The 72,089-nt window shown below is 44.7% G+C and overlaps 1 protein-coding gene across 1 annotated transcript; it reads left to right on the top strand.

Moving 5' to 3' along the window:
- Nucleotides 1-27,096: 27,096 nt before the first annotated feature.
- Nucleotides 27,097-65,939, top strand: LOC311240569 (RNA pseudouridylate synthase domain-containing protein 1-like; the record flags this gene model as incomplete). Its single annotated transcript, XM_084329145.1, is given in 7 exon segments — nucleotides 27,097-27,174; nucleotides 32,961-33,151; nucleotides 33,473-33,491; nucleotides 39,113-39,137; nucleotides 39,140-39,214; nucleotides 46,059-46,160; nucleotides 65,932-65,939. Coding segments are annotated over 6 exon segments (420 nt in total). The 5' UTR covers nucleotides 27,097-27,174.
- Nucleotides 65,940-72,089: the final 6,150 nt, after the last annotated feature.

Genomic DNA, 72,089 nt, shown 5'->3' with positions numbered 1-72,089 from the left:
TGGTTCGGAGAGACGGGGCTCCCGAGGTGCGTGATCGGGAAGCGCGGGGCCTGCCAGGGCTGCGGGTGATGCTCCGGCCAATGTTCCTGAAGGAAGTGGGGGTACAAGCAAGGCGTTAACAGTGTCACTCAGCGTGTGTAGATGGAGGAGAATACTTGATTGCTGGCTTGCCAGAGCGCCCAGGGACCCCTGAATAGGCTGGACCTGCTCCCTGAGTTCCTGTACAGCAGCCGCAGCCCTGTCTAGTTGGTGACTGTGATCCTTGGTTAACTCGATCTGGCCAGCTAGTGCTGTTCTGACTCTCTCTGTGTCGGCTGGGGTCGTCATATTGGTTGGATCGTAATGTTATGGTTTGACACCGACCCCAAACGCAAACGGCACAGAGAGAGTTGTTTCAGAGTTAGCCAAAATCAAGGGCGTGTTTATTTACTGAGTAAACAGAAAGGATTTGGTGGAGAACAGAACAAACTGGGAAACAGGCATGTGAGGAATGTTTGCTGCTCTGCAGCTTCTCCCGGGGGGTTACGTTTGTGGAATCTGTCCGTGACGTCTGAGCCGCTCTGCAGAATCCTCCCAGCATATACTCCGGGGAGGAGGCGGATAGGGAGAGAGAGAGTCCGAGTTAGCTCAGTGCACAATTGAAAACTGACAGGTGACAGGTGAAGTGACTTGTCCAAACAAATAAATCCAAGTGACAGAATCTTCGGTGTGAAACACACAGTGAGCAATGTCCAAACAATAAATCCAAGTGACAGAATCTTCGGTGTGAAACACACAGTGAGCAATGTCCAAACAATAATAAATCCAAGTGAATATCCAATAGGCAAAAAGGGTGAGAACAGTCTGAACGAAAAACAGGATCTCTTCAGTGCTTTAACACACACAAAAACGATTGAATCCAAAAGACTGTCTTACAAAAAACTCACCAGAGCGCTGTGCGTGAAGCGGGCGGATCAAACAGGGCGAGCGCTTCGTAACGGGGAAGCAGGTTCTCCAAACGGAATATTTCTCGAGTGTCCTGGGAGGCAAAGAACAGGGAAAGCAGCGACGGAAGGAAACGGCAAATGCAGAGAATATTTCAGAACGATCCAACATCAATAATAGGGGAATCAGGGTATATAAAGCCAAGGGGTGCTTAATGACAAGCTGTGACAGCTGCGGGATGAAATTGATCATTGCTCCAGAAGCGTGTGGTAGGGGGAGCACCAATCAAACGGCATCTACAGGAAGAAGCGTGTGGAGAGGAGAATGCAATTAATTAACCGAAACATCTTAAAGGAACAGAGCGAGTGGGTGAGCAGCGGACAAAACCTCACAGTGTTGTTTGAATGACAGTGTTCTGAACAGCTTCACACCGAGGTATGTGGGGGTATGTTGGTACTGTAGCCGGACGTTGTCCACCATGACGCTCATCTCACGGGTCGCTTCCCTGTTGTTGAGGTGGAACATTGTAGACATTGTCTTTCCCATGCTGAGCTTGAGACGCCAGTTCCTCAGGTATGAAGACAGGATGTTCATATCTTCAGTGAGGCCCTCTTCGGCTGCTTCCCAAGTTCCCATGCTTGCTCAGGGCTGTACGCTAAGCTTTTTCACTAGGAGCACACTTGCCCCTAAATGAGAAATTTAGGGGCAAATAATATTTTTTAGGGGCACATTTTTAAATAACTATTTTACCATTATAGTAGGGCTGGGCGATATGGCCTCTACATGATATTGCAATATTTTGACATTTCCTCTAAAGCACTTAAAAATGCTTGATTTAACCCTTTGATGCATACAGTCACGCCAATATGATGATTATAATAGGTCCCTGCAACATATGTTTGCATTATTAAACCATGAAGATGCTTTAAAAAATTATTTAATGAAAATGTACTAAGAGTAGTCTACTGACACACTAATAAAAATTTGTATTTACTGTATTATTTAATGTATCCAGTTAGTATTTATACTGTCTGTAACGTTTGGCTACTTTAAATCATTGAATAGAGAGAGAGAGAGAGAGACTCTGGTTGTTCTAGGTTCGCGTTTTGATCGTCTAAGCTGCCGTAGGTGATGACGTCACACTCGAATGTAAACAGGAAGAGATGGAGATGGAGACACACGGAGATGGAAATTGGATGATATACAGAAACGAATAACCAATAAATATGAAGTTATGTTTAAACTTCTGTTGTCAAGCGTTTTCAATATAACCCACCCCCTTTCCTCACAAATGGAACTAGTGTTGTGGAGTCCGCTTTGACCGTTTTCCAGGGTTAGCAGCTATCGCTAGTTAGCTTAGCCCTAATGGATACCTTGGTTAGCAGCTATCGCTAGTTAGCTTAGCCCTAATGGATACCTTGGTTAGCAGCTATCGTTAGTTAGCTTAGCCCTAATGGATACCTTGGTTAGCAGCTATCGCTAGTTAGCTTAGCCCTAATGGATACCTTGGTTAGCAGCTATCGTTAGTTAGCTTAGCCCTAATGGATACCTTGGTTAGCAGCTAACGCTAGTTAGCTTAGCCCTAATGGATACCTTGGTTAGCAGCTATCGTTAGCTGCTGCTAACGATAGCTCATTGCTCGTGTCAATTAAATTGCATGTTATTAAAGTTCCGCGCTGGTCTGTCTAATGAAATTACAACTGCAACATTATATCGCACTGTACAGCCCTGGTTGTAGGCTAATGTTTTACTATTTTTTGTATCCAATTTGTATGGATTAATTTAGGAGTGAAATCACTACTCGCAAGCTTGCCCCCAGATATTATTTTAAATTCGCACGGACCAAATTAGGGGGCAATTTGCAATCATCTCGTTGCAGTGTACAGCCCTGTGCCAGGTCGTCTGCATAGCCATACTGCTTTGATTGAGTTGCAGGCAGGTCGTATATGTAGATGTTAAACAGCATCGGTGCCAGCACTGAGCCCTGTGGGACGCCATTCCTAAGTTTCCTCACTCTGCTGCATTGGCTGTTGCTGGTGTGTAGCCGGAAACTGCGGTTGCTCAGCATCTCCATGATGAAGCTCACCATGTGCTTGTCTGGGATGGTTTCCAGAAGCTTCATGTGGAGACCACGCAGCCATACAGTGTCATATGCATAATAATTTTTTTACACTGTATATGCACTTTATTTTTTTTACATTATCATTGTTAATGAAAGATATTAAAGCGTAATCCTGATTAGCCTATCTCCTATGCCAAACTATCCGTTACTATTGGACGACAAATCAGCTGCAGTTAATAGAGAATGCTACTGCAAGAGTCTGAACCTAGACCGGATGTTGAGCCTATATCACCCTAGTGTTAAATGTCCCTACAAGGGCTTCCTATCAGCTTTCGAATGTTTGTTTTTAAGGCCTTGCATGACCTGGTCCCAGAATAACTAACTGATATGATTTCATGTTATATCGCAAAAAGAGCCCTTAGATCCTCTAGCTCAAGATTTGCAGGTCCAACAAGAAGTACAAAAAGATATGGCAAGGCTGCTCTGGAATAGTGTATCTGAGCAGCTGATTCATATATCAGTCTGTCGATATGGGCTCATCACAGATGTATCTGTATCTGCTTGTATGTTACTGTTATTGACTGATATTGTTACCGGTTGATCGAGCCATCTTTTACCGGGTCTAGTGGGCTCATTTTACTGGCTCTAGTGGGCTCATTCTACTGACTCTAGTGGGCTCATTTTACTGGCTCTAGTGGGCTCATTCTACTGGCTCTAGTTGGTTCATTCTACTGACTCTAGTGGGCTCATTTTACTGACTCTAGTGGGCTCATTCTACTGGCTCTCTCTAGTGGGCTCATTTTACTGGCTCTAGTGGGCTAATTTTATTGGCTCTAGTGGGCTCATTTTACTGACTCTAGTGGGCTTATTTTACTGGCTCTAGTGGGCTCATTCTACTGGCTCTAGTGGGTTCATTCTACTGACTCTAGTGGGCTCATTTTACTGGCTCTAGTGGGCTCATTCTACTGACTAGTGGGCTCATTTTACTGGCTCTAGTGGGTTCATTCTACTGGCTCTAGTGGGTTCATTCTACTGACTCTAGAGGGCTCATTCTACTGGCTCTCTCTAGTGGGTTCATTTAACTGGCTCTAGTGGGTTCATTTTACTGGCTCTAGTGGGCTCATTTTACTGGCTCTAGTGGGTTCATTTTAGTGGGTTCATTTTACTGGCTCTAGTGGGCTCATTTTACTGGCTCTAGTGGGCTCATTTTACTGGCTCTAGTTGGCTCATTTTACTGGCTCTAGTGGGTTCATTTTACTGACTCTAGTGGGTTCATTTTACTGGCTCTAGTGGGTTCATTTTACTGGCTCTAGTGGGCTCATTCTACTGGGTCTAGTGGGCTCATTTTACTGGCTCTAGTGGGCTCATTTTACTGGCTCTAGTGCGCTCATTTTACTGGCTCTAGTGGGTTCATTTTACTGGCTCTGGTGGGTTCATTTTACTGGCTCTAGTGGACTCATTCTACTGACTCTAGTGGGCTCATTTTACTGGCTCTAGTGGGCTCACTTTACTGGCTCTAGTGGGCTCATTTTACTGGCTCTAGTGGGTTCATTCTACTGACTCTAGTGGGCTCATTTTACTGGCTCTAGTGGGCTCATTCTACTGACTAGTGGGCTCATTTTACTGGCTCTAGTGGGTTCATTCTACTGGCTCTAGTGGGTTCATTCTACTGACTCTAGAGGGCTCATTCTACTGGCTCTCTCTAGTGGGTTCATTTAACTGGCTCTAGTGGGTTCATTTTACTGGCTCTAGTGGGCTCATTTTACTGGCTCTAGTGGGTTCATTTTAGTGGGTTCATTTTACTGGCTCTAGTGGGCTCATTTTACTGGCTCTAGTGGGCTCATTTTACTGGCTCTAGTTGGCTCATTTTACTGGCTCTAGTGGGTTCATTTTACTGACTCTAGTGGGTTCATTTTACTGGCTCTAGTGGGTTCATTTTACTGGCTCTAGTGGGCTCATTCTACTGGGTCTAGTGGGCTCATTTTACTGGCTCTAGTGGGCTCATTTTACTGGCTCTAGTGCGCTCATTTTACTGGCTCTAGTGGGTTCATTTTACTGGCTCTGGTGGGTTCATTTTACTGGCTCTAGTGGACTCATTCTACTGACTCTAGTGGGCTCATTTTACTGGCTCTAGTGGGCTCACTTTACTGGCTCTAGTGGGCTCATTTTACTGGCTCTAGTGGGCTCATTCTACTGGCTCTAGTGGGTTCATTTTACTGGCTCTAGTGGGCTCATTTTACTGGCTCTAGTGGGTTCATTCTACTGGCTCTAGTGGGCTCATTTTACTGGCTCTAGTGGGTTCATTTTACTGGCTCTAGTGGGCTCATTTTACTGGCTTTAGTGGGCTCATTCTACTGGCTTTAGTGGGCTCATTTTCCAAGATGATAGTGGTGGTGTCATGAAACTAGAGACCTGGAGGAGTCATAGGTGCCAGCCATGGCACGCTAGCTCATTGGTAAGGAAAAGTCTAGCTAGATTTTGCTGGGGGAATTGGCTATGGAAGTCCCTTGACTACTCACATCAAGATATCTGAATGAAAATGGGCTCATTGGAACCACACAAGACAAGACAGGCTAAGACAGCCAGGCTAATTCACGTTAGTTCCATACAGAGTTAGGTTCAAACATGCTGCTTTGTTGCATGCAGTATAGTAACATTTTGATAATAAATTTAGGGATACTTGCAAAAAAAATTATTTGAACTATTTATATTGGTCCCAATAAATCCAGTATCTGTTGGCCTTTAATATTTGTAAACGCTGACTGAAGACATAGGCCGTGCCTCTATATTTTATTTTGATGTAGCCTAGGCCTATTAGCACTGATCTTGTTGCCTTTTTAAAGTGCATTGCATTGCATTTCAAGTGAAATGTACTATATAAATAAAGTTCTATTATAGAAAGATTGATTGATATTTCTAGTCTTTCTTTAGGAATGCACTCAACACAGCAAACACAGTAGCTAACTTGTATTTCTCCCCTCTCCATAGTTTCTGATCAACCTCAAGGAAACTAGATGTGCTCTCCCTGGACATGCCTGGGGACATGCCCAGACCCCAATCCAAGTGGTGGACTTGATTGATGACACCGCCACCACCAGCAACAACAACAACAACAACAACAACAACAACAACAACAACAACAACAACAACTTCAACCTGCCAGAGAACAATGAAAGCAAGGGACTAGCAGATAAAAGCCTAACCACGCTAAAAGGAGGTTCTACTTCACTTGACAACACTTCAAAAGGACGGCAACAAGGAGACTCAACCATTGCTTTTCCAGTGCAGGGCACACGCACAGACATTCCAAAATCAAAGCAAGGATTTAGTGGGGCTTCGATGACAGAAGTATCAGATCAGAAGGACACAAAGACAGGCAATTACATTAATATTCTATATGTAAGCCTACCAATTTTTAGACTAAGAAGGTTGCCTTTATCAGAAATTAATTTCCGGAAGTGGAAAGCATCTGGGTCTAAACAATACTCGGATTGCCCTAATCAACTGGACAGTGTCAGCAGCAATGCAGCAGAATGTATCGACTCAAGTACCAATACAATTCCAAAGAAACCTCAGTTAAACCCCCCTGTGGGTGAGCCTTTAGAGAGATGTGTCACTTCTCAAGAACAGGTAGAGAACCAGGAAGAACCGCTGAGCACACAGTCACCTTCAGATGATCTACTCTCTGTCTCCCGACAAAGAAGCCCCCATTGCTTTTCAGATAAAGGAATACCTACTATATCGTCAGAAAATTGCAGCACATACGAGGCAGAGATAAGTGACTTCTATTCAGCCACACTCTGCCCAAATGAGGCAACCCCTGCTACATCTTCACCTCAAGAGCAAACCCAGGGTGGTTCATACCCCAGAGATCCCAGCTGCTCCAGCCCTTCCAGCCTCCTTTTCAAGGCCTCTTCTCTACGTTCCCTTACCCCAACACGGCTCCCTCAGACTACCCAGCAGCAGCACCCTGCCTCCAGCCCCCAGCCCGACACAAGCGCCGCCTCTCCTTGTCATAGTATTAAAAGCCAAGCCGCCAGGACACACTCTCCCACCTCTACGCGTATACCATCTGGAGAGTCTCCTGAACTGGAGGAGGCTGAAGCTGATCTGACTATGAACAGCCCAGCCCGTCTATGTGACAGCATCCCCACTGATCCTTTGTCAGTGCCTAGAACTGAGGACGTAGACGTGGGATTCGAGACTCGAGGCAACAGGATCGATACGGGAAGTGACAGGATGGGGGTGATGGAGAACAGGAGATGGATTTTGCAGATGTCAGTCCAGAGGACGGACACTATACATGTCCTATCGGACTCGGGAAGTGATGGCTGGATCTACCTGTAGGGGAAATCTGCGTCAGAATCGCAGCCACCTTGTTGTCACCACCACCCAAGAGCCTATACCCACACCAGTAAACCAACCAGACATAACCCATCCAGACGGCACAGTTGGTCACCATCCAGCAGAGCAGAGTCATTCTCAGCCACAGACTCCTACGGTAGAGAGACACTACCCAGTGAGAGAGAGAAGGCTTCCTAAGGTAGAGAGACACTACCCAGTGAGAGAGAGAAAGCTTCCTAAGGTAGAGATACACTACCCAGTGAGAGAGAGAAAGCTTCCTAAGGTAGAGAGACACTACCCAGTGAGAGAGAGAAAGCTTCCTAAGATAGAGAGACACTACCCAGTGAGAGAGAGAAAGCTTCCAAGGTACCTGAAGGACTTTGATCTTACTGGACATAGTTCATAAAAACTTTGAGTTAAAATACTATTTGGCTGAAATGGAATGAAAAAAATCAAAAGGATGCTTTTTTTGGGATGGAAAACGATATATTCTTTGTTTAAGTTGAAACGAGTCAGGCTCCAACTACTATTGATTTTATAAATAGTGGCAATTATTTTTATAATGAATTCGTTGGGTTTATGTTATTGCTGTGTAATTATTCTCACCGTATGGGTTTTTAACTGTGATTTACATAATTGTGTAAAATGGATTTGCATAATTGTCACGAACATTTTGGCACCCCAGATGGGACTCGAACCCACAATCCCTGGCTTAGGAATTGTCGTGACAATTATGCAAATCCATTTTACACAATTATGTAAATCACAGTTAAAAACCCATACGGTGAGAATAATTACACAGCAATAATATAAAAACAGAGTCTTACCTTAAAGTGAATTTGAAGACGTTTATTATTAAAGATACCGACAATTTCACACGGTAACTGAGTCTCTGGGTCTCTGCTAATCAGAGATATCGCATCATTACCTCTGCCCAATGCAGCTACGTCCAACTATCTGTTTCTAACTAACTACCTCCAGTGTTTCATAAAGTTCTGGAGGAGAGACTAAAAAACATCACAATAACATCAGCTTTTATAACAAACAAAAGAGGAGGGTTATTCTTATCATACAAATCTGATCTTAACCAATCAATGACCCTTGTGTCATTTATCCTGTGGCCTATTGGACATCTGATTCATGATGTAAATGACCATTAATCCAATCAGCTTGGAGGCTCTGCTCCTTATCCCAAAAGCAAATCTCTTATCAGTTTGACACAGAATTCAGTCATCATGTCAATACATGATGACACCCCTTCACAAATTACATGATACTTGACACCTGTCATTGACAGGCTTCAGAATTCAATTTGGTCAACAACATGACATTGCATTTCATTACTTGTTGACACTCAAAAACAGGCATGTCTGCAAGTGACCTTTAATATGACCTTTCATGTCTTGGTGGAGGGATATGGTATTACAATCAATTAATATTAATATAATAGTGTTTATAATAGTGTTAATTATGCATATTTCCACCACATATGTTTTGTAGTGAGTAAGTTGTCACAGCATTTTGCTGATCCCACAGAGGAGCACTGGATTACGGTAAAACATGTTTTTCGTTATCTCAAAGGTACAGTAGATAAACAGCTGTGTTTCAGAAAGAGCAGCGAGGGCTTAGGGCTTAAAGCCTACAGTGATGCAGACTGGGCAGCTGACATCACCGATAGAAGGAGTACCACAGGATATTGTGTTAGTTTGAACACAAACAGCTCACTGGTTTCATGGAAAACAAAGAAGCAGCCCACAGTGGCACTATCAACTTGTGAAGCCGAATACATGGCTCTGGCCATGACAATACAGGAGTGTATTTATCTAGAACAACTGCTTGAAGGAATGGATACCTATGTATATAAGAAGACTGTTGTTTATGAGGACAACCAGGGAACCATTGCCATTGCAAGAAACCCTGTGTGCCGACAGAGGTGTAAACATGTGGATATAAAGTACCATTTCATCAGATCTGTCATCAGAGAAGAAAGGATGACACTGGTTTATTGTCCAACAGAGGCCATGGTAGCAGATGCTATGACGAAGCCTGCTTCCAAACTGAAACTGAAAAGATTTGCAGAGGTCATGTTTGGTGTATAAATATTGACTGCCATATTCTTTTTGATGTTCTAAACTGTATTATTTTCTTTGTAAATTGTTTTGAAGAAGTTATACAGTGTGCTAAAACAACCCTAAGTGGGAGTGTTAAAGTTAGAGGTTATATGTAGGGTTGCAAGTAACTGTCTAACTGTATTTAAATGCTTACACTGACTGTATCTATATCTGTGTCCACTGGAGGGCGCTATAGGCGGAGCTTTTACCGTTACCACCAGGTAGAGAGTATAAAAGCCTATGCCGACTCCCTCTTCTCTCTCTTCTCACATCTGCCTCTCACGGAGAGGAGACCTCATGTACTGCTGTGCTATGATCCACTGTAAATAATAAACCATGCCGATTAAGGGCTCAAGGTAGAAACCATGCCTCATGTCTATATTATTGTCGCCCCATAGCCAATTCTGTCAACACTCTCAGTGTGACAAATGGTCCCGACTGGAAGGATGAGACATTTCTTAACTAAGTTGTGCTTCAGAAGGAAACTGTCCTTCTGTAAACTGTAAATGACATTGTTAATTGAGTTTGTATTTACTTTTCTAGTTTAAGTTAATTCAATTAAAGAAATTGTAACTACAATATTGTATCTTCAATTACATTTAAAACATTGTTTGTTTTTCAACCATATCTGTTGACAATATAATTTCTTTATATATTGAAGGCTACATCCTGCTACCTTTTTCAGCTTCTCTATTTCAAGGCAATATTTACAAAAACTAAACTAAAACTAGTAATTTCCTATACAAACATGTTTCTTACTATTTGTGCATAATAATCATCTGTTCTGTGCGCACGCGAGGGAACATGTATGCGGATGCGCGCGTGTGCACGCGCATGCACACGCACGGGAGTGCGCGTGCACATGGTGTAATTTAAACAGAGTACAGGCACTTCTGATATTACGACTGCACCCCTGATCAGGTCCACAGACGGGCCGCCAATCTTCGTCTCCACAAAGTACTGGGGGGTAATTTCACAAACAAGGGACTAAACACGTTTAGCAATTATGCCACATCAATGTTGAACGCCCTACCCACAGCCGTAAAAAAAAATCCGAACCCTCCTAATGTACAGTTCCCCCCCCCTCGTATGTATATATTTTCTGTTGGGATCTCTGTTTAACAGTACTGTATATTTGCATATCTTGTATGTCACAAATGTAACAGTACTGTATATCTTATGTCATGTATGTCATAAATGCCATGATATATATCTGTCTATCTGTATGTCGTGTATGTCATAAATGTCATTATGATTTGAAAATGGGGGACCCTGATGTAAACAAGACGAAAGTCTTTCTCTGGTCTGCATCCCCTTAACAATTGTGTTTATTGAGCTGTACTGTATTGTACCCATTCTGCAATCTGTTAATAATGTTTTCAATCAATCAATCAATCAATCAATCAATCAAGTGACTCAAACAGGTTGTGACCAGGGTGGTAGGGGTGGGCCACAATCTTACCTGCACGCTTCCGAGTGCTGGAGGCGTACAGGTCCTGGGCCCTATTCCCCGTACCTGGTTCAACTAAGTCGATCAAGAGGGCCATTATCCAGCTTCAGTTAACCCGATGTTTGAAGCCGGGATTTTCATGTTCCTCGAAGGTGGATTCAGTCTCGTTAACTAGAACCAGACTTGAGACCCAGGATAAGTGCGCGCGGCCGCTTCAGTTGAAAAGCCAGCACGTATCGATAGCAGAGATCCTGATTCTCTAGCGGCATTGATTGATTAATTGATTTAAAACTTTATTAACATATTGCAGTACGGCTCAATCGCCTCGCCGACAAGTTAAATGCGTTATCTATAGGCTAATTTTAAGTCCCTCATTACCTCAATCAATCAGATTATATTTCTTTAAACTTGCCTGCTGGATTGAATAATCAAATGAGATCTTGCTAGCGAAAATAATTAGTTAAACTGTTATACAGAATAACGATACGGCTCTCTTACCCATTGATTGATGTATGGTCGATCTTTTACTTATCTCCACTGTGGTGTAACGGGTTCTTCTTTTGACTTTCACGCAGACGACCGGGGTTCGAAACCTAGTCTTTTCCTTCTTCTTGCAATGTAGGAATAATTCAATTTGGTGCACGTTGAGAGCTATATAAGGAATGACATCCTCAATGCATGTAGATTTATAATATTTTAACTTAAAACTAGGCTACCTTTGCGTATAATCATTAATATTATATTCCAAAAAATTATATTGGAAACACGGGGTTTCGAACACCAGTCGCCGGGTTGCCAGGATTGAGCACTACCGCTGCGCCACTGTGCCAGATGGGATAAATTCATTGTTTATACATTAATGAACGAGAGACCCGTGTTTAGAATATTCTTTATTTTGAATGAAGTTTTATCTCTTTATTCTCATTCATTAATGTGACGTCAACGGCTCATTCAATTTCTCAAATCCGTCAAACAGCGCATCTCATCAGACATTTTAATCCCAGTTACAATATCACACAAGATCCACAATCCACGCATAGACACTTCAATTTTATGCTTGAATGAAACAAAATCCAGGCGCTCCTCTCCTTCCTCGCTCCTCATCCACAGCGGAGAATATGAAAGGAATCAGAGCCAAACGAGCGATAGGTTTCAATCATTAAGGATATCCCCGCGGGATTCACATTTGCAATGCTGCGCGTTGTTAAAATAACCACATAATGTGTACATCGCACCGAGCGAGCGCCACGGTATATAACGTGCATTATTTAGGACAAAGTGAATTTAGTATCAGCATTTTGGGTCTATTTTACATTTCAAAAGCCCCCTCTGGAAGAATGGAGCACAAACACGTAATTCAGAATGGTATAATGCAGATCCTAGACTGTGGGAATAATTTCAGGAAACGCGCTGTCACTTCTTTGCGGGGGCGTGGCGATGGTTCATCCGGCTAACTTGAACTTAAACCCTGCTCTCGACCAGGCTCAAACTTTTTGATCTGTTGTCATGGTGATTTAGACAATCCAGCTTCGGGGAACGGGAAAGTCCGGCTTAAGTCAGACTTGACCGAAAGTTATCCGGCTAACTCAGTTATCCAGGTACGGGGAACGGGGCCCAGGGATGGCAGATTGCAGTCGATCACCTTCTCAGCAGAGTGGATGACACGCTGGAGCCTGCCTTTGTCCTTGGCTGTGGCTGCAGTGTACTGTGATGGAGGAGGTGAGGATGGACTCAATGTACCTATAAATACTAACTAGATAGTTGATGATGAACATTTAATTTCATTATCTGAAATATTCTAAAATCTAATTGTTTTACCCCGTGCACCCCAGACATAAACTTTGGTTACAATTTTAATCATTTTCTAGAGGTTTAAATTGCTGGGGTGAAATTGACCTCAAGGAAACCAAATGCAAATTGTAAATTTGAGGATAGCAGGGCGTTAAATGCACACAAGATTACTTTAGCCTTTCCTGAGCTAGACATTATCAAACAGATCTGTGACATCCTCGGTGTTGTGAAGGGCCAGATTAAACCGAATATATATATTTATTTATATATATATATTTAATTGTATTTGTATATTCTCTAATATTCCCTGATATCCCTTGTATATTCCTTGTACAATATGCATTGAATATCCATTCTAGCCTACTGAACATCCCATAATAGTCTCCATTCTACTATTGGTCGAGACCTTGGTGCCAGGCTGCCATACCCCTCAGACCCAGTTCAAACGTACCGCTCGACATGTACGAACAAGTCCTAGTTCCGCGTAGGAATTTGGCTACCGCACCACTAATGGGACTATTTGTTCATAGTGCGTATATATACTGCGCTACTAAAGTAGGACTTTCTTTTCAGTCCAGTTTCTTACCCTCCAATAGAGTCACAGACATAAAGCCTCCCCGCGATGCCACGTGTGGGAGTAAGGCCAAGTTCGCCTACCATCGGTATTGAGACATCGTGTATATTAATATTTGAATAGTCATATTTGGCACTATATCGTCGAGTTGGACGTAGTCTATTAAGCTAATAATAGTCTGTTAATATATAGTGCTTCGTGCGGTGAGAATACTACCGTAGTCAGTACCCCATCGTTTCGGGCAGAGAACTGGCTGCTTACCCAGGGTGGTTGACCCTATGTGAAGCTGCACCCGAGGAGCCCCAGAGCCGACGAGCGAGTGGACCTGTATACCGGATTATTCTACCGACGACAGCCTGCCTTCCCAGGCACGGATTATGCTTTGGATACTTTGATTATTCTATGGATAAAGACCCCCGACACTACCGTGTGTTGGAACCCCCCCCCTGGAGAGGACACAAGGTGAGGAGACGCTCTGCAAGACGAGGTCTCTCCACATCTCTCCCCCGTGGACCGGAGAGAGCCGGCCCACAAAGAGTCCACCTGCTTTCATCTGTGGTCCAAGGATCGCCGGCGCATTGAATGGCACTACAGTGGGTTCTCCTGGGATACCCTTGGCCGGACGAGGCAGCTGGATTCTACCCCCCCCCCCCTCCTACTCCTGTCGGCTTACAAGCGACCGGATTAACCCCCTCTAGTGTATCCAGCCTATAATCATTAAAGTATCATTGCTGTTATTCCTTAACTATTCCAGGTCGTATATTTACCACCTGCGCCTTCAGAGATTGGACATTATCTATTGATATACCGACGAATACTCCTTGCCATAAAAGTGCATACTATTTCAATTCATAAATGTAATTAAGTGATTAAGTGTTTAGTCTACACACCATCGCTGTGTAGGCAATAAAGACCTGTTTCTAATTCGTACATTTGTGTTGGATCCGTTTCATCTACGTGAGAGTGTTCATGATAATATATTTATGCCGTGTACTGGGTGGCCGAATATTAAGTACAAAGGTAGTGGTAGTAAGTATCATATCTAGTAATACAGTCAGGGAATTGTACCCCTCAGTTACACTCGGGCACGACGCAAAACACAAGTTGATTTCTTGAACTGATTTGAATGAAGAAGCATCCAAAACTTCATCCAAACCGTAAAATCTGTATGAGTACAAATGCATACAAAAGATACCATTACTATCACAAGTCCATTACCAATGATTGAAACGTCACTATACATATACCACAATTGTTATCTCCATCAATCAATACCTTATTGGCTGCATGCCAGTACATGAGAACATCAATGCTTTACTGTAGTGTGTCTTCTGTCAGTTTCTTGGAAGATTGTCTTGATACGTTGGCTTGATGGATTGTTCTTTAGTTATTAGAACGGCAGGTAATTTCATTACCACTCAAGTTCATGGTTCCAACGCAAGAGAGAAGGCGGAAACACGTCACCGGATACCAGGGGTGTCAACTCTCGTGAGATGTGGTAATTGCACAAATAAAATAGAAAAAACAGTGCGCCACTAATATATATCTTATATAAAACAAATAAGAAATACATTGAAAAGCAATTGAGTGTATTATTACTATTATACAAAATAAGCATATAAATTGTAAACATAAATAACTATATTAACCAACCATAGCTGCAGTTACACTCCCACCAATTACACATACCAATAAATGTGGAATGTCTTATTGCACATACTTATAGAATGTGGAATTTCTTATTGTGGATACTTCAAAGAATATGTCTCTAGGACCAATTGGATTCAACCAGGTAAGTATCTCCCTTTAGTGCAAAACAAAAACAAAAAACAAAACTCCTATTTTTAGAGTAAAGGCAAGCAGAAAATGGGTAAGTGCCAAAACAACTTAATGTTAAATGACTCACTAGTGCTCTAGTCTGATTCTATTAATGTAATGATCTTGTGTATTGGTCTCTCTAAATACACCGTACTGGTTGTAGCTTTCCCTTTGCTATTGTATGTGGTGTGGCTTACTAGCAGCTTCAACTTTCTGACTCTACCATCTTGTCCTGGGTAGACTTCAGTGACTCTTGCTAGTTGCCATTCGTTGCATGGTGTCAATTCATCTTGGAGAAGGACGATGTCATTGACTTTGGAGTTCCTTCTGGTTTTACACCACTTCTGTCTCTGTTGTAAGTTGAGAAGATATTCTTTCCTCCATCTTGTCCAAAACTCGTTGGCCAAATACTGAACTCGGCACCACCTCTTTTGTAGGTACAAATCTTCTTTGATGAATTGTCCAGGTGGGGGCAGAATGATTGTAGATTTCATTGTTAGAATGTGATTCGGGGTCAAAGGGTCAGGTCCGGATGGGTCATTCAGAAACTCAGCGGAGAGCGGCCTGCTATTTATTATGGACATGACCTCGTACAGGTACGTCCGGAGAGAGGTGCTGTCAAGCCTTTGTGAGGACTGGTCCAGTATGGTAGTCAATATGCTTCTTATCGTTCTTATTTGCGTCTCCCATACACCGCCCATGTGGCTTGCCGCTGGAGGATTCATGAGAAACTCACATCCCAGAGCCTTCAGTCTTTCTTCACTCATTCCCTTCATTAGTTCTGTAAATTCTCTTCTTGCGCCAACAAAATTGGTTCCTTGATCGCATCTGAGTTGGCGAACGTTTCCTCTGATCGCAATGAATGATCTGAGTGCATTGATGAATGAATCTGTAGTCATATCGTCAATCACTTCTATGTGAACGGATCTTGAGCATAGACAGGTGAGTATGAGTCCATATCTTTTTAGATATTTTCTTCCTTCTTTTACGCAGATTGGGCCAAAGCAATCTATCCCGGTGTAGGTGAAAGGTGGAGTTGCTTCCATCCGATCTTGAGGTAGGTCGCCCATTCTCTGTTCTTCGTGGGGTCGTCTATACATTCGGCACTTGACACATCTGTAGAGGTGTGACGAGACAGCGCTGCTGCATCCCATAATCCACCATCCATTAGCTCTGAGTGCGTTTGTGGTCATTCCACGCCCTTGGTGTTGGATCTTTTCGTGGTAGTGTTTGATGATTAGGGATGAGATGTGGCTTTTCTGTGGAAGTATCGCCGGATGTTTTATGTGTGGGTGTAGCTCCGCTTGGCCTAAACGCCCTCCCACCCTGAGGATCCCGTTTTCGTCCAGGAAGGGGCTTAGCCTTTGTAGCTTACTTCCCTTTGTCTTGACTTGATTTTATTTTATTGATGTGTAGCAGGGTGGATTATCCCTGCTTCGTGGGAACTGTGGTGCGCGGTCACTAGGTAGCGAGACACAGTAGCACTCTGGCCAGCTGCACCTCCGTCTTTGGGGTCCGGAGCGTCAACTGGAGACTGGCAGTGGGAATGTATGAGGCCCAGGATTTACAAACCTGGTCCGGTACTCTGGTCTTCCTCCCTCTCTCTGGGGCAGTCAGCAGTACTCCCCAACACACCCTCACCCTCCACAATTGTCTCCTTAGCCCTCCCACACCTAATGACTGGATGGTAAAGAAATAACTTGGTTCCCCCCGCAAGCAGTACCCTCCCTCAGTAACACCAGAAACCTTACAGTGGAAATGGAAGGTAGGATAGGAAGGGGTTAATGATAAATATATTACCCACATCAAAGGGTTAGGATTAGGGTTAGGTTCAATAAAAGACACGCACACAGTGCTCCCGTTCTGGATGGATGTTATTGTAACTCAGCCTAGTTACAACAATGCTACGTCTGGTGATTACTGCACCATGGGTATCCACACAATAATTACACTGGCATAAATCAATGATAGTATTACACCCAGGCACCAAGTGCTCTCAAGGTACCCAGACTAAGTGCTGCCCACGTCTGGGCGGAACACAGTATTTACCTTCTCTAAGGAATTACACTTATACTGTTCCCGGTTGGTAATATGGGGAAGGAAGGGGGAGCATAGGGAAGGAGAATAAAAGGGATTCACTGAACGGGAAATATTATGAAATACACACTTTATCACGCTCAAAGAAAATGAATGAAATAAAAGAGTGAGCCCACAAAATACCGGTAAAGTCCTATCTTAATGCCGGCATATATTGTTCGGGGTACCCCTATGAACTGGTAGTAGCAACGTTACTTTCGCCCACGGGCCGCACCACACTGTGTATTGTATAAGGAATCGGGAGCATCAATGCTCATTTGTACTCATCCGAAATGGCCGCCTCGCCACTTCACTGTTGTCCGGGAGGCAAGATGGCGTCGAACGCTCTCGGCGAGGATGTTAGCAGGCGGAGCTAGGCAGAGAGGCAGCGCCGGCTGAGAGCATGTACAGAGTGATGACGACCCCTGCTGGATGGGCGGAACTCCTGTCGGCCGCAGGCAGCCTGGTGCAGGTCTGAGTGAAGTCCTCCGGAGCAGGCTGAATGCAGGCAGCCGGTTGCAGGTCTGGTCGAAGTCAGCCGGAGCAGAATGGTTGTTGGCCCACGCTCGTCCTGGTGCGCGCACTCTATACCGCACACTGTAACTACTATAACTCGGTAGTTAAAGACTTGGATAATTGTTTAACCGCACGTTACCTATACCGCACACTGTAACTACTATAACTCGATTGCTAGTGCCTGGCTCTGGACTTATTGTTCATATACTACCGCTGGTACTGCTAGGATATCGTGTCCACTAGCCAGTACTCGTTATCACCCGTTGTCCTCTCACGGGGCCCTCTGGCATAACGTCAGCAACAGGGCTATCCAGAGCCCCCGTTAGCTGCGACTACTCGTTGTCAAGTTCACTGCCGAAGAGAACGACTTCCGCTGGTCTCTTCCATATATCACTTCCCAACTCTCTCCGCCACTCTCTGCCTGCTACTGCCCCCTGCTGGTCCCGCCTGCCAGTCACAAGGGGAGACGCATTGTAGAATATGATTCAGTACTGTCATTTATAATCCATGTTCCAGTGCTCTTCGGATTGGGACGCTTGTGTCATTGTTCGTGTGAATATCAAGGACACTAGTTAGAATGTCTTTGTGTACAAGAGGGATATAAAACACAGTCAGCAGTTCTGAATAATATACCATATTTTCCAGACTGCTACAGATGGATTAAAAACACACAACAAGGATCCAAAGGATAACATGAGAGAGTAAAACCCTTATTTCCGTCATGGTCCCAGGGCTGTTAGGCCACAACAAAAACACGACAATACACAACACTCATACATTTAAAACATTATAAGACTAACCTATCGCTAAAATTGTATACCCCACAATAACTAAAAACTGATTGGAAACCCATTCAAACTATAGGGGGCTATTCTTCTATTCTGTCCATGAGCCACTTCCTGACGCTTCTCTTGAAGCTGTGGAGGCTCAAGCTCTGCTTGATGGGGATAGGCAGCTTGGGCTCCAGACAAAGTAAGGGAGCACTGGCCCAGTTTGGATCGGAAAGAAACAGGCTTCAGGTTTGCTATGCTTGCTCTAGTTCTGTGGTTGTGGGATTCGTTGACCGGGGTGAAGTAGTTCTGGAGGTATCTAGGGGACCTTTGGTTTATAATATTGTGCACTATGTACAGTCTGAGCTGGGTAACTCTGGCCTCCATAGGAAGCCAGTTTAGCTCCTGGAAGTGACTCCTCCCTATGTGGGAGCGAGGGCCAAGACCCATTACCACCCTTACCAGCTTATTTTGGGAAACCTGAAGCTTCTTTTTTATGTTCACCGACAGGCCCTCGAACCACGACACGCTACCATAGTCAAAGTGGCAGAGTACTAGGCTATTTGCTAGTAGCCTGAGGCTATCTCTGCCAAGGAGGTTGGCTTTCCTAGCTAGGTACCTGGTGCGGGCCCAGTACTTGGGAGGCCATAGCCTCCCCATCTAGGCTCCCGTCTATCATACAGCCTAGATACTTCGCTTTTTTTTGCTGTTTTAGGGTTACAGCTCCTAGCTGGATATTAAACTCCTGTGCTTTCCTGAGCTTGGGCTTGGAGCCTAATAGTACTGCCTCTGTCTTACCTAGGTGAAGAGAAAGCCTGTTGTCCGAAAGCCACCTGCTGACCCCTGCAAGTTCTTCACCTAGCATCTGTTCTAGTGTGTTCTGGTCCTTGTGTGAGACTAGCAGGGCTGAGTCGTCTGCAAATAAAAACAAGTTACATGAGCATGCTGCTGACATGTCATTTATGTACATTAAAAAAGGAGAGGTCCTAGCACGCTTCCTTGTGGGACCCCACATACAATGGGCTTGGCCTCTGACATAGCGCCACTGACCTCAACCCGCTGCACCCTATCAGCAAGGTAGGAAGAGAACCATCTGACCACTGTCTCAGACATACCCAAGGCCTTAAGCTTGGAGAGCAGTATGTCATGGTTCACTGTGTCGAAAGCCTTCTGTAGGTCTAGAAGAACTAGCCCACACAGCTTACCTGAATCTATCTCCCTCCTGATACTGTCTGTAAGATAAAGAAGACATGTTTCAGTAGAGTACGACTTCATAAAGCCGGATTGGAGGTCATACAGGAGGTCATGGCTGCTTGCATATTCCTGGACTTCTCTAGGACTTTGGATAACACTTAAAATTGAGACTGGTCTATAATTGCTGGGGTCAGATTTGCTCCCTTTTTTATATATAGGGATGACTTTGGCATTCTTGAAGTCGGTGGGTACCTTGCCTAGGTCCAGGGAGAGGTTAATAATATGGGTTACTGATGGAGCTATAACTCCGGCTGCATCCCTCAGAAACCTGGCACTGATGCCATCTACACCTGTGGCCTTCTTGATTTTGAGCTCACCCAGCATCGCATCACTTTGACTACTGACACCTTGCTTAAGTTGACAAGTTCCTGCTTTTGCTTGAGTTCTTTTAGCTCAGCCAGGAAGACCTCTTCTTGAGCAAGCTTAATGATAGCAAGCTCAGCTTCTTTTCTTTCTTCGATACTTGTATTTTCGTTGGTGCGTTCTTTCAGACCTTTATGTTCTTTGGCCATTCGCTTTAACCTTGCCACTGCATTTACAGCTCTTGTCCAGTCAGAGAACTTCTTCAGGTTGTCTAGTAAAGATCTCTCTTCCTTTGTCTCAGTGTTACACACGAGAGCCTTGCGAAGTTCTGAGTCATCTTCGTTGACCTCTCCCTTCTTGCATTCTCTGAGGAGTGGACCCTTTTGCCAAAGAAACTTTGGTCCGGTGAACCAGTTTGAGGACTTAAGTTGATCTGCAGTCAAACCTCGAGAAGCGTGATCCGCGGGGTTGTCCTCAGAAGCAACATAGAACCACTGTTCAGGTTTTGTACTTGACTTAATTCTTTCGATGCGGTTGGCTACGAAGGTTTGAAATCTTCTAGCATTGTTGTTTATGTAGCCAAGAACAACTTGGGAATCGTTCCAGAAGGATTCTTGTAGATCTTGGATTTCGAGCTCATTCCGGAGCATGTCGCTGGTTCGAACGGCAACAACTGCTGCAGCGAGTTTGAGTCTTGGTATTGTTGTAACTTTCATTGGAGTAACTCTTGCCTTTCCCATTACTAGACAGCAATGGACTTCATCCGACTCGTTGATTGTTCGAAGGTAAGAACATCCGCCGTATCCTGTGACGCTTGCATCTGCAAAGTGGTGAAGTTCGTAGCCTTTGACATCGCCGAAATCTAGAGGTACGTAGCATCTTTGTACGTGTGTCTCGGACAAGTTGGGGAGGTCTCTGAGCCATGACTCCCACTGAGGTCTTAGGGCTTCTGGTAGTTCATCGTCCCAGTCGACTTTGTCTCTGCACATCTGCTGGAGAACTTGCTTCCCGAGGAGGACGAAGGGTGCCACGAACCCCAAGGGGTCATATATGGAGGCTACGGTAGAGAGCACGCCTCGTCTTGTCAGTGGATGGGGCTTTACTTGGACTTTGAACTGGAAGGTGTCGGATGTAACACACCACTCTACTCCAAGAGCTCTTTCCACATGTAGTTCTCCTAAGTCCATGTCTTGTTCCTTAACTACAGCACATTCTTCTTCTGGGATGCTTGCCATGACGTTTTTGTTGTTAGAGACAAACTTGTGCAGTCTCAACCTCCCAGTGCTGCAGAGTTCTCTTGACTCTTGGACAAGTCTTATAGCCTTGTCTTCACGTTCCACGCTTGCCAGACCATCGTCCACGTAGAAATCACTTTGGATGAAGCGTCTGGTTTCCTTGTTGAACTGGCCTTTTCCATGCGCTGCCAGATGTTTTAGGCCGAAGTTGGCACAGCCTGGGGACGAGGCTGCCCCAAACAGGTGGACCATCATTCTGTAGACTGATGGTGCTGTATCCATTTTGCCATTCTCCCACCATAAGAAGCGTAGATAATCTTGATCCTCTTTTCTTACTTGAAACTGGTGGAACATTTTCTCGATGTCGCACATGACTGCGACAGAGCCCTTTCGGAAGTGGCACAAGACACCAACCAGTGCATTTGTTAGGTCGGGACCAGTGAGCAGATGGTCGTTGAGGGAAGTCTCTCGGAAGTGAGCAGAACAGTCAAATATGACGCATATTTTTCCTGGTTTCTGCGGATGATACACCCCGTGATGAGGTATGTACCAGGCCGGGCTGTTGTCTATCTCTTCCTCAGGGACTCTTTCTGCGTCACCACAAGAGATGATATTCTCCATAAAGGTACAGTAGTCCTTTTTTTTTTTTTTATCTTTTTCCCCCTCCTTTTTCCTCCAATTTTCTCCCATCCCAATGTTAGTCGTTATGCCAATTCCCAATCCCCTTCCTGGTCGCTGCGCACTTATCCCCCACAGTCGGTCTGGGAGAGTGGAGGCTATCACGTGCTTCCTCCGACATACGTCTAGCCAATAAACCGCTTATTTTCACCTGGCAGCGCGGACTCTCACTGAGAGGGTGTAACGTGTGGAAGGATCACACTACCCCCCTTAGATCCTATCCGCGCTGAGCAGGCGCCCCGACCGAACTGTAGGAGTCGCTGTTTACAACGACCCGGACCCACCCCGCCAGCTTTTCCCACCCTCTAATACTGCCAATTGTATTAGTGTGAACGGCCAGCCAAGCTGGTGACAACGCCGGAGCTGTGAGCTGGATTCGAACAGGCGAATCCTAGCGTCTCCGGCGTTGGTGACAAACGCAATCTGCGCTACGCCACCTGACCGCCCTGGTACAGTAGTCCTTGTAATAATTTCCATCTTTGTTCAGTCTTCTTTCGAGACCTTTCAGGCGGTGGATAGTGCTGATCTTGTTGTTAGGTAACTCTGGTTGTTCTTTTTTGAACGGCAAGGGCATCTCAAAGTGACCGTTTTCCTTCTGTGTGATGTTCTCTTTCAGCTTTGATAAGAACTTCAGGTCATCTTGTGAGATGGGATTATCTTCTTTGAACCTTTCTGAGAAGTCGGACTCTAGGGCCTTTAGTATTTCTGTAGGAGTCACTTCTTTCACTTTGAGCCGATTTACATAGTGTACTTCTGTTCGAAGGTTGATTGAAGACTCAACATCCGGTGTCACTTTTATTTACTTCTATATGATGACTTGTTCTGATGGCATCTCCGAAATCAACACAGGGACTTCCACATCCCACGATGCTCCATCCTAGGTCCGTCCGTTGTGCGTAGGGCTGGTTCGATTTGCCGGATACAACTTCCCTTGGTAGAAGCGCTTGGGAGCAGTTATACCCGATGAGCAGGCCTACTTCGCAGTCCAACAGAGGTGCTATGTCTTTCTGAAGGTGCTCCAGGTGGGACCAGGACTTTGCTTTTTCTCTCGTTGGAATGTGAGCTCTGTTGACTGGGATGAACTCTCTTGTATAGGCTGGTGGCAGGGATATCGTCTTGCCTGTATTGTAGCCACATACTTGTAGATTACTCACTTTTAGAGAGTTTACTGTAGAGGTTGCAGTCATCGTGGTGAGTCGTAACTTGATCTGGTCTTTGTTGGCTTTCAACGTGTCGGCGACTTCCCTTAGAATTAAGGTCGAGTCGCTCTGGGAGTCCAGCAGCGCGTACACAAGGACTTCTTCTGCTGGGCAGGTTGTTGATGATAGCCAGACTGGGATGATTGCAGAGGTGATCGCGCCAACATTACCAACCATGGCTCTGTGAGTCGTAGCCGCTGTAATGGGTATTTCAGGAAGCGTCGATTTAGTTTCCTCTTTATCTTGGTACTCCCTTTCTCTGACGTGTGTAGGTTTCCTGTATTCCTTGTGTAACTGAGGGGTACAATTCCCTGACTGTATTGTTAGATATGGTATTTAATACCACTACCTCTTGTACTTTAACTTCTGGCCATCCAGTACATGATATAAGTATGATGAACACTTTCCCACCTGATGAAACGAATCCACACAAATGTACAAATCGAATATTTAATATAGCAAAAGGTATATACAACGTTCACTTGTTTACACTTATGATTTGAAATATGCACTTGTATGGCAAATGAGTATTCGTAGGTAAATCAACATTGAATGTCCAATCTCTGATTACGCAGGGAGTAAGTATACAACCTGGATATTTAGGAAACTATAGCGATGGTACTTAAATGATTATAGCTGGATACACTAAGGGGGGGGGGGTCCCGCTGGTTGTAAGACAGTAGGAGGGGGGGGTTAGAGAAGCCGCTGGCGGTATCCCATCTGGCCGACGGTTTCTTGGGAGAATTCAAAGTCTTGAACACGGTGCCCACAGAACCTCGGTCCGCAGACGAATACAGCTGGACCCTCTGGTGGACGGTAGCTGCCGGTCCACAACGGAGAGACGTGAGGCGACCTCACTGGTGTAGAGCGCCGTCTCACCTGGAGTCCTCTCCGGGGGGTAGTTCCAACACTCCGCAGTGTTGGCCGTTATCCATGGAATAATCAAAGCACCCAAAGCATAATCCAAGCCGCGGAAGGCTCGCCGTCGTCCGGGTAGAGTAATCCAATATACAGGTCCAGTCGCCCTGGCCCGGAGCTCCTCGGATGCAAGCACCACTAGGGGTCTGCCCAGCCTGGTTAAGCGTCCAGATAACGTCAGGAACGATGGGGGTACTGATAACTCTACAACTCTAACCGAACGATGCACCATACATAAATAGACTATTATTAGCTTAATAGAATACGTCCAACTCGACGGTATAGTGCCAAACTATGACTATTCAACTATTAATCAACACGATATCTCAATGCCTATTCTGGGGCCAAGTAGGCCTTACTACACCACACGTGCGTCGTGGGGAGGCTTCGCGTCTGTCACTCTGTTGGAGGGTAAAGAACTGGACTAAAAGAAAGTTCTACTTTACTTGCGCCATATATATATGCGCTATGAACAAATAGTACCATTCGTATTTCGCCAGACATATTCCTGCGCGGAACCGGGGCTTGCCACGACATGTTGGGCGGCACGATTGAACTTGAACCTAGGGGTATGGCAACCTGGCGCCAGGTTCTCGTCCAATGGTAGAATGAAACTATTATGGGCTGTTTAGTAGACTAAAGGGATATTCAGTGCATATTGTACAAGGAATATACAGGGGATATCAAACGATATATAAACACTATTTAAATATATATATATAAATAAATATATATATTCGGTTTAATCTGATCCTTCACAACACCTTGGCTCTATCCGAGTGCAGTGATGTAGGGTGCCGCTTGTGGCACACGTCGCATTCACTCTTTTTGTTACAATCCTTTGAGAGATGGCCAGGCTTAAGGCAACCAAAACACAGCCTGTTCTCTTTAATGAAAGAGGTTTTTTTCTTGTTCTCCTTCTTTCATGAACCTTCTGCATTTGAGCAAGGTGTGTCCATCCCTCTTGCAGAAGATACATGTCATGACCGTCTTCTCGTTGGAGCTTGTAGCCAGTACCTTTGCTCCGACGGTCCTATTTCTTCTGTCCTTTGGGTGTTCTGCTTCGCCTTGTTTGATTGAATGCATGGAGGTAATTGGGTGACAGGCGATCCTTACTTCGTAATTCAGGAACGCGATGAACTGGCTGAAAGTTGGGAAATGGCCATTCCGATCTTCCATTTCAACAGACTTTCTACTCCACCTGGCCATCAACCAGTCTGGAAGCTTGGAGATAATCTTCCTATTCTCATTACAGTCGTTCAGGATTTCCAGGGCTTTTATGTGAATCATAGCCGCCTCACAACTGCGGAGAAAATCAACGAAGCTTCTGAGCTCGAGGCTGTCTTTGTGTCCGATCTTGGGCCACTCGTTGAGCTTCTCTCTATAGGACTGTGCGATAGTGAATGGGTTTCCATATCTCTCGTTCAAAAGCTTCCACGCTGCAACATAAGCGTTCTCTGTGCCGAGTAGGAAATAGCCATCGATCGCCTTTCTTGCATCTCCGTTTACATACTTGCGGAGATAGTAGATCTTTTCATTTTCCTTGATGTTCTTCTGATCTATCAGAGTTTGAAATGATAGTTTCCAGTCACTGTATAGTAATGGATCACATTTGAATACTACAGGTTCGGGAATGGGGATTCTGTTTGAACTCACTGCGTCAGCTAGGATCCTGACGAGCTCTGAAGTACTTTCACCCAGGAGGGGGGCTACAGTTCTTGGTGCAGAGAGCACATACGGGGAAGGAGGAGTTGTAGGAGCAGGTATTTGGTTGATTGCTCTCCTCTCGCTATCCACTTCGATGCTTAGCTTCTCTTCTTCTTCTTCTTCTTCTTCTTCTTCTTCTTCTTCTTCTTCTTCTTCTTCTTCTTCTTCTTCTTCTTCTTCTTCTTCTTCTTCTTCTTCTTCTTCTTCTTCTTCTTCTTCTTCTTCTTCTTCTTCTTCTTCTTCTTCTTCTTCTTCTGTAGTCGCCACTTGGTCGTACACTTGGATTCTTGCTTGGGCTGCATTTAGACTTTTCATATCCTCCAGGTGCTGTACCCTTATTTTCCTTTCATCCAGGGTTCTTTGGAGGGCTGTATGCTGCGATACCAATTGAGCTTTGATTGTAGCTTCCTCTTCCTCCATCTGCATTCTTCTTTTTAACTCATCTTCCTCTTGCTGCCTTCTTCTTTTCAACTCATCTTTCTCTCTCTCCAAGCGACGCTGGACAGCTGCTGCTTCTTGTTCAGCTATCTGTATTTTAGCTTCGTCTTCCAGCTGCTGTATTTCTCGATGTTCTTGGTGTTGCTCTTTTGTTAGCTTGAGAACAGCTTGGCCTGCAGCGACGTCGGCAGCAGCATCTTGGCGTCTTGCTGTGGACCCTTTCGAACGTACGGAGGTCTTCTTTGAGTTAGAGAAGTAAGAGTTGTTACTTCCTGTGTATAGAGTACTGTCTTCAGGATAGTCATCTTCATCTTCAGGTGTTCCACACAGTCGGCTTGAGGCTCTTTTGAAGATGATCTGGGATGTTTGTGAGCACAGATCGACTCTCCTACGGGTTTCCTGATCTGGGGTGTCAACTTGTCGTAGTTCTTCATATGTCTCAGCTTGCGATAGTATCTCCTTGGCGTTTCTCACATTTGATTTCCATGTCTTGTATATGACTTGGAACTTTCGTTGGAGTCCTATCATTTTCTTCTCTTGCATCCCTCTGCCCTTCTCTGTCAGAGTTATGATTCTTCCACTTTTTCTTGTATTCCTTTCAGCGGTGTCGCCGTCTTTACACGTTTCGGGCTGCTCTTGGGACTCTTCTGTGCTTCTAGGTTCCTCTTCAACCTGTTCGATGATCTGTTCCTTTGGAGCTATTGTGTCATCTTCTTGTTCTAGCTCAGTAATCTCTCCTTTACGTGACATGTTGAAGACTATGTGTAAATGTCGAGTTAATATGCAAGACTAATAAGTGTATAAGCCTTAGGGCCTGACAGCGCGGGGACTGAGAGTGCTGGGGCTGACGTTCTGCAGATGGATACTATTGACTTTAGCTCCCAAATGCAAAATGCGCATGCGCGTCTTCCGGGTTGGCAAACACCATGCGACCCATTCATCTCAGTTGGGTGGTTTGTTTACATCTGTATATTTAACACATGCCTGTGTTTTCCTCGTCTTTAAGGTAAACTGCTTAAACGTAAACCGTATGTTGTGGTCGTCATGGTAGCTACAGGAGTTTGTCTGGCTAGTTAGATACATTTAGGAGGCAATGTTAATGCATGATAGTTAGTAGGCTAACTGCGCTAGCATGCTAGTTGTGTCACCGCGTTTCTGTGTGTGTGGCATTGATTGATTGATTGATTGATTGATTGATTGATTGATTGATTGATTGAAAACTTTATTAACAGATTGCAGAATGGGTACAGTACAGTACAGCTCAATACATACAATTGTTAAGGGGATGCAGACCAGAGAAAGACTTTCGTCTTGTTTACATCAGGGTCCCCCATTTTCAATTCATCATAACATATATGACATACACCATACGGATAGACAGTGCACAGTGTGGTGGGTCTGTATCTGTAACATTTCCTAGCTACACCAAAAACTATTTAAGGAAAGATCTCCAACTCCCTATTCTTTGATTATTAGAGCGCCCTCTAGCACCAGTAAGAGTGGTAATGTAAAAGTGGGATGTCATGATGTAAAGCAGTGGTCACCAACCTTTTTAAGCCCAAGATCACTTTATTTTTTTTGGTGAAGGCAAGATCTACCTATTGAAGCGTTGAGAGAAAAAGACAGCCAAGATTGTACTTTAAACTAAATTACTTTTATTTGCCTGTATTCTAATTACATGCAATGCTTTGGTCCAACATTAAAACGTCAAAGTAGAACTATTATGTACTTTCTCAGTCAGTGCTAAGTGCAGTCATCTTATGCAGCATCACTTTTCACATCAAAACAAAAGTAGAACTGTAATGTGGACTTTCTCATATTATTAACATTGACAAACATATTTACAATTAGCATTTTATAAAGTAGAACTGTAATGTGTACTTTCTCAGTCAGTGCTAAGTGCAGCATCACTTTTCACATCAAAACAAAAGTAGAACTGTAATGTGTACTTTCTCAGACAGTGCTAAGTGCAGTCAGTGCTAAGTGCAGTCAGTGCTAAGTGCAGCATCATTTTCACATCAAAACAAAAGTAGAACTGTATGTGTACTTTCTCAGTCAGTGCTAAGTGCAGCATCACTTTTCACATCAAAAAAAAAGTAGTACTGTAATGTGGACTCTCAGGGTAAGATAATAAAAAAAAAAAAAAAAAAAAGGGGGTTTTTTCTTAAAAATTTTCATGGAAAGATCTACAGGGACAGTCTCAAAGATCGACCAGTCGATCAAGATCGACGGGTTGGTGACCACTGATAAATCATGAATAGGAGTGAGTGAGTGAGGCTCAAGACTGAAAGGCCACCAATTCACACTATGCAGAGTAAGTGTAGGATATCCCAAGATATTACATTGTCCCCTATTGGATCTCCCAGCGATGACCGATATCATATTATGGATTTAGTCTTCCTGGGTGTAAAGCACATCTCACCTAGACTCTGATCAGTCTTAAATTCTCTAATATTATGGGGGGAAATGCAGATATTGCATGATTTCCAATTGCGATATCAATGTGAATTGATATAATAGAGAGAGAGAGAGAGAGAGAGAGAGAGAGAGAGAGAGAGAGAGAGAGAGAGAGATTTTTTGATTTTAGAAAAACATTTATTTACATATTTCTCATTACAATGTACAATGTGTATGTCAATACAATTAAAACAACTAACTACACATTATATCGGGCAACATATGTCCCCATCACACTTAAAACCACATGAGATCTCACAATAAAAAAAATGCTAAAATACACCTGTCCGTCTGCAACACAACAAAAAAACATTGAAGCTCCACCCAAACAAAAAAAGTATCCATACTTCCATTCAACACATAATATGTCATCAAGAACAACATATGAGCAACCCAAAAAGGTCCCGTCAGTCCATTTGTGTCAGTTTTTATATCCAGCTCATGAAAAAAAAGATCCCCTTCATCAGGACCTTCCGTTCCACCGAAATAATCCTGCAACAGGTATTGTTCCCAGACGCTCCGCGCTTCAGTCCAATCGTCCAGACAGACCCTGTTGTGACAGGCCGTTCTCAGCCCCAATAAAGAAGCCACTTCCTCTGACCCGGCTACATTCACAACATCTTTCAGTGTCATTGTCCCAACTGCTTGCAGACACTGTCCAAGCCCAGGTCTACTCCCTTCCTGAATGTCCAGCCGGGCTCCACACATCAGAAGCTCCATTATCATGGTAACATTATATTATCCAGTTTTCTGAGCTTCTGCACAATCTTTCTCAGTCTAAAAACTTCCTGGGAAGTGTACCCCCCATTGTTCTTCGACCTCATTTGAGTCCTTGCTGAAAAAATCTCCAAATCTTCAAAAAAATCTTCCACTTTGACACAAATTCACAATTTTTCCGTTGTGAATCAGACACTTGAGAAGCATTTTGGAACTCATCTTCCTCAACACTTGAGATGTCATCCCCCCATTGTTTTTCAATCTCACCCCATTGTTTTTCAACTTCATCCTCGTCCATGCTGGACTGAGAGGAACCTGTGTCTTCTACACCCTCCTGACTCTCTTTGACCAAACTTGTCACTCCTTCCTTATCCTGAGAGCCCACCCCTCCATCACTTCCCACCACGCCATCCACTGTCTGACTGTGTACATTGTCCACCACATTCAAATGTTCCCCTATTACTTCACTTGTCATATTTTTTTGATTCCTTTTTTTACCCTGACGCGGTGTTGGGCTTGGGGGGACAAAAAAACCTCTGCTCTCCCCTGTTACCTCGCCACTTGTTGAAGGGGGGGCAGCATCTCTGATTCCCACCTCCTTACCTACACAACCACTGGTCGAGGGGGGAACAGCGTCTCCCACCCCTCCCTCCTCTGTACCTGCACCACCCGCACCACCCCCTGTTACCCCACAGTCGCCACTAGTTGAGGGGGGGGCAGCTTCCCTCACTCCTCCCTCCTCTGTACCAAGGCTCTGCTTCGTACCTGCTACACCGGTTCTGTGGCCCTGCAGCTGGATACTATCTGCTGCGCTACTGTCGGTCTGCAAAGGGACTCTATTTACATTGCTGGCGGTCTGCAGCGGGACTCTGTTGTCGTCACTGCTCTCTGCTCTGCGCTGCAACACTCTTCCCTCCTCTGTACCACTACCTGCGCTGATCCCAGCCCCGCGCTCCTCCTGGGGCTGAGGCGGAGGTCGCCTTGCCCCTCTCCCCGCACAATCTCGGGAGATATGACCCAGTTCCCCGCATCCGAAACACTTCCCCGAATTACCAGAACTCACAAAAACCACATAATCAAACTCATCAACCTTTATCTTAAAACCAACTCAAGCTCCTCTCCGCTGTTGTTTAGAATCATTAAAACCGCCTGTGTGAGACAACATGCTTTAAAAGCGGAGATTTACATCCCGACGACATTTTTCTTATAGGGGAAATTATCCTCCCATGTCGTGCTAGTTGACTTCTCAATAGTTCGTCACTGATGAACGGGGGAACGTTGGAAATAAAGACATTTCTGCCTGGTGTGGAGAGCGGCTCTACAGAAAGAAAAGCCCCATCAACACTTATCCCCGATTGAACCAGTGTGTGCACCTTGTCCAATGAGTCAAGAAAAATCACTACTCCTTGATTCATTCTCGCAGGTGATTTAATGCTTTTATGTCCAACAATACTTCCAACTGCCAAACTGCAGTCCTCTACTGACACATTAGGAACAGATATCTTGATACCATGCTTTCTACCAATTTTGGAAAAGTCCATATTGGCGTCTGACGTCATCCAGCAGCACAGCCTGGCCGATGCGGCCAAACAAACAAAACACTCCCACTTAACCCTATACACACCAAAACACACAGCAAGCCAACACTACACTTATAATACAATATCCCATAAACAAATTAACAAAATAGACAGATAAAGATAGAAAAAAACTCACTACACCTCCAATCTCCAACCTCTCCAATATCTCCAATCTCATTCCCAGCATGCACTGAGAGAGAGAGAGAGAGAGAGAGAGAGAGAGAGAGAGAGAGAGAGAGAGAGAGAGAGAGAGAGAGAGAGAGAGAGAGAGAGAGAGAGAGAGAGAGAGAGAGAGAGAGAGATCTGTAAAAAGGTATTCCCATAACCTATGGGTAACCGAGAATACCTTGAGGTACCAGGAATACCATGCCTAGGTATTCTTGGTTACCTAAATAGGTATTCACGGTAACTTTAGATATTGATATGTATTCCGGTGACTTGTGAAAAGGAGAGGTTACCAGGAATACCATTACCATATAGGTATTCACGGTAACTTATATGTATTCCGGTAATTAATTAATTGAAGCTAACACATCATGGAGGCCCAGGCCGTTAGCTACAAGCTAACAACACATCATGGAGGCCGAGGCCGTTAGCTACAAGCTACACACACACACTCCCCCTACATGTGACCCTCCCCTACATGTGACCCCCCCCCTACATGTGACCCCCCCCTACATGTGACCCCCCCCCTACATGTGCCCCCCCTACATGTGACCCCCCCTACATGTGCCCCCCCCCCCCCCCCCTACATGTGACCCCCCCTACATGTGACCCCCCCTACATGTGCCCCCCCCCCTACATGTGACCCCCCCCCTCCCAGCTCCTGTATCTTGTCTCATCAGGGCAGAGAAAGTGCTGACGAGACAAAACAGAGCAGAGCTGATTGAGATCAATGAAGATACACTGTGTTATCTCACACACACACATTCTGTACACACACACACATACTGTACACACATACTGTACACACATACTGTACACACACACATACTGTACACACATACTGTACACACACATACTGTACTAACATACTGTACACACATACTGTACACACACATACTGTACACACATACTGTACACACACTGTACACACATACTGTACACACACATACTGTACACACACATACTGTACACACACACATACTGTACACACATACTGTACACATACACATACATGCATACTGTACACACAAATATTGTACAAACGCATACAGTGTACACCCACCCACCCACACACACATACAGTACACACACACACTAGGGGCATGGTGACCAGGAATACCTGTTTTTTCCAAAATTCAGTTCAAATGCCATCTTGGAATAACAAAACAACGATTGTGTGCAGACAATTGAAAATGTTGGGTTCCTTTCCACTTTCTTGAATATAGAAAAAATTAAAATACTTGTTCTAGAACTGTATTTTTTGCACTTGTTTGTTAAGTTACTGGGAATACCCTTTCCTTGTTTTTGCTCATTTTAACAGACAAAACACAACACATTCTAGTAATTCTGGTTTACACCTAACCCTTATTATTGCTGTTATGATTTCCAAAAATAAAATCTCACCAATCTTTAGTAAAATAGGAGATTTAAGTGTTTATCTGGAATTGTGAGGATAGGTATTCGCGGTAACCTGGGATCAATATGTGAAACGTAATTATCTCCTAAAATAATTGGCCACAAAAGACGAAACTCATTTTGGTTGTTCATTGGGGTGCCAAGATCATGCCCAAAACATATCATGCATCTGCCATGAAAATTAAGCCTTTTATGTTATGTATAACGTCCTGGGTTATATGGCTTAGAAATGGGGCAGGTTACCGGGAATACATGCGTTACCCATAGAGAGAGAGAGAGAGAGAGAGAGAGAGAGAGAGAGAGAGAGAGAGAGAGAGAGAGAGAGAGAGAGAGAGAGAGAGAGAGAGAGAGAGAGAGAGAGAGACTTGAACGAGACTATTTGATGTTGAGAAGACGGACAACCTTCTTTCTCCAGGGCTGTGTTTGTGTGAGCTGTGTGTGTCTCTCTTCGGTGAAGATGGCAGCACCAGAGCCGGCTAGCCTGGACGGTCTACAGGTGCTGCACCAAAGTGACGACTACATTGTGGTGAACAAGCACTGGGACGTCCGCATCGACAGCAAGATGTGGTACGAGAAGCTCACCGTGCAGGCACAGCTTAAACACCACTTCCCCCTGCTAGCTGACCCCAACACCTACTATGGATTCAGGTGAGAGAGAGAGGGAGGGAGTATTTTTATTTTATTTAAATTTTAAATTTTTTATTTAACCTTTATTTACCCAGGCAATCAATTAAGAACAAATTCGTATATACAAAAGCAGCCTGATCCAAAGGCAAATGTGTTTTAAGGTGGGGGGGGGGGGGGGGGGGGTGTAATAAAAAGGTGAGGGGGCCTAGGGGGAGGAGAGAAGAGAGAGGCTATGCGTGCGATTGGGAGGCACTCCGCCGGTGCAACAGTCGGTTATGATTGGTTGCAGATTTTGTTTAAAAGCAGTGAGGCAGTGAGTGTTTTGTAATGTGTTCCAGTCAGATGCAGCAGCAATCGGAAGGTGTGTGTGTTGGGGTGGTGGCGGCGGTGGGTGGGTGTGTGTGTCTTAAGTGTCTTATTCAGTCATCTGTAAGCTTAACTCTTTAAATGCCATGCCTGGTTTCCATTTTACCGCTTGAATGCCACCATCCGCGCCAATGTTAACGTTAATATCGCCTAATCTATGTTTTAAATTATGGCTATGTGTCTAATCTGCCCATCGCATTATCAAAGACTATGTTCCAGACAGTGCTGTGAAGGCAGATTGTTTTTTTATCGCGTCGTTGCCGTTTCAGAGCAGTTAGAAAAGCCCCCGTTTTGATATAAAAAACAACTCATTCTGGAGCATTCTATGAAAATCGTCTTTTAGTGGAATATTCCACAACGTTGATATTCGTCGGCCTTTTTATGAATCGTTTTCAAATAAACACTAGATGATCAATATTATACGTGCACGCACGCACATTACGGCCGCGCGCGGACAATCGCCTTGTTGATTTCCTCTCGGACTTTTACAGTGAAACGAAAGAAGAGATTTCACAAAACAGCTTATAACTTCATCAAAATTACTCTGATTATCCTACCACTGATAACATAGAGTCCTTACCTGACATCAGATGGTATCAACTGGTATATTCCAATTCCTGATCACCATTCGAAAAATCGATACGTGTATGGATCCAACGCGACACAGTGGTTCTCCATGATCCGCGGAGATCTGAGGCTCCAGAATGAACTCTAGTAACCCCGGCTGGATCAGTGAACTGGAAAATGTGGAGTACCGGATTTTTTTCCCCATTCATTTTCATTGAGTCCATTCCAAAATCACTTATGTCATCTGGGAGACGACAGGGGGCGCTTTTTTTCCACAGTGATCACCGGCGCAGCTCGGCAATACTCGGGTAGGCTCGGGTGATGCAATAATTTTTCAGATCGCAAAAAAAAAAAAAAAAAAAAATTCCGAGAAATCTCGTGAGTGGCTAGCAACCACCTATAAAAAAACACGAGAAATCTCGTGAGTGGCACTGAAAGAGTTAAAGGACTCTCTTGCTCCTACGGTTGTACCAGAGCATTATTCATCTCCTACGGTTGTACCAGAGCATTATTCATCTACTACTGTTGTACCAGAGCGTTATTCATCTACTACTGTTGTACCAGAGCATTATTCATCTCCTACTGTTGTACCAGAACATTATTCATCTACTACTGTTATACCAGATCATTATTAATCTACTACTGTTGTACCAGAGCATTATTAATCTCCTCCTATTGATGTACAGAGCATTATTTATTATTACTGTTAGTAACAGGGCCAAACTCACGCGCGTAACCAGCACCTCTAACAATATGGCCATTGCACGCATTGCAACCTCAATAGAACAGGACATAAAACTCCCACTCAATCACTACTTCACCCTACTGCCCTCCGGGCTAAGATACAGAACACTGGGGTAGAGAAGGGCTCGCTTTGTGAAAAGCCTGATCGCTGCAGACAGAAGGCCTCGCTGAACAGGACTGAGTGTGTCCTGCTGTCTGTTATTGTATGTTGTTACTGTGTGCTGTTGTATGTATTGTTTGATATGATGTTGTTTTTACTGTTGTTGTTTGATTTTTATATATTTATATTTGTTTAAACATTGTTTAAGCCACCAACATTTACAAATGATATGTACTTGAAAGTTATCCATTAGGAACACAGAACGGAATACCAAGGACGACAGACATCAAAATAAAGTGACAGACAGACAACCCCCCCCCTCTGCAAAAAAAAGATTATATACATAAAAATAAGGAAATTCATTTTAAAAAGTGAATACAGTGATTCATAGGTCAACCAACTCTGGTATTGATTTGAGATGTCGTGCTCATACCGAGCCTCTTGCATTGGCAGGTGCATCAAGGGAGATAATTTAAAGGGGAGGAAGGAGTGGAGAATGTACCACAGATAGTATGTGGGTAAATATCAGTCTGGGACTACAGGGACTGTTGTCTGATGAGTACACAGTGATATGAAAAGGAATCCCCCCTGGCACAATAAAGTCTATGTCTATTCTGTCTCTAAATATATGAGACTCGTGTGTGTTTGGGTGAGTGGTGGCGGAGGGGGAGTTTAGTAGCTAGTGGAGAGCCCAAGTGTCTCATTCTGTCTATAAATACATGAGATTCAGTCTGTGTGTGTGAGAGAGATCGGGTGGCAACAAACACTGCAGTACTGCAGTAATGGGAAGACCACTGCAGTGTTGGGCACAATACCACCATAATCCTTGATGTTTGACTCTAATTTATTTAAAATTTAATTTTGATTTTTTTAGTTAAGTTGTTGAGTTAAGTGGAACCTTTTATAATCCCCTTGGAGAAAACCGTCCTAACTATTTAGGAGCAGTGGGCAGCCACACAGTGTGGCGCCCGGGGACCAACTCTAATTGTAATGCCAGCACCTTGGTCAAGGGCCATGGCAGGAAACCTAGCATGCATGTATTTTGGTGTGGTGGTTAACATGACTAGCAGGTTAGCATTACCAGTGATACAGAGGTGTGAGACATTATCATACAACCAAAGGATTTGTGTTGACTTTATTCATAAAAATAGATAGTATACCCAGCAACCCTTTTTGATTTGAATGTGACGCATACTGTAGAATCACTCTACTGATGTAACAGATCCATCACTCTGCTGCTGTAACAGATCCATCACTCTGCTGTTGTAACAGATCCATGTCTCGGCTGCTGTAACAGATCCTTCACTCCGCTGTTACAGATTCACCACTCTGCTGCTGTAACAGATCCATCACTCTGCTGCTGTAACAGATCCTTCACTCTGCTGTAACAGATCCATCACTCTGCTGCTGTAACAGATCCATCACTCTGCTGCTGTAACAGATCCATCACTCTGCTGCTGTAACAGATCCATCACTCTGCTGCTGTAACAGATCCATCACTCTGCTGCTGTAACAGATCCATGTCTCTGCTGCTGTAACAGATCCATGTCTCTGCTGCTGTAACAGATCCATGTCTCTGCTGCTGTAACAGATCCATGTCTCTGCTGCTGTAACAGATCCACCACTCTGCTGCTGTAACAGATCCACGTCTCTGCTGCTGTAACAGATCCATGTCTCTGCTGCTGTAACAGATCCATCACTCTGCTGTAACAGATCCATCACTCTGCTGCTGTATACGGCACAGTGGTGTAGTGGTTAACACTGTCGCCTCACAGCAAGGTCCAGGGTTCATGGTACCCAGGTGGGGGATCTCCCAGGCCTTTCTGTGTGGAGTTTGCATGTTCTCCCTGTGCTCACAAGGGTTTCCCCCCGATAAGATAAACCCAATGGAAAAACATGCACAACAACAGATCGCTAACGCTGTGGTGTCCTTGACGAATACGGACAGGAGCACTTGGATTGGTCCCCGGGCGCGGCTCACGTTGACGCCCTATCTGTTCCCGGCTGCCCATGGGGGGAAGGACGACGGGATGGGTTAGGCGCAGAGACTCAATCGCATCGGTGACTGAGAAAAAGACAATGCATGTGTGTGTGTGTGTGTATCCCGGTGTGTGTGTGCCGCTCCAATTGCATGTCCAGTTTGTTGCATGCCGAATAAAGACCCCCTAAAGAGGTCCTGCATTATTATATAGGGTTGGGTACCATTCACATTTGAACCGATACCAGTACCTGTGAACCGGTACCCAACGGTACCTTTTTTCTGTACTTTAGTCTCTAAAAATGTTATCGACTCTACTCTATCTCAGTTGTAAAAAATTAGTTCAAACTTCAAATGATTTATTATCATTATTATTTATTTAGAACAATTTGTTAATATATATATATATATATATATATATATATATATATATATATATATATATATATATATATATATATATATATATATATATATATATATATATATATTGCAGTGAGCGTTGTCTGCATCTAGCTTTGTAAATTGTAACCACACTTGCGACCGTTTTCGCCTTGCCATTGCCCCGACTGCTTTGTTGTTGTTGAAGCAAGTAAAATCCCTCGTTTCTGATTATTGATTACCAATAGCCGCGTTAGCCTCAGTAGCCACATTCGCTGATCGGGTGGATGGCTATCATAACAAGGTCTGATCAGCATGTAATTTACGTGAAAAAGATCTTACCGTGGGCCAGTTGGATCCCCCAAAGGATATCCCAGTTATCGATCGCCATCTGGTAGATCGATATGTCCATTGGCTGATGATATTATTCCTTTACTGCACACTGAAATCCACGTCCCAAAACGTATTCCGTGTAACAGGCTATAGGCATCGCTTCATGTTAGCAGAAAACTACATTGGAGATCCAGAAAAAACAAGACAACTTCTGCCACAGGGAACACTGCATTATCGAGATAGCGCCCCTAAGAGGATCTGGCCGGTAATGCACTTTTTCGAATTCAAAGAGTAGGGTACTTCTGCAGTGCTGCTCGGTGACATTGAGTAGGTTATTAAAATGGAATAAATAAAAAAAAACCTTGCCACGGACATGTCCGTGGTTGGTCCTCAACCGTTGGATTCGAAACACGGACATCTCCGTGGCTGGGCGCCATTGTGTTAACATGGATAAAACATAAAGTATGCATATAATAAAAATAATATGATGAAAATTAAATAAATATCATATTCTCAAAATAAACTGACGGGCCAGAAATGATTGCTGGCGGGCCAATTTCGGCACGCGGGCCGCCTATTGCCGACCCCTGCCGTAGATTGACCTATCTCCAACCTGCCCTCTTTTCTCTTTCCTCCAATCACAACTGTCGCTTTCCTCCAGAGTTTGAGATGGGTCAATACAAACCAGACATGCAGTGGAAAATATGCCAGACGAGACGTTATTAACTCTTTCACTGCGACAATACAGAATGTTAACCCTTTCACTGCCACACGACAAAGACGGTTAACCGTCTGTAGTGTGGTAGTGAAAGGGCTAATGTGCTATTGTATCAGTTTGGGAAATGTATTTGTGACGGGCCTGTTTGATATTGTGATGGACCTGTTTGATATTGTGGTGCGCCTGTTTGATATTGTGGTGGGCCTGTTTGATATTGTGATGGGCCTGTTTGATATTGTGGTGGGCCTGTTTGATATTGTGATGGGCCTGTTTGATATTGTGGTGGGCCTGTTTGATATTGTGATGGACCCGTTTGATATTGTGGTGGGCCTGTTTGATATTGTGATGGGCCTGTTTGATATTGTGGTGCGCCTGTTTGATATTGTGATGGGCCTGTTTGATATTGTGGTGGGCCTGTTTGATATTGTGGTGGGCCTGTTTGATATTGTGATGGGCCTGTTTGATATTGTGGTGGGCCTGTTTGATATTGTGATGGGCCTGTTTGATATTGTGGTGGGCCTGTTTGATATTGTGGTGGGCCTGTTTGATATTGTGGTGGGAAACACTGCACACTGCACACAGTCCAAACAACCAACCGACCAGCTGCCTTCGTCTTCACCCACAATGATGGCAAAGATTCCTGGTGGGAGTGATTCCGTGTGCTTGATTGATATTGTTGTATGTTAATAGTTTGGTCTTTTGAATGATATTTCTGGCTACCTATACATATGAAACCGCTATAATAGTAGTAATAATAATAATATGTATTATTGTTGTTGTCATTCTATCCTTCAGGTGCGTGGCTGGATGGAGCAGGAGACAGGACTCTGGACTTCTCCATTGGAAAGAACTCCTCGGAGGGCAAGACACACATGATGTGTATAGAAGGAGCTGAGGGTATTTGAACCTATCACTGCTGTGTGTGTGTGTGTGTGTGTGTGTGTGTGTGTGTGTGTGTGTGTGTGTGTGTGTGTGTGTGTGTGTGTGTGTGTGTGTGTGTGTGTGTGTGTGTGTATGTATGTGCGTGCGCGAGAGAGTTAAGTGATCCGCACACGGCGGGCGATTTGTCAGGCGACCGATTTTTTAAGCGAGGCGACCGACAGAATTCTCCATTGTTATGAATGAGACAGCCCACACGGCAGGAGATTTTGAAGCGACGGTAAGGTCTCGCTAAAAATCACCTCGATCCTATTTTTTGAGGCGACGGCAGGCGACACAGCAAGGACAATGAGGAAATAACATGACTTCTACAGTAGAAGTAGTACAGAAGTTCTACTGGTGTATCATTTGTACACCATTAATTTATCAATATATTCATTGATCAATAACCTACGTATTATTACCATGCTACTTATGTTAATTATTATTAACAGGAACAATTTAAATAATTAACGTTAGTTGGAGAAGCTATAGTGGCCGCTTGTCATTAACTAATAAATGAACAATGCGCCACGATGCACCTACTAGTGTTTTTATACTCGGGTAACAAAAGAAGTCGTGGATGTTGACAGAGTTTAATGTCCAGGCTGCAGCTGATGTAGTTTGTAAGGTTTATTGTCCAAAGAAAATGATGGTTGAGAACAGAACAGTTTGCGTCTTCAGTGAAAAAACATTCTCTCTCAGCAGGTGCATAACAATACTTGTCCAATCGGTGCCTAGTGAACGTATTGTAGCGATCAGTCATGCAGTAATGTCAGGAAGAATGAGGAGAGGTTGTATTCGTATGGTGGTTTAATTTCAGCTCAATATGGGTTTTACAGGTTAATACTCCCTCGTAATGCACAACACAGCTACCTGCTAATATATATACGCTTGCTTCACGACAACCTAACGTCCGGTCCCGGCGGTCCGTCCTCCTATATCTCCCGGGGGGAAACACCCACAGCTAAACAGAGCGACACATAGCTTATTATACCTGAACGGTCGCCTCTGGTGTGGGGTGCTAAGCGATTGTCGTTGAGCGACAGGCGATCGCATCGCCAGGCGACGTCGGTCGCTCGCCGTGTGCGGACCACTTTAGAGGTGCACAGATCAGCCTTTTGTCATCCCGACTAGCCTGCCATTGCTAATAACTAGACTGTATGTAGCAAAGTTAAACCTGCACCCATGCATACAAAATGCATTCTAGTCTACCTTTTTCCAAATCCTTTCTGCCTCTGTAGATCTACAACAGTAATGTGTCTACCCAAGTAATGTATTATACAACGGCATGCAAATTTCTCGATTCTGATTGGCTGAAACAGTCCATTTACACGTATTTATTGGGAACAATCCACGGTCCTGGGCCCAGGACCCGCCCACAACCGAATCACATATCACTCCGCCGGCTCACTCCGGGAGAAAACAAGATGGCGGACAATAATCTTTAATAAATGGATATGTTGATAGCATCATAACGACTAAATATGAAGCGATTCTGTCAAGGCGAATGTCTTAGTCCTTTAAACAATGTTGGATGATGTAATTGATGGGTCATGAGTCATTTTAGAACAAAAGAAAAATCGCGGATTGATTGATTGATTATTTGCATTATTTTAAATTTCTACTTCCTTCCCACTGACTGCAGTGTTCACTCTCACACTGTCCGACGCTGGCGTACCCACAAACACACACACACACACACACACACACACACACACACACACACACACACACACACACACACACACACACACACACACACACACACACACACACACACACACACACACACACACACACACACACACACACACACACACACACACACACACACACTCCTGTCTGCAACAGCGGGGGAGTCAGACTGAGAGAGAAGCAGCGCTGTTTTAAGTGAGCATGGTCTATTGAATTGATTGATTGGTTGATTGCTAATTTTATTACTGTATGCCTGGTTTCCAACTGGTTAAGTTTAGGCTAAAAAAAATAAATAAAAAAAATAGGGCGAAGAAAACTTTTTTTTCTTATAGGGCAAAGAAAACTTTTTAATTTGTTTTACCTACTTTCTATAGAAGCATCTAAGAATGAAGTTCTATAGAAAGAAGGTCTGCATCCCCTTAACAATTGTGTGTATTGAGCCGTACTGTATTGTACCCATTCTGCATCTGGTAATACAATTTTCAATCAATCAATCAATCAATCATTCCAATAACCACTAACTTCATAATTAAAAACTAAAGAAAAGTTGGATGTGTTAGTTGGTTGGATGTCTTAGTTGAAAGGCAGTTGGATGTGTTAGTTGGTTCGATGTCTTAGTTGAAAGGCAGTTGGATGTGTTAGTTGGTTGGATGCCTTAGTTGAAAGGCAGTTGGATGTGTTAGTTTGCCAATAACACACAGTTGGATGTGTTAGTTGGTTGGATGCACTTCAAGCTGCTTCCACATGGAGGCAACTTCTCTCAATCATTCCAATAATACACAGTTGGATTTGTTAGTTGGTTGGATGCACTTCAAGCTGCTTCCACATGGAGGCAACTTGTCTTTTTTGTAGTTGTGGGAACGACTTTTTCTGGCGGATGGTTTTTTCAATAAATCTTCGATTAATGTGTGTTTATTGTATAGCAATAAGGTTGGATGAATGTGGCAGTTGTATAAAAGCATTACACCACTTGCAGTCGTGATTTGTGAACAATAAACCATGCCTAGGGGGGTCTAACGACCACCCCTAGGCATGGTTTATTGTTCACAAACCACTCCTGCGCGTGATGTAATGCTTAATTATATCATGTATTTAACCATGTCATGGTTCTTCAGGTCATCTCATACATCGTGTGTGTGTGTGTGTGTGTGTGTGTGTGTGTGTGTGTGTGTGTGTGTGTGTGTGTGTGTGTGTGTGTGTGTGTGTTTGTGTTTATGTGGTGAGAGATTGTATCATATGTCAATAAGAGGCCTTTCGTGTAATGTTTACAATGCCCATTTATCTACCATGTTGGAAGAAAAAACAGTTGCTATGTGTTGATATATGAGAAATATGTCAACAGAAGTTTTATATTTGTGTCTTATTACTGGATCTTGTAAACAAGTCACAGTAGAATAGTAACATTGTGCTTTTCCAGTGTTTTACCTATTCTACCACTGCACAAACATTAGAAAGTGGTTACCAATGGTTACATAATGCCATGTTGGAAGAAAGAGAACTATACAAACATTCCATGCAAGGCCTATTAACAGGTTCAGCGCCAGAGGTCGCTGTGGGCGTATGGCCGTGTGTGCCAGCGCTGTAATGAATGGCGATACATGCCGATGTTTGCAGTGCTAAAACTATATTAAATATTATAGCTATGGATCTAATAATATAGTCGATTGTCATTGAGTTTCTTCCGGTCAAGATGCAAAAAACGGGGGCGGCTAAGTGGCACAGTGGGCAAGGCGCTCGCCACTAACGCAGGAGACGCTGGGTTCGAGCCCAGCTCTCGGCGTTGCTACCAGCTTGGCTGGTCGTTCATACTAACACAATTGGCAGTGTTAGGGGTGGGAAAGCTGGTGGGTGGGGATTGGACGTTGTGGACGGCGACTCCTACAGGTCGGTTGGTGCGCCTGTACAGCAGAATCAGGAAGCATCGGGGGCAGAGTGAGCCTCCCATGCGTTACTCCTCGCCACTGAGAGATCGCGCTGTACAGGTGAAAAGATGCGACAGCTGCCTCCTCGTGTACCGGAGGGGACACGTGATGCAAGGCTTGGTCCTCACTGCAGCCGACCAGTGGGAGGCATAGTCTAGCAACGTTCGAGACAGGGGAGGGGAGAATTGAAGGGTGAATTGGCGAGGCGAAATTGGGATGGGAGAAAAATAGAAAAAAATAAGGAGAAAAAGTGGATCAAGATGCAAGAAACAGATACTTTTTTCATCCATACATTCCCGTTTTATACCGTGGTGAATATGAGTATAGTTTTAGAGTAATTCTGTGTAATCCCAGGAAACACAGCTAAACAGCGTTTTAGTGCATTTCATTAGGAATCGTGCCATTCCTTGCTTGGATCAACAATCAATCTGAAATCGACGCTAGATTATCAGTATTATGTTTCATCATGCATGCATGAAAGGGGGGGGGTTTCTATGCTTCGATCGTCACCAACGGAATATGTTACACAGTACATTACAGACACACGCTCCGGTTTTAGTGAGTTTTTCCTTACCTTCGCGTGGGGTATGTCTGGGAGTGCTTGCATTCTTTCATTTATTTGAATTCATCTAAAAATGTTTGGACCTTATGGTGTTCTTGTTCTGTTCTTGACTTATTGTTTTGTTTTCTTCTTGACTTGTTTAAAGAAGACCTGTACGGCCCATGGGGACATTAACGTGTTTTGTCGGGCCCTATAAATACATTTTATTTGATTTGATTTGATCGTGGGGAAGGAATTATCGGATCAACGCAAGATTGATAGCATATAGCCCTTACCTTGTCTAGTATGATGTACTGCAAAAATAATATTCCAATTATCTGATCGCCATTCCAAGTATTGATGTCGGTCATGTTGCCAAGATAATCCACCAAAACACATGAACCGGCGGTGCTTGAGTCTCCCCAATCCATGTGTTATAAACGCTTGTCCTGCCCGAGAAGGAAAACCCGGACTTCTTAGATCGACACACAGCCCAAGCCACAGGGTTTAGGCGTTAGGCAGCGGTATTGGACGTTTGCGATCTCAGACCCATTCCCAATGATAACATCAGGCTGGATGGATGGATTATGAATGGAAATATCGAATAAAAGAAATAATGATAAAAACCCGACTTTTCCCGGGTTTGGCGCCCAACGTTCGGCGAGTTAACCCGACTTGTGTCGGGTCTGGCGTCCAATGTGTTAAAGGGAGATGTTCTCCCCCCTCTCTCTCTGGTTCCGCTCTTCTCAGGCTGTGATAATTGATTGATTGATTGATTGAACATTTTATTAACAGATTGTAGAATTGCAGCCTCCCGTATGTGCTCTTTTAGAGTGGTTTTGAAGGTGGGTAGGGATTCACATTCTTTTACGGCTGTGGGTAGGGCGTTCCACATTGTTGTGGCATAATTGCGAAACGTGTTTAGTCCCTTGTTTGAGCCGAATCTGGGTTGAACATGATTTGTGGAACTCCCTCTGGTGTTGTGGTCGTGGTATTCACTGACCTTTGGGAAGTATTTCAACATGTACATGGGTACCTTAGTGGTGTAGTGTATCTTGTAGACCAGGCCCATTGCAAGTTGCTGTACTTTGTCATCTACTCTAAGCCATCCTAGGTTGTCAAAATGGGCAGGGGTGAGGTGGGTTTTAGGAGTAAGGTCAAGCGGTAGTGTGACCAGTTTGTTTTGTGATGTTTGTAATCTTGTTTTTAGTGCCTTTGAGGTGCTTTGGTACCATGAGGTGCAAGCATAGTCGTAGTACCCTTGAATGAGTGCTCCTGCCAGAGTCTTCAGGGTATTCTTGTTTACCAGAGAGGAGATCCGGTACAAGAATCTTGTTCGTTGGTTGACTTTTTTTGACTACATTGGTTGCCATTTTGTCACAGGAAAGATTTGCCTCTAGGATGGAACCTAGGTATTTAATTTCATCTTTCCTTGTGACAATATTGTCACCCACTGTAACAGAAGCCATTGGCCTTGCTGAGTTTGTTATTTGATCCAAAGAGAATGGATTCTGTTTTACCCAGGTGTAATGATAGTTTATCAGCGAGCCAGGTGTAGATTCTGCCGAGTTCAGAGCTGAGGGCTTTTTCAACCTGCAACTTGTTCCTGTCAGAGACAGCGTGGGGCTGAGTCGTCCGCGAACAGGAACACGTTGCAGTCACAAGCTGATGACATGTCATCTCTCCTATTAAAGGGAGATGTTCCTCCCCTCTCTCTCTCTCTCTGGTCCTCTCTTCTCAGGCTGAGACCCCAAGCCTCTATAAAGGAGATGTTCTCCCCTCTCTCTCTCTCTCTTTCGTCCTCTTCTCAGGCTGTGAGAACCCCACACCTCTATTAAAGGGAGATGTTCTCCCCCCCCCCCCCCTTCTGGTTCCTCTCTTCTCAGGCTGTGAACCCCAAGCCTCTATTAAAGGAGATGTTTCCCCTCTTCTCTCTCTCTCTCTCTCTCTCTCTCTCTCTCTCTCTTCTCTCTCTCTCTCTCTCTCTCTCTCTCTCCTCTCTCTCTCTCTCTCTCTCTCTCTCTCGTTCCTCTCTTTCAGGTGTTAGAACCCAAGCCTCTATTAAGGGAGCTGTTCTCCTCCTCTCTCTCTCTCGTTCCTCTCTTCTCAGGCTGTGAGAACCCACGCCTCTATTCAAGGAGATGTTTTCCCCCCCTCTCTCTCTCTCTGGTTCCTTCTTCTCAGGCTGTGAGACCCCAAGCCTCTATTAAAGGGAGATGTTCTCCCCCCTCTCTCTCTGGTTCCTCTCTTCTCAGGCTGTGAGAACCCCAAACCTCTATTAAAGGGAGATGTTTCCCTCTCTCTCTCTCTCTTCTCTCTCTTCTCTCTCTCTCTCTCTCTCTCTCTCTCTCTCTCTCTCTCTCTCTCTCTCTCCTCTCTCTCCTCTCTCTCTCTCTCTCTCTCTCTCTCTCTCGTTCCTCTCTTTTCAGGCTGTTAGAACCCCAAGCCTCTATTAAAGGGAGATGTTCTCCCTCCTCTCTCTCTCTCTCTCTCTCTCTCTCGTTCCTCTCTTCTCAGGCTGTGAGAACCCCACGCCTCTATTCAAGGGAGATGTCCCCCCCCCCCCTCTCTCTCTGGTTCCTTTCTTCTCAGGCTGTGAACCCCAAGCCTCTATTAAAGGAGATGTTCTCCCCCTCTCTCTCTCTGGTTCCTCTCTTCTCAGGCTGTGAGAACCCCAAACTTTGCCAGACACAGCTGACCGTGTTGGAATATGGAACATATGATGGGGACCCCGTCACCAAAGTGATTCTGCAGCCACTCACTGGTAACTACAGTCATCTAAGATAAGATAAGATATTCATTATCGTATACACAAGATACAGGTGAGGGTCCGTACCCTATCTGGCATAATATACGTCATTAGGGGTGGGAATCACCAGAGGCTTCACGATACGATACTATCACGATACTTGAGTCACGATACGATAGTATTGCTGCAATACTAAATATATTGCGATATGCTGAGTATTGCGATATTAATATTGCGATATTAATATTGCGATATATTGCGATTTATTACCTTTTTTCAACTGCAAAGTAAAACTTTGTCAACATGTTTTATCTAATAAAATAAAGTTCAGTCTGTTCATCTCACTTCAATAATTTTTATTGCAGAACATGGTATTTTCTCAAGCAGACAGATGTAAACACTAGGGGTGGAACGGTTCACAAAATCGACGGTTCGGTTCGTATCGATAGGTTATGACTATAACCAAGTTCTGTTAGTTAGGGGCGATGCTTGGCATCACTACTGCACTATCTCGCGTACGTGCACGCGTACTGAATAAACCACAAATGTACCTCTAATACCAGTATTAGTCTGACCACACCCCTCATCAGCTTACCTTCATAAGCAGGTGTGTGGTCACCTGCTCTCCTCCTTCCCAAGCGTTCACCACAAGGTGAGGACAAGGGCTGCAGCGGCCGTCTGATGCCAAGCATCGCCCCTAACTAACAGAACTTGGTTATAGTCATAACCTATCGTTCTGTATCGTTAGTGGCTTAGCTTGGCATCACTACTGCACAAGGGAGGCCAAGCGGAGCCACTTGGCTGACAAATACACCCCGCTGACAGCCCCCCAAAACCATCAGAACAGGGAGGGCCGAGCCCCCCCGACCCCCCCTAATGGAGGGTATCCCCCCTATTAGAGGCTTCACGGGAAGGCGACGGACCCGACCGTGCGAAGAGGCACTCAAGCAACTTAACGCACAGGGTGAGCAGACCGTGGCCTGACCCCACGACTACACACACGCACAACCCGCATGCCACCCGGGAACGAACGGAGGAACAACCTCGTTACTGCCCCCAGAATCACGGGGCCAAGGGCAAACCCAACCCCGTGGCAAGGCCGTAGCAGCGGAGCGCGAAGGAAGACCCAGACCCACCAAAAGGACTGGACTCCCTGGAATGGGGGCCCGGAGAAGTCCATGATGCCAGCATCAAGACCCCACCAGGTGGGCACGTAGTGCCCCGCCCCCCACATCGCCAGCGTATTCGGACAAAGGCCCCTCAGTTACTGCACCTGGTATTCCCAGGCGGAATCCCATCCAAGTACTAACCAGGCCAGAACCTGCTTAGCTTCCGAGATCGGACGAGATCGGGCGTGTTCAGGTTGGTATGGCCGTAAGCCGAGCGGGCCCCGTCCCCCCAATAGTACACCGCCTGGCACACTGACCCTGCAGAACAGGCAGTCAGCATGGCCGTAAGCACACAAAAAGGTTAACCAACGGAAGCAGGCAGCGCACCGGGGAAAAACCAGGCAACAGGCTGTTAACCCTAGCCTGGAGACTGCGGACGAGACAGGCGCCAGAGGGGACAGCTGAACACAGCCGCCCCGGCGGAAGGAGCGTAAGCTGGCGGTGTTGCATGACCAAGCCTCCATTTAAAAACCCCCACCCAGAGGGGTCGAGGCAGAGAAGGCTGACACGATTGGCAGACGTCATGAACGTGCAGGGGCACCCTCAAACGGTGAACCCGGGAGTTGACACTGCTCCAACACACCAGGGAATCAACCACCTCGGTGTTACCCAATGCGGTGGTTGTTCCTATAACCCCTCAAGAAAAAACTCCAAAACACACCTGCGGGCATACACCGGCTATACCGCAGTACAAGTGTTTCAGTTTCCAAAAAGGGTTAACCCAGGCCTACGGGTCGCAAACATCACTTCGGACCGGGCCTGGCGGTACGGGAAGCACAGGGTCACCAGAGGAGGTCAAAAAACCACCCCCACAGGCCCCTCTTCACCATGCGTGAGAGAGGAGCGAAAAATAATGGAGAACCAGCCCCTAAGCACACCGTACCTGGTATTCCCCGGCGGTCTCCCAACCAAGTACTAACCAGGACCAACCTGTGTAGCGGCCGAGATCCGACGAGATCGAGCGCGTACAGAATGGCATGGCTGTAAGCCATGACGACAGTGCTGAGTAAAAACATACCCAACCAGGGTCTCCATAGCGCTTAACCCTGTGACACCCAGACCGACCCGGCATTTTTCCCCCTGAAAAAAGCCCAAGTCCCTCAGGGTACCAGAACAGCAGATCTGCATCCCCGGCGGACAACGGGTTCAACTGATCTGGACCAGCGTGCCAGAACCAGTCCCGTGCCCTAACCACGCCGACATGCCTACTCCAGGAGAAGGGCAGATATGCGTGTTGATCTTAACATGAAAAGAAGGCGCCACCCAGACGTTCGGACGAACCGCGCCTGGTGGCCCACCCCAAGGGCGTGAGACCCCACTACATATGTTCAGATCCATCCCGTCATCATCCCCCAGACATGAACGAGAATCCGTCGACAACCCACCCAGGTCATGGGATGTGGTCGTCGGAAGAGGAAAAACCCCCATCTCAGTTGCTTTATAAAAACGCTGTTTCAACCACAAGCAACCAAGGCGTGCCAGTCAATCGCCTGTTTACAGCGAGCTAGCACTATACGTGCGTCGGGACACACCCCCATCAATGAACAGGCTATTTAGACCTGTCATTGAATCCCCAAGGCGCCCAGGGGAACGACAAGAGGGGTGTGACACTCCCTAACTCCAACACTTCTGGAATAGAAAGAAGGAAGCATCAACAGTATGTATCCCAGTCTACACAGCCGGGGTAAAAAATGTTCACATTTTTACATCCCACCACCCTCCCATAGGAAGAGACGGGGATCCCCAGAGAGACTTCCCACGCGAGCTGTACAGATTGAAAAGAATATATTGCACCTTGAGCCATGTAAAAAACTGGTTTTAGGGCCTCCGGGGAAGAGGCACTGAACCCATACACACTCAATAAACGAAGTGAATCGAATATACATACAATAGAAAAGGACCCTTCTAGAGGGTCCACTCACTTTGACAATCTGAGGAGGAAGGCTCTGTACTCTGATGGAGGCTTCCTCACATGGAAGAAGGAGTCCGAACTCACAGAAGGCCTGAATAGGCGCTTGGTGAGGAGGAGCCCTGACCACCCCCCCTGAAAACAGATCCATCACATGGACCTGAACAGCACACGGAAGTCCTACCAACAGAGACGCGCACGGTGACGTACTCTATGGCGGGGGAATTCCTGCGGTGCACACGCCCAATATACCAGGCCGTGGGACCAGGAACTCCCTCCCCCCCCCCCCCCCCCCCCCCCGTAACGTGCCGAACCGCCACGTGACGGGAACCTTGAAGGACAGGGGGTGTACCCCTGACCGACAGAACAATGGGGAGAGGAAAGGTTACCAGTTCACCCCTTTACGACCCCACACCCATGATACGACGTAACGACAAAAAGAGAATATGACACAGTCATAGTCAGCTCTATGAAGCGTTTCACAGCTCCACACAGCGCATGAGCTAACCTGCCATCTGATTTTTACTAAGGAAAAACACAGAATAGAGAGGGCTCTAAGAACCCCGGTCCAACATACACATGTGCTTCTGTGGCCAGTACAACCCAGTTGTAGGTCACATGACACACACAACCCATCATCACCTACAAAAAATGGCAAAAAAAAAACACTCAACAGAGGAACGCCGTTTTTTTCACAATGAGAGAATACATCATTCTTGATTAGTATCGACCACAGGCCTTGCTAAGCACACATGACAGCAACCAAACCAATTTCCCTTTAGGAAATAAGTTTCTCCAGCAGATTTAGCACAACCTCAGCAATCAAGCTAAGAGTTACATCGTATCCCTACCACACAAAAGACACAATTAATGCACAACATGTCTGATAGGAGGTGATAAAGTCCCCAGGGAACCGGGGGGGAAAACACAATCCTCCTATTTTACCCTCAATACGGCCAGTTAAAACAGGAAAACCTGTTAATGTGTGAACACACTGTTCATTGTCATTACAGTCTGAGAAAGAATATTCTTTTACTCACTTGTCACCAAGCATAGCTTCATAGGTTAGTTACCTTAGTTGTGAGTACACGGTCGTGTTACTCACACAACAACCAGATCATTACATCCCGTTTGCACGGAGAAGCTAACTGCCAGTGACAAAAACAGCTCACACACAACCCGCAACGTATCCTAAATGCATTGCAGCAACACACGTTTTGGGAAAAAAAAAAAAACACCGTTATTCACAATACATTTAGCAAAGTAAAACCAGAAGACGTGTTATGAGGTCTGGCCAACCCCGTACCTACCCGGAACGCAGATCAGCGAAGTGCAGTCACAAGACACCGTAGAACACAGCCGTCCTGTGTTGTTCGATCCGGGCAGCGTCGCCGCTCCAACCAGTCGCTACAGTCCTCTTTGTTGACGCAATCCCCGTCCAGGCTCAGGGCAGGGTCGACGAACATCCCCTGTCAAGGATGACGTCGTGGTCAAGAGTGTAAAACATGTTAAGATCAAAGCACGTTCAACAGAATAGCATCAAGCTAACGGCTGCTCCAACCGTTCGGGTGCTATTGCTTCTGCTCGCGAGACGCCAATCTAACGACGCACGCGATCAGAAGCGAGCTCCCGGCGGCGCGCGAGAAGCTAAGCTACCCCGCGCCAGGCCATGGCCATAGCAGCAAGCTAACGTCACCTAGCGACCACGACATGCTAGCCCCGCAGCTAACAGCCGACTGGCTAATAGTAGGCCTTAAGCAGGCCATGCAGCGATCCAGCAGGCTAACGCAGCAGTTAACAGCTGACCGGCTAACCGTAAGCTATGAACATGTAAACAATGACATAACACTCACCCAGACAGGCCGCCGTTCTGAACCTCTCCTCACTTTTTAAGAGAAAAGAGAAAACAAGATGTCCACACCGCTTCACAACGGTGACATTACCACATCCGACGGATCAGCACAGTACCAACTGGCCTGTGTAGCTGACATTGAACATGAATCTGCCGCTATCGCACATTACATGCACATATCCCCTCGTGAAGGAATACTCTCATTTGGATATGAAAGATGGGGCCTTAACACGGTGACAGAGATAATCCACTCGTCCAGAACACACAGGGATCACCAGTGTCAATGGTCGCGGCCCACTAGTTAAAACTATAATGGTCTCCAGACCAAGGCCTTCTGTCGCCTAGGTGGCTGAACAAAGGACCCTAGTCTGGGGCCGGTTTCCATAAACTTTGTCAAGTAGCCCCCATAGCACTAACAGACAAGTGGAGCCCGCCAGCAAACACTACTCACCCAACCTGGAACGCACCGCTTCTCACAACAGCGGCATGTCCGACAGTTCAGCTGTGGCCTGACAGGTTTCACCCCAACAAACACAGCAAGGAACTGCAGTTGAGAAGCATGCAGCGGCGTGCTCCCAATACGAAAACCGGTGGAGGGTTTTTAGAATGATCATCATCTTCCAGACCCTCCAGTACGAAGACAATATCGCCGTATTTTCTCGAAAATAGTGAGAGAGAAAATAAAGATATGATGTCAACGTATCCTTGTTTCCCAAAGCTGTTCCTAATCCAATTTCTTCCATCATGGTGTCAAGTGTGGGGATCTACCGAGGCACTTCTTCCTTGTGGTGAAAGCGAGAAGGAGGAGAGCAGGTGACCACACACCTGCTTATGAAGGTAAGCTGATGAGGGGTGTGGTCAGACTAATACTGGTATTAGAGGTACATTTGTGGTTTATTCAGTACGCGTGCACGTACGCGAGATAGTGCAGTAGTGATGCCAAGCTAAGCCACTAACGATACAGAACACGGTTTTGGGCTAACCGTTTTCGGTTCGGTTCGATATACACTGTTTTTTATAAAAAAAAAGAAGAAATGTAACTCAAAAATCTAAACATGCTTCTCATTTATAAAAAAAAAAAAAAAAAAAGGTTTACAGTGGTTTGCCTTAAATAAAGTTTGGCACACAAAGACCGAACTGACTGAAAAATATAGGCTACATTTGTCAAAGTATTAACTTAGTGCAAACAAACAATATGCTCAGCCAGCACTAGATGTCAACAATGTTTAAATTCCCTGATTGTCAGTTCCTAATGGAAAGATTAGTTTTCCGCTTGAAATTAAAGTGCAGTATTTGAAATACAATGAAAGGAATATGGCTGGATTTCTTATCAAAAGGAAAAGTGTCACTGTTATTTTAAATAAATAAACAAATTAGAAGGCCATCAATATAAATTCCAGCATACATCAAACTAACACACACACTCACACACACACACACACACACACACACACACACACACACACACACACACACACACACACACACACACACACACACACACACACACACACACACACACACACACACACACACACACACACACACACACACACACACACACACACACACACACACACACACACACACACACACACACACACACACACACACACACACACACACACACACACACACTGTACTGTTTCAAAACAACACTGCTCTGTTCATTCTATTTTTAAAATACGTACATTATCTGTCTACATTTATTTAGACTAACATTATTTAAATATTGGGTGCAACTGTGGTGGATTAACGTAATTCGGTGAGTTGGAACTATCTATGGGTTGGGGCACGGACAATTTAGCGTCACAGACCTTCTCGGCTCTTTTATTTTTTTTTATTAATAGTTTGAAACACAAAACAGATCAACATAAATACAGTACAATACAGACAAAACTAAACTCACAAACAGTACAATACAAATAATACTAAACTCACAAACAATAAACAATACAATACAGTACAATACAGACAAAACAAAACTCACAAACGGTACAATACAGACAAAACACACTAACAAAATGGGGGGGGGGGGGGGGGGGTGCAGATCAAACACTCCTGCTTTCAGTCATAAGTATTCTCCAAATATGTCCTTACATAGATCCAGGGACCGTCCTCTCCATGGTCATGTTCAGTGAGCGTTGAAGCTGCTCGTTCCATTGTCAATAGGTCCATGAAATCCCTCATCCAGGTGTCCATGCAGAAACAATTTGGCTTTTGGATCTTCCAGTTCATCATGATTGTACGTTTAACTGACATATGTGCTAGTGTAATGATGCGTTGCGTAAGTGCTGATTGTATACCAACTACCCCTATGCCCAAGAGGCAGACTTTTGGACATAAGGGTATCTTAACACTGAGAATAGAGGATAGTCTTAAAATGACCTTGTGCCAAAAACTCTTCACTGTGGGGCAATGCCACAACATGTGGATGAGTGTTCTTACCTCCCCACATCCACACCAGCACAAATCTGAGATGGCTTGATAAATTTTTTTTATTTTACATGGTGTAATATAGGCTCGATGAACTACCTTTAATTGTATCATTTTATATCTTACACATTTGGATGATGTTGTTGTATTTTTTAAAAGTCTCCCATTGTGGAGCAGTCAAGGAAACCTTCAAATCCCTCTCCCACTGCTGTTTAATGGAGGCCAGGCCATCTGATGAGCTAAGTGACAGTAACCTATAGATCTTAGATACTGACCTCCTTTCTGAAGCGATCCTTCTTAGTCTGTCATCCAAATCCTTATTTATCCCCATATCGCTATTTTTAATGGATACTGATCTTACTACAGATCTTAACTGAAAGTACAACATAAATTCACTATCTCTTAAATTATACAGATCTTTCAATTCATTAAAAGGGTATGGGTCTCTCCATCCTTCACAATCTGTCCTAGTTGATGTATTCCTTTACCCTGAAGTATTTACTAGTGTACTGCCCCCAGCCATTAATAGGGGGTTAGACCAAATGGAGCATGAAGGTAAAGAGGTCCCTTTGAAGGCTAGCCGTTTCTGTAGGGTTTTGATTATCTCACATGAAAATCTTATTATAGGGTTATCCATTTTAAAGTTAGGTTTGGGGTGAAACCATAATGATACCAAGGATACCGTCTTACTAAGTTCTGATAAAATATTCTCCTCAATCCATTTCCAACTGCCTATTTCGGTCTTGCATATGTAACCCATGACAAGGGGAATCTGGCATTATAAGAGAGATAGTATGAGTAAACATCCGGAATACTAAGTCCACCGCTATTTCTTGGTCTCATCAATTTCTTGTAGCTGATTCTAGGTGTCTTCTCCCTCCATAAGAAACCTGTAAATAACTTATTTATCTCTTTAAACCAATAAGAGGGGAATTTGAGTGGAACAGCTGATATTAGAAATGATATTCTAGGTAAAATATTCATTTTTATTATCTCTGCTCTACCCCATAATGAAATGGGTAACACTGTCCATCTCTTAACACTTTGGTTGCCTTGGGTTAAATTCATGATATACCATAGGTTGCCGGCTCTATTTGTCTATGGAGAAGTACCCCTTCTTTGCATGGCTATAACTTTTTAAATTCTATTGCTACATTGCCATTATTAGGGCCCATTCAAAGTCCTATATGTATTGTTCATTGTGTAGCAACGTTAAACTTTTTCATTCACATATTCATAGTAAAGTATGGTCTAATGTATAAGTATGTTTTCATCTCTTTCTGCAGCTTTCTCCAGAACGTGATCTATAGCCCCAAATGCATTATATTGATGATGCAATACAGTTTTATGGCAATCAGCACAATCTAAAAAATTCCAACTAGACGTACTTCTAGAAGTTACTACACGTCATCTGATGTTGACCGGATGGGCTAGGGGGCGTTTATAATTCCGTGGGCAGCGTTATACCAATCATCTAATATGGGTCAAATGTTGATAATAGCAGTTAGTATCGAAGACGGTAACGTTACACGGTAAAACTCACCCCAGTCTCCGCGCGCCGTTGGGCGATCATCGTAGTGTAGAAATCTTATCATTATGGGATGTAGATTTACCCGGTCCATCTCCAGCTTGTATAATGGTATATACGTCCAAATCATGTTGTTTATCGAGTTATTGGCAATCGATCACTGTGTTTTGTGACGAGCTAGAATGCCGAGACCTATAGCGAGTGCCCGGAAGTAATACGGACGTCCAGCACAACCTCTATGCCACTTCCTGTTTAAGCGATTGCGCCGATCGGCCACCAGATGGCGCTCCTGAACCGCCAGAGAGCTCAGTGGGTCCTCCTGGTGGATCTCAGGCCAGCGGAGGGGACATATGAATCCAAGTTCAAGTTCTTTAATAGTTGTCATACAGAAGTACAGAATACTTTCATACAAAATGCTTCTTACTGTTACGCTCCAGAGACTGTGCTAGACAAGATAGTATCAAATAACATAATATAGCATGTAATTTAGAAGAAGAAAAATGAGGTCACAGTGTTCGGTATAGACATATGTACAATGTTCTGAGTTACCATATAATATACAATACTATGCAGTGTACTAATGTACAGTACTATCTAGTGCAAAGCAGAAATGGGATGAGGTACAATTTTAGGTACGATTTACAGTAAGGTGTACGAGTTGTAGTGCAATCCTTCATCAATAAATATAAAGTGTGGGGAGTGGGTGCTACAGTGTGTTTGTTTAAAGTGGGTGTGTGCTATAAAGTGTGTGGAGTGGGTGCTACAGTGTGTTTGTTTAAAGTGAGTGTGTGCGTGTGGATGTGTGTGCTATGTGCGTTTGGTGGTTGTTGTTGTGTAGTGTTCATTCATTGTTCGTTTAGCAGCCTGATGGCCTGGGGATAGAAGCTTCTTCTGAGTCTTTCTGTGCTCGCCTTGAGACTCCGGTATCGCTTGCCTGACCGCAGCAGTTCAAAGAGGCAGTTGTTCGGGTGACTGGAGTCTTTAATGATTCTCTTAGCCTTGCCCGTGCAACGCTTGTTGTAAATGTTCTGGAGGGTGGGGAGCCCCCCTCCAATTGCGCGTTCGGCTGAACGTGTCACTCTTTGTAGTCTGCTTCGGTCTTGTGCAGTGCTATTCCCAAACCAGGAGGTGATGTTGCCGGTCAAGATGCTCTCTATTGTACATGAGTAGAAGTTCTTAAGGATCTTCTGACTGACTTGGAACTTCCTTAGGCGCCTGAGGAAGTAGAGGTGTTGTCGTGCCTTCTTCACAACACTGTCAATGTGTGTGGTCCATGTCAAGTCCTCGGATATGTAGGCTCCGAGGTACTTAAAGCTGTTGACTCTCTCAACCGGTGCCCCGTCGATGCTGAGGGGGCTGTAGTCCTTGACCCCCGACCTCCTGAAGTCCACAATCATCTCCTTTGTTTTGCTGACGTTCAGGGAGAGGCTGTTTTCCTGGCACCATCCCGCCAGGACCTTGACCTCTTCCAGGTAGGCCCTCTCGTCGTTGGCAGAGATCAGGCCCACCACCACTGTGTCGTCAGCAAATTTGATGATTGTATTGTATATCCGATCGCAGATTTTTGAAATATTGATATAAGGACGCTGTACAGCGTCCTCCGGCAACTTGAGCATGGCCGGCAATGATGTCTAAACACATTTCCTGGCAGCCAAAGTGTTAATATCCTCCCTAATTGTCTTCAAGAGGTGTGGACCATTAGAATAAAAAATCGTGTCTATAGGTGTCCGGATGTTTATTCCGAGGTATCTCATACCTTGTGATCTCCACTGTAAGGGAGCAGAACCAATATGTGAAGGATGGGTCAGGTTATTCAGAGTAATAGCTTCACTCTTATTAAAGTTCACCTTATATCCTGAAAACTCCCCAAATGCTTTAATCAGCTTCATCACCTGTGGGATTGATTGACAGGGTTGTGTTAGTGTTAACAGTACATCATCTGCGTTCAGATTAGCTTTAAAGTCATGCCCCCCAATATTGATGCCCGTGATTTTCTCCTCTGCTCGTATGGCACATGCCAGCGGTTCGAGGGCGAGGATGAAGAGTGATGGAGAAACCGGACAACCCTGTCGGGTGGACCTGAATAGCTGAAACGGTTGAGATATAATGCCATTTGTTTTCATTGAAGCTAGTGGTTTGTTGTAGAGCGCCATCACCCAATGTATGACCGTGGGTCCAAAACCGAATCTGGTAAGGACATAAAACAGATAGTGCCATTCTATTCTGTCGAAAGCTTTCTCAGCATCCAAGGATAAAGCTACCGCTGGTTGTTGTAGGTTGCCTGCTTTTGACATGAAATAGTCTCCTCATATTATTAGAAACATGGCGGCCTTTAATAAACCCTACTTGATCAAGGTGGATCAGTGAAGGCATGACTGTCTCTATGCGTATGGCCAGGATCTTAGCAAATAGCTTATAATCGTTGTTCAATAAACTTAAGGGACGATAATTACCCATTTGTGAGTGATCTTTATCAGGTTTAGGTAACAAAGAGATAGTAGCCTGGCACATACTCTGAGGCATGGATTGATGAACTATTATGTCATTGAATACTAGTGTAAGCAGTGGGGTTAGCCTGTGTTGAAACTGTTTGTAAAACTCTAAGGTGTATCCATCATTCCCTGGTGCTTTCCCTGTTGAAAGGAGGTTCATGGCAGATACGATTTCTGATTCTCTGATAGGACCCTCTAAATGCTCCCTTTCTACCTCTTGTAATGTAGGTAAATATAAAAAATATATCCATGTCTTCCTGTTTTTTAGATCCTTCTGACTGATAGAGTTTACTATAAAAATCACTGAAAGCTTTATTAATTTATGTTTGTTCATAAATAACTGCACCTGTACAATACATATAAATGGTATTGATTGGCGATTTTCTAATTGTTTTAATCTTAGTGCTAGCATCTTACCGGCTTTATCTCCTGATTCAAAATATTTCCTACTGAGTCTGAAAAGAGCAAACGCTGTCTCCTCATGTATAATTGATTATCAACATAGTATTTTCCAGTTGTATATTTCCAGGGTTAAGCATGTGTTGTGTTTCTACGGCCTTAAGTTCTAATATTAAGTTGTTTTTCTTCATTATCATTTTCTTCTTTCTGGCTGTAGAATAGCTAATAATCCACCCTCTGCAGGTTGCTTTGAATGCTTCCCACACCATTTGTATTGAAGGGACAGATTTTAGATTCATATTTATAAATTCAGTTATTCTCTCATTTATCAAAGATACAAACTCTTGATCTTTTAGCAAAGAGTTGTTAAATCTCCATTGTTTACTTTTGTGATTGTTTACAGAGAGAGCTAAGCGCACTGACATGGGGGCATGATCTGAGATTATAATATTATGGATGTTGCACACTATCACATTCTCAACTGGAGACACACACACCACTGATGATAAACGGGGCTACCGTGGACAGGGTGAGCAGCTTCAAGTACCTGGGGGTCCACATCTCAGAGGACCTGACATGGTCAACACACATAGGCACAGTAGTAAAGAAGGCGAAACAGCGTCTCTACCACCTGAGACAGTTAAGGAAGTTCAGAGTATCGGGGAAGATACTCCAGTCCTTCTACTCAGGAGCTGTAGAGAGCATCCTGACCGGAAACATCACTGCCTGGTATGGAAACAGCACGGCACAGGACAAGAAGGCCCTACAGAAAGTGGTGCGCTCAGCCGAGCGTACCACGGGTATTGCACTACCCCCCCTGCAGGTTCTATACAACAAGAGGTGCAAATCCAGAGCCTGCAGGATAATGAAAGACCCTCACCACCCCAATAACAGCCTGTTTCAGCTGCTGAGGTCAGGCAGACGCCTGCAAATCCCAGCTACTAGGACAGAGCGGCTTAGGCTCAGCTTCTTCCCCCAGGCCATCAGAGCCATGAACAATGTACATTGAGTGCTCAGAACATTGAACTGTCCACACACAAGCACACATGAACACACACACGACACGCACACTGTGCACGCTCACACACGAGCAGCCACTTAACACTTTAACATGAGCGGGCACACACTCATGTCGCACACACGCACACTTATGGCCAAAGGAAAGGACACTTTAAATTAGAATAACAGGAACAGTGTATTGCACTACCAAAGCTAACTAGCATGTCACACATGCGCTGTAAATAACTATGTACAGATACCGAGATGTCACTCCATGTTACCTGCTACCTGTTACTGCACAATGTTGTTTCTTCTTTTGATTCTATTATATGTACCACTGTATTGCACATCGTTGCGGGCAAGACCACCCGCATTTCATTGTATACCTGTATGCCGTGACAATTAAAACTCTTGACTTGACTTGACTTGACTTGTACATTGTGAAAAAAGAAAGTAATCAACCCTTGAGTACGAATTATGAGCGTGTGAATAGAAAGTATATTCTCGGGCAAGAGAGTTTACTACCCACCATATGTCTGTCAAAGCCAGAGATACCTGCAACTCATTGAGCGCTGCTGACAATGCACCATCGGATATGAGTGGGTGGCCCGATCTATCCACTGCCGGGTCACTAACTAGGTTGAGATCACCTCCTAAATAAATCTGGTCTGCCGCAAAATGAGATAATGCCACACTCAATTTGGATAGAAATTCGGCCTGACCAATATTGGGTGCATAGACATTTACTAACGTGCATTTAGTATTTTGTAAAAAACCTGATAGAATGATAAACCTGCCATCCTTGTCAATTATTTTTTGAGATAGTCTAAACGTCAGTCGTTTTGCTATTAAAATACTGATGCCCCTAGATGCCCCGGTACCTGGTGCTGAGTAGGCCTGGCCTACCCATCTCTGTCTCAACTTAATAGAATCCTCATCCTTCAAATGTGTCTCCTGTAACATCGCAACATCACAGTCCAGGGATTTCAAATGACTAATGACTTTATATCTCTTTGTTTTATTTGAAACCCCGTTTACATTCCAACTAATCATGTTAATTGTGGCCATCAAAAATTATACTGCGCTTTAGCTCGTTGAAAAGGTTGGATAAAAAGGAAAATACTGAATATATGTTGAAGTTATCAATGGTCTGCACCAACAAGGGGAAATACACACAAACCACATTAACAACCCATACAAGAAGTGCCAATAAAAGGGCACACACATAATATAAGGGAGATAGAACCTGTGTCCATCCCCTGTCTGTGAACCAAATGATAAACACAGTTATCCGCACGCAGTGATCAGACCATGTCCTTAATTTAATGCATGATCCGTGCATCCGAAATTATTATTATAAGGGCAGTGCAATACATAACCGCAGAAAACAAATTATATATATATACCTACATACATACATACATATACACATATATATATATATATATATATATATATATATATATATATATATATATATATATATATATATATATATATATATATATATATATATATATATATATATATATATATATATATATATACTGTGACGTACATGGGTACGTGGGTTGGTCATTACCATTATTACTGTATTTATGACACCATCTGAACATCAGGTTAGTATATGGAAATATGTTATGTTTTGTATGTGATGTGTGTGTGTGTGCATGATAGCTAATGCTGTCTCTTTTTCTCTTCCTGTCAGGTGCCGCCCGTCCCTACACTGAAGAGTGCTGATTGCCTAATGAATGACAGCTGATGGCAATCACATCGAGAGGGACGGGTGGACAAATGCCTGACAGCACACACACGTCCGGGCGCCTCATGGAGTCATTTGCCAGTGACCATAGAGTTGGAGGTTGCCCTTGATTTGCCACTGTTTATTTCATTGTGGAATTATTATAATACTGCCCTTTTGTTTCCACTGTTGTGTGGTTTTGATCAGTGTTGGCCTTATTGTAATTAGTGTGTTCTCACGTTCACACTACTTACCTGGTAGGCATTGTGTCTGTTGGTGTTGCTACCAGGTAAGTGTATATATATATATATTGTGGCCTCAGTGCCACTTGCCACCCATGTGGAATTTGTTAATATATATATATATATGTATTGGGCCTTCTGCCTATTTTTGCCACACCTAAGTAAGAATATATACTATTGTTGTGGGCCTCAGAGCCATTTGCCACTTCTTAAGTGGAAGTATATATATCTGTATTGTTTGATGGCTGGGTGGTTCCCAGTGCCAACCTAGTTGGCTGGTGTCCTGCGACACTGTTAATGCTTTGGTGCTCAACTTAATTATAATTATCTTGTTTGTTCTCCCCTTACCCTTCTCCCTGTTTGTTAATTGTTTGTGGGTTGTTTTTTCCCTTTGTTATATATTCATATTACAGGTGGAGGTTTGAATTCCTGCCACAGCTAATAAATATCATTTACCTTTTGAAAGCGCATTTGTGTTTCCTATCTGCCCGGGACCGTGCTTTAAAAGCATCTACTGAGTGGGGCTGTTTTTGTTCATGTGCAGCCTGCTTCAGTTTCTATTCTATGTGGTCATCAGACCTTTGTACATGACATGGGGGCTCGCTAGTTTGCACAATTGTATAGTTCCTTGTTGTTATGTGACATGTGGACTTGTCGATTGGAGCGTGTCAGGTAGGTTGCGTCTTTTCATTTGGTAAGTTGTATTATTATATATCCATATTTCCGTGCTGCACACTTGACTGTTGTAAACCGTTGTTGTGAGTTATGCTCTTAACCATTCTATTTTTTTCCACATAGGTAAAGGGTGGATCACCTGCTTGGTTAGGGGGAGGGGGGCACGCGTCGTCTATTCCGGTGGAGCGCGCAATGAAATCGGTAAGCGACTGAAGATATGTGTAGTCCTCATTCCGCTAGGGAAGTAGTTTAGACGGGGTAGTTAGTGTTACCCAGGTGATCCTAGTTATTATTTTCATGAATGTTAGATGTGGACATTAAATTGAATTGGTTAGGTTGTCATACTGCATAATGTGGCTGTTAAGTGTTGCACAGGGACATTATTGAGTACTATAGGTGAGTGGCTATTTTGTAGGGCTTATTGAAGTCTGATTTGTTGGGTAGTATTGTGTGTTGCTACAGGAGTGTACTTTCTTTCATAACTGTATTCTGTGGTAGAGAGTAGAGCTATGGAGGTTTGTGATCAGGATATTGGTGTGTCGGATCTTGATGGTGTTGACTCTGCACTAGGTTCAGAACATACTAGTGTTACTTCTGCTGGTGAGTTGAGCGCACTGAGCGCTGAGCTGCGTTTAGCCTGTCTAGAGGAGAGGGCGGCTTTGCGCAGGGAGGATAGAGAAGAGAGGAAGGAGGAGAGAGACAGGCAGGACAGAAACAGAGAGAGAGACAGAGAGAGGGACAAAGAGGAGAAGGCGGCTGATAGGGAATTTCAATTGGTGATGAAGAAACTAGAGTTGGAGTGTGGTGACGCTAGACGTAGCGCCACTTCCTCTCCAGTACTTTCCGACTCCCAGGCACCCTTTGATATTAGCCAGCATATGTCCTTGGTTCCCCTTTTTCATGAGTCTGAAGTGGAGTTGTTTTTTACTGTGTTTGAACGCATCGCGCAGGCTCTGTGTTGGCCAGTGGGCATGTGGGCAATTATGTTGCAGTGCAGGCTCACAGGGAAGGCACAAGAAGCACATGCCGCGTTGTCATTGGATGACAGCTTAAACTATGAGCGTGTGAAAAGCGCTGTCTTGCGTGTGTACGAACTGGTACCAGAAGCATACAGGCAGCATTTTCGCAACTGCCGTAAATCTCCTTCCCAGTCCCATGTTGATTTCTCCCGGGGGGAGAGACTTAATTTTGCTCGGTGGTGTTCTGCGTGTGAAGTAGCAGACTTTGCATCATTGAGTGAATTAATTCTTGTTGAGCAGTTCAAGGCCTATCTGCCAGACCGAACTGTGAACTATTTAAATGAGCAGAGGGTGTCAACACTCCGACAGGCTGCAATTTTGGCAGATGAGTTTGAATGGTCACACAAACATGTTTCTACGTCCTGATGTATGTGTTGGAGGTGGCTCATTCACTCCTCGTGAGTCAGCATTCCAGTCACGCTCACCGCCGTCTAAAAAACCGGTGGTGGTGTGTAATTATTGTAAAAAGACAGGCCATATGGTAAAAGGATGTCATACGCTGAGGAAGCGACAGGAGAAAAAAGGGTCAGCCCAGAAACCAAAAGGTGTGGGGTTGATTGGTACAGTGTCGTGTTCTGACCAGAATAGCTCTCTGGAAAAAGAAAGTAATGGCTGTTTTAAACCCTTTATGTTTGATGGTTATGTGTCACTGTCGGATGACGTCTGTGACCAACGGAAGGTGAAAATACTCCGTGATACAGGAGGTTCTCAGTCATTCATCCTGGCTGATGTCTTACCGCTGAATGAAAACTCTTACTGTCAGTCTAGTGCGATGGTGAGAGGTATTGAAATGGGGTGTGTGCTCGCACCGTTGCATAAGGTGCATGTACAGTCAGATCTGATCACAGGTTGTTCCCCTGTCGCCGTTCACCCGTGTTTCCCTGTGGAGGGCGTTGAGTTTATCATGGGGAACGATATTGCTGGGGAGAGTGTGATCCCTGTGTTGGAGGTTGAAAACGCTCCATTGACTGACTTGTGTTGTGATGAATTGATTAATAATCACCCCAATGTTTTTTCTACTTGTGTGGTCACCAAGGCACAGGAGAGGAAGCAAACTCAAGCTTTGACGTTGAGTGACTCTGTCTGTGGCGAGGCTCTCGCTGAGGACAGGGGGCCATCTATTGGAGAGATGGAAAAGGTTGCTGTAAGTAGCGTTCAGGGGAAGCTGGTAATTCCCAAATTTGCTGACGTATCACTGCCACTGACTCGTCGAGCATTGATCACTGCTCAGCACAGTGATTCCTCCCTATCAAGTTGTTTTGCGGCAGTGGCCAGTGCTACTGCTAGTAGGAAACAGACCTTTGTGATAGAGGAGGGGGTGTTGCACACCTAGACCGGGTGTTGTAGACTTGAGGTGTGGAGAAGACTGGAATACAAAGCGTCAAATTGTGTTGCCAATGGTATATGGACATCACATGTAAATGTTGGCACATGAACATGTGTAGTCTGGCCATTTAGGTATTGCTAAAACTTGTAATAGTGGGGACGCCAAATCAGGGGGTGCATCCAGCTCCCCTGCGCTCCATTCCGGACATGGGGGAACCTTTTGAACATGTCTCTGTCATCTGCCTAGGATAAGAGCAGGAAATCAATACATGTTGACAATTATGTGTGGTTCCACCCGTTTCCCAGAGGCGATACCTCTGAGGAAAATTACTGTTCCGGCCGTTACCAAAGTTCTAATTTGAGTGACACCATTTTGGGTCCTGTTGATGTTATTTTTACTGACACCATTTTGGATCCTGACCATGTTATTTTTGTGACGCCATTTTGAAAGGAGATGGGCGCTGTGATGGTGCCAGGAAAATGTGCTGATTTTTGTTTCCCTGTTTGCTGTCCTGTTGAGCGCGATGAGATGATTTTTTATTCTTTATTTTTTCTCAGGAAATGTTTCCAGTTTGTTGTCTCCTGTTGACAGGTCGGTATCAGTGGAGCGTCCTGTCAAAGTGAAGTTTGTTGTCTCCTGTTGACCGGTCGGTATCGGTGGAGCGGCCTGTCAAAGTAATGTTTTATTTTTAATTTTTTTTCAACATTCTGTAATCCACGTGTAGACCCTTAAAGGGCAACACAAAACAGTTTAAGGAGTATTTCCAATAGTCCAAACTATTTGCGGACATGTTATTCTCTAGAGTTCTACACACCATGGGGAATTTTATGTGTGGCTACATTTTTTGTTCCTGAACTGAGAACACTACCAGTCTACCATATGCCAAATACTGTGTTGGTGCAGGTTGTGGTTGGGATGAGGCTGTGCCATTTGTTCTGTTTGTTATTAGGGATGCTGAACAGGAGTCAAATTGTGTTTAGCCCTGCAAGGCTAGTGTGTGGTCACGTTGTGCGTGGTCCATTAACAATGCTCGAAGAGAAAATGTTGTCTGGTTCTTCTAAGTGTGTTTGATTTTGTCTCCCAGAGTAGGGAGCGTCTCCACGGTGCGTCCTCGTTGGCAAGGGAAGCCCTCGCTTCTGTCCAGGGGAAAATGAGGATATAGGATCCTATAAAGTGGAGAGAAAAGTGTCAGACACTACATAATGACACATTATGTGACATAATCTACGCCGGTCTTCCATGTACGTTTGACATAGTTATTTGTGAGTTAGATCTCACCATGTTGTGAAAACAGTGTGCATATGGTTTACGGTAGACAGTATGTACTACATACAGTTTTCATGATTTGATGAACTCTGTCTTTCATCATGCAGGCCCTTGTTTGCCAAGATGATGCAACATATAGCCTCCGGTGATCCCTGTAGTTATGCCCAGGGGCAGCCCGGTGCGGCTTCTAAACTACTTTGTTTATATGCCATGGGAAAATACTGTATATCCATTTTCCTTTTTGAAATTTGACTCTGTATAGTGCGCTGGTGTTCGCTGCGTCGGCGGGCTGGAATTTGGATTATATATGCATTTTCAGGATTCCCAGCCTAATATTTTGGGTAGGAATTAGCCCCCCTGGCCTAATAGACCCGCTACCTATGGGTGACGTCACTGTGCGTCTATTGTAGTACGTATTTACATACATGCATTGTTGTACATATTGTTGTGCATATTGTGCATAATTCAATTGTTATTGTTATTATTAAGTCCAATGATGTTGTCTGATGTGTTTTCCAGAATGACCGTCCTGGAGCACGGTGTTCATGTTGGGAGTGCGGAAACCATTAAGCAATACGCATGTCGGTGTCCGGTGGCAATGAGGGAGGTAGTGAGAGGAGAGGCTCTGTGCACCCTGGACAAGGGGCTAGCTGAGCCTAGCCATGGTCCCTGGAGCTCTCCTTGCCTTCTGGCTCCCAAGGCTAATGTGTCTCTCCGTTTTCTGTACTGCAGGAGGGTGAACGTAATGATGGTGCCTGAATTGTTCCCGTTATGGCCTTCGGGATGAGGAATGCACCGGCCACGTTCCGACGGCTGATGCGTCTGGTGTTGGGTGATGTGCCTAGGGGCATTGTGTGTGTTTTGGGTGATGTGGTAGTCGACCGTGTGGGCCCAGAGCGTGGCCTGTGTGGTGCTGATGTAGCCCATTTGGTGGGTGATTTTGTGGAGGTGATGGATTGAGGGAGAATTCTTTTTTTGTTGTTGTATCTGTTCTCCTAAGTATGTGGTGGTTGTTACGACCCTGGCTCATGGGTACGCAACCTATGTGCAAAACCAACACCAAAACCCTGTGCTCTAACTCAAAATGCTACTATAACAAGGAACTATTAATGTAAATGTAAACTAAAGTACTAATGTAAACCCAACGGACACGGACTGGAAGAATGTGACAGCTCTCCCTCTAAACACCGACCCTGCATGTGTGTTACTAGGGCTGACTTTAAAGCTCCCAGCAGGTAACCAATCAGCACTAATTGGCTAATTGGCAGCCCTCACCTGCATGCCCCGTCACACAGGAGTGATCAGCTCCTGGTACATAACACCTCCCCCACCAAACTGGTTGCCCCAGAGGCAACCACCACACAACAACCCATAAACAAAAACAAAAAAAAACAACTGTGACCCATTAGTTGTCAGGGCCACTACCACAACAGCGATAGCGGGTCGGCCCCTGTCGAACACGACCACCAACCGTGTTGTATGCTCCCTTTCAACAGGCCCCTCCACGATACCGATCTGTCAAAAATAGACTGCAAACCAAAATCAACCTGAGAACTGCGCTCAACAGAACAGAACACAGCACAACAAAAACCATAGATCACTGATACCACCACCGCGCCCATATCCATCCCACCTGGCACTGGCAGTTCAGGATACTGCAAACCGTGAACATCCAGAGTAGGATGTACCGCCTCAGGTACAGCCCCAGCATACCGGGAACATGGCAGTACGACAGTCACAAAAATGTCTGGAACACCATCTAAAATGGCGTCACCCAAAATAACATTGTCCTGATCATAATAAAAATGGCTGCCACTCAACAGACCAGGTCGCGAAGGCGGCTCCTGCTCCACAGGACACAGGTAACTAGGTTGACCATCACACCTAGTGCATGGCAGAGAATCAGTGTGGACATGTGGATCAATGTCAGAATCATCAACTGACATACTGGGACCATCCCTGCCCACAAGTGAAACATTAGGGACAATAGAGCTACTGTGGGAAGGCTGGCAGCCTAAGTCAGGCTTAGTAGCCTCTCCAACTAGAACGGTGTCACATGAAACAACAGCACCTCTCATAGCATCCTTCCCACACTCATCCTCCAATTCGTTCGTGGCCTCAGCCACCGTACAGGCTGGGAAGACCTTGAGACACTGCGCTGCCATATCATCTCCTGTCACATGCTTCTCCGGCACGCATGTCAACTCTGGTTTCACCACCGGGCCTAACACAAAGCCACGATCAAGAGAATCATTATGCAGAGGTACATCCACAGTGTGCTTTCCAAAATTCTCAACAGGTACACATTTTAATTCAACAAAGAATGTGTCACTAAGTGTAATGTCCCAAGTCGAAGTATCAACAACATCACTTTTGTCCTTTGACATTTCCCGTGCCACAGCACACACAGGGAACACTCCTGGATGTTTCTGTGCCAGCTCATTAGGGACCTCAGAAACCACAGGAATGGGAGTTACAACCGGAGTCGCCAACACTTTGTCACCAGCCAAATCATTCCCTAGAATGAAGGAGACCCCCTTTATGGGAATGTGAGAACATACCCCCACAACAACATTGCCTGATACTAAGGGAGAATTGAGCGTGACCTCATGCAAAGGTGCATCCACAAATCCACCCCCAAAGCCCCGAACAACGACACCGGAATGCAAAGAAGAGTTTTCTGAAAACGGCAAAAACCCCTCCAGAATGAGGGACTGAAAAGCACCGGTATCTCTCCAAATTGTTATAGCCTGTCTGGACTCTAGTGCATTAGTCAGAGAAACAAACCCATCCATCATAAACCTTGAGGAACCCTCGAGCTCTTTGTCCACACTTTTGATACTCCCCCCATCACCATCTAACGTTGGCATAGGCGTTCTGCATATGGTTTCTACCAGAGCCACGGTTCTGACATTTTTCTGCTCAAGCACCGGGCACCCAGCAACGATATGACCAGGTTCTTTACAGTAGAAACAGATAATCCCTTCTGGGAATGCACCAGCAGAACCACCCCGCCTAGGAGGTGAAGTTAACTGACCAGCAGACACAGGTTTTGGGAAACGGCCCCCCTGAACAGGACGCCTATTCCCGGACTCAACACGGTAGTCCTCCAAAAACACGGACTTGTGTGTCAACACAAACTCATCAGCGAAGACAGCGGCGTCGCCTATCTTCGATACCTTATGCTCATTTAGATGTGTGGAAACGGTATCAGGAACACATCTTTTAAACTCCTCTAGGAGAATCAACTGCCTAAGCTGCTCTCTTGACTCTGCCTTCTGAGAAGTGCACCACCTGTCAAACAGGTTCTCCTTCTCCTTTCCAAATTCAACATAAGACTGCCCCTCCGACCTGCGATAACCTCTAAAACGCTGACGATAGGCCTCGGGGACCAACTCATAAGCCCTCAATATGGAAGCTTTAACAAGCTCATAATCAGCGCTTTGTTCAAGGGACAGAGCAGTGTAGGCTTCTTGTGCCCTACCAACTAAAACACATTGCAGCAGCAGTGTCCAGGCGGTATCAGGCCACTTCAACGTGGTTGCCACCCGTTCAAAAAGGGGAAAATATCTTTCCACGTCCTTCTCAAAAAATGGAGGTACCATCCTAATATTCCTGCCTACATCAAAACCGGAACGTGTCTCTGGATGCAGAGCACCCGCCTGCAAGACAGCGTGCTTATAATCAAGCTCCTTTTGCGCACGCTCGTGCTCTAAGTCCTTCAAGTAACGCTCTTGTTGTAGCTGCCTCTCCTTAAGCTCACGCTCCTCCCTCCTCTCTCTCTCCTTAAGCTCACGCTCCTCTCTCCTCTCCTCACGCTCCCGCTCTAGCTGCCTTTCCTTAAACTCCAACTCCCTAATTCTCCACTCACCCTCTGCACCAGATAATAGCGGAGACACGTCAGACAAAGGAGGCTCCTCCACCCTCGCCACAAGCACCTGCTCTCTAATAAGTAACACCCTCAAAGCACTCAAGGCAGTTGGCTTCAAACGTTTTTCACTGGGAGAAAGCTCCACCTTGTAGTGCACAGCAAGCTCCAGAAGCTGTTCTTTGGAAAACCTCTCCAACATGTCATGCAAAGGGAGATCTACAAAATCCCTAATGGAAGCCATCTTTCCTGCACCAGCGCCACAACCCGTTCACTTTAGAGTCACAAAAGCTGCCAAAAGCACCCTAGCACACACACAACCTACCTAAAGAGCCACTAAAGAAACACTAAAGAACCACTGAAGAACCACTGAAGAACCACGACGAACCACTGAAGAACCACTAAAGAGCCACCAAAGAACCACTGAAGACACACTACAGAACCACTGAAGAACCATAAAGAATGCCAAAGCCACTAATAATAACCATAAAGGGACGCGGTGGAAATGTGTGCTACGGAGCGCACCTTTCTAGGTCGCAAAAAAAACATAAAAATAAAACACACCCACCCCAAATAGACGTGTCATACACGCAGGGTGTTAGGTGCTACAGGTATGCTCACCAAACACTCAAACAAACAAAATAAATCCAACAAACAAATCCAAACAGGTGCGCTTTCTAACCTGATATGACTGCTTCTACATCTAAACTGCAGTCAAAACCGGCCCACCACATGTCTACCCTAAGAAACACTAAATCAAGCCCTACCACACTACCTGTGTTTTCTGGCCGCCCTAATCTACCTACCCTTAAACTAATGCCCTATAGACCTAACCATCTTCAACCACACCTGATACCAGTCAAAGATCATACTTGACCATCCACCCGTCCAGTACATGATACGGTACCAGACAAGCAGATGGTGCTAATCCCTTCTCTGACTGCCCCAGGAGTACGTGGTGCACAGGACGCTAACCAACAACCAGAAAATAATGTCCCTATCTACATGTGGTGCCCACTAAACTATATATTTTAACAGCATAAGTAGTCACATCAAATTACAAACAAATACGGCATACTCACCTGTTTGATGAAATGGCTCAAGCCCCCACGCTACACCATATGTAACGAACACCACCCAAACCATAATACCATGACACCCCGTGTAACACAAAAAAAAAACACCAAACAAATTTCTAGGGGTAAAGATCCCGGACGAGCGCCCAACTGTTACGACCCTGGCTCATGGGTACGCAACCTATGTGCAAAACCAACACCAAAACCCCGTGCTCTAACTCAAAATGCTACTATAACAAGGAACTATTAATGTAAATGTAAACTAAAGTACTAATGTAAACCCAACGGACACGGACTGGAAGAATGTGACAGCTCTCCCTCTAAACACCGACCCTGCATGTGTGTTACTAGGGCTGACTTTAAAGCTCCCAGCAGGTGACCTACTCCTATCCAAGCTCCGGGAGGGTCATCAAAGAGAAGTCGCCTATTCTCACTCCTTGCCCCACAATGGTGGAATGAACTACCCACCCCAGTTAGGACAGCCGAAACACGTCCAATCTTTCGCCGTCGACTAAAGACGCACTTCTTCAACCATTATCTGAATAAAAAAAATAAAATAAAAAATCTAACCCTAACTAACCATACTGTCATGCACTTGTCCTAATAAACTAACCTACACTGTAGCACTCAACACTTTGATGAACATTGTTACTCAGCTGATAGAGTTGTGCCCTTCCTGATGGCTTGTCGTACAGAACTTGTAAGTCGCTTTGGATAAAAGCGTCAGCTAAATGACTAAATGTAAATGTAACCAATCAGCACTAATTGGCTAATTGGCAGCCCTCACCTGCATGCCCCGTGACACAGGAGTGATCAGCTCCTGGTACATAACAGTGGTACTAATCTGATGTTGGTTGATAAGTAATAATGTTTTGCTAACCCTGCAGGTTCGCTCTTATGGGGGGAGGTGTGACGTACATGGTTACGTGGGTTGGTCATTACCATTATTACTGTATTTATGATCTGAACATCAGGTTAGTATATGGAAATATGTTATGTTTTGTATGTGATGTGTGTGTGTGTGCATGATAGCTAATGCTGTCTCTTTTTCTCTTCCTGTCAGGTGCCGCCCGTCCATACACTGAAGAGTGCTGATTGCCTAATGAATGACAGCTGATGGCAATCACCTCGAGAGGGACGGGTGGACAAATGCCTGACAGCACACACACGTCCGGGCGCCTCATGGAGTCATTTGCCAGTGACCATAGAGTTGGAGGTTGCCCTTGATTTGCCACTGTTTATTTCATTGTGGAATTATTATAATACTGCCCTTTTGTTTCCACTGTTGTGTGGTTTTGATCAGTGTTGGCCTTATTATAATTAGTGTGTTCTCACGTTCACACTACATACCTGGTAGGCATTGTGTCTGTTGGTGTTGCTACCAGGTCAGTGCCACTTGCCACCCGTGTGGAATTTGTTAATATATATATATATGTATTGGGCCTTCTGCCTATTTTTGCCACACCTAAGTAAGAATATATACTATTGTTGTGGGCCTCAGAGCCATTTGCCACTTCTTAAGTGGAAGTATATATATCTGTATTGATTGATGGCTGGGTGGTTCCCAGTGCCAACCTAGTTGGCTGGTGTCCTGCGACACTGTTAATGCTTTGGTGCTCAACTTAATTATAATTATCTTGTTTGTTCTCCCCTTACCCTTCTCCCTGTTTGTTAATTGTTTGTGGATTGTTTTTTCCCTTTGTTATATATTCATATTACAGGTGGAGGTTTGAATTCCTGCCACAGCTAATAAATATCATTTACCTTTTGAAAGCGCATTTGTGTTTCCTATCTGCCCGGGACCGTGCTTTAAAAGCCTCTACTGAGCGGGGCTGTTTTTGTTCATGTGCAGCCTGCTTCAGTTTCTATTCTATGTGGTCATCAGACCTTTGTACATGACATATACATACATACATACACACACACATAAACAAAAAATGTATTAT

The sequence above is a fragment of the Notolepis coatsorum genome, assembly GCF_963971535.1.
Source record: "Notolepis coatsorum genome assembly, chromosome: 14".
Classification (NCBI taxonomy): Eukaryota; Metazoa; Chordata; class Actinopteri; order Aulopiformes; family Paralepididae; genus Notolepis; species Notolepis coatsorum.
This window is presented reverse-complemented; position numbering and strand designations above follow the sequence as displayed.